We start from the raw sequence: 71,664 nt of genomic DNA, 5'->3' as shown, positions 1-71,664 counted from the left end.
AACCTGTACATATTGTTCACACGTAAACACAGTATAAGTATGTACACACACACACACACACATATATATATATATATATATATATATATATATATATATATATATATATATATATATATATATGGAGAGGAGAGAGAGAGGAATTGTATATATATTTATATGTATAATATCAGTTCAGCCATATCAGTTCAGCAGGTGTCTCCTCCTCCTAATCAGACTCTTATCGATATAGTGGGATTAATAACAGATAGTTTATATTGGTTCACCTCTTATCAGTCATGCAGCCTTTGATGAGTCACGCAGTGGGTCTCTGTCATATCAGTTCGGAGCCTTGGCACCTTTTACCCCACTACATAATTTTTTTTTATATATGCATGTTATTTTCTACAGCAAAAATATAACAATAAAATAAATAAATAATAATAATAATAATAACTGAGTACGCCAAATGTTCAGGACGCCAGGACGCCAAATGGCCCCTTTTACCCTACTTACTACATAATTTTTTTTATATATGCATGTTATTTTCTTCAGCAAAAATATAAAAATAAAATTAATAAATAATAATAATAATAATAATAATAATAATAATAATAATAATAATAATAATAATAATAATAATAATAATAATAATTGAGGACGCCAAATGACACCCTTTCTTGAGGACGCCAAATGTTCAGGACGCCAGGACGCCAAATGGCACCTTTTACCCTACTTATATATATATATATATATATATATATATATATATATATATATATATATATATATATATATATATATATATATATATAACTTACAAAGGGCAAGAGCATCTTCTAACTCTTAGTATCTAGGGTGTCTATACGAATTCCACTGTGAGTTTATCGTACATTTCTCTTAAAGTTTCTCAAATTTTCTAGATTCTATAAGTCCACGAGAACTATCCATAATGATTGCAAAGTACTAGGACCATTAGCGAAACGATAGTCATTCGCGAAAGAGCTTTTAGTTTGATGAAAACCGTCAGCTTTTTAAGAGATCAGTTTGCTGGGGAGTCCAAGGCCTGACATTGACATGTTTGATCACTGCAAGCGACACTGATCCCTTCTCTGACAGTAACTTCAAACTGTGCGAAGTATAGGAGCATTTAGATCGCTCATTATCCCTTTATACTAAGCGTTTCGACATTAATGTATTTTCTCTCAAAAGAACAGCTGAAACACTAATTATTATTATTATTATTATTATTATTATTATTATTATTATTATTATTATTATTATCTGTAAATATTTATTATCTATAAATATTTATTTATTATTTATTGTTATTTATTATTGTTATCATTTATTATTGTTATTATTATTATTTATAATTTATTATTTTTTTTATAGTTATTTATTATTATGTATTATATTAATTATTATTTTATCTTATTTATTATTATTTTTTATTATTATTATTGTCATTATTTATTATTTATTTATTTATTTATTTATTTATTATTTATTTATTTATTTTTCAGAAGATGAACCCTTGTCATATGGAACAAGCCCTCCACAGGGGCCATTGACTTGGAACAAAAACTTCCGAAGAATATGGTGCTCATTAGAAAGAAGTGACAGAAGGTGATGGGAAACTCAGAAAGAAGAGATCACTTATTAAAAAAGGAAAAATTCACAAATTAAGTAAACAGAAAAAATGTAATTGAATTACTACAATACGAGGAGCAATAGGTTGAAATGGTCGATTTATGAAAATGGGATGGGCCTGTTTAAAAAATGCTGAGAAGTGGTCGACTTATCAACTTGAGATGGGCCTCAAATTGTTTAAAAAGTACTGAGAAGTGGTCGATTTATCAAAATGGGATGGGCCTCTCAGTGTTTAAAAAGTGCTGAGAAGTGGTCGATTTATCAAAATGGGATGTGCCTCAAATTGTTTAAAAAGTACAGAGAAGTGATCGATTTATCAAAATGGGATGGGCCTCTCAGTGTTTAAAAAGTACTGAGAAATGGTCGATTTATCAAAATGGGATGGGCCTCTCAGTGATTAAAAAGTACTGAGAAGCGGTCGATTTATCAAAATGGGTGGGCCTCTCAGTATTTAAAAAGTGTTGAGAAGTGGTCGATTTATCAAAATGGGTAGGCCTCTGTGTTTAAAAAGTACTGAGAAGTGGTCGATTTATCAAAGTGGTATGTGCCTCAAATTGTTTAAAAGATACTGATAAGTGGTCGATTTATCAAAATGGAGGGGCCTCTGTGTTTAAAAAGTGCTGATAAGAGGTCGATTTATCAAAATGGGATGTGCCTGAAATTGTTTAAAAAGTACTGAGACGTGGTCGATTTATCAAAATTGGATGGGCCTCTCAGTGTTTAAAAAGCACTGAGACGTGGTCGATTTATCAAAATTGGATGGGCCTCTCAGTGTTTAAAAGTACTGAGAAGTGGTCGATTTGTCAAAATGGGATGGGCCTCTATGTTTAAAAAAGTGCTGATAAGTGGTCGATTTATCAAAATGGGATGGGCGTCTCAGTGTTTAAAAAGTGCTGAGAAGTCGATTTATCAAAATGGGATGGGCCTCTCAGTGTTTAAAAAGTACTGAGAAGGGGTCGATTTATCAAAATGGGATGGGCCTCTCAGTGATTAAAAAGTACTGAGAAGCGGTCGATTTATCAAAATGGGATGTGCCTCAAATTGTTTAAAAAGTACAGAGAAGTGATCGATTTATCAAAATGGGATGGGCCTCTCAGTGTTTAAAAAGTACTGAGAAGGGGTCGATTTATCAAAATGGGATGGGCCTCTCAGTGATTAAAAAGTACTGAGAGCGGTCGATTTATCAAAATGGGTGGGCCTCTCAGTATTTAAAAAGTGTTGAGAAGTGGTCGATTTATCAAAATGGGTAGGCCTCTGTGTTTAAAAAGTACTGAGAAGTGGTCGATTTATCAAAGTGGTATGTGCCTCAAATTGTTTAAAAGATACTGATAAGTGGTCGATTTATCAAAATGGAGGGGCCTCTGTGTTTAAAAAGTGCTGATAAGAGGTCGATTTATCAAAATGGGATGTGCCTGAAATTGTTTAAAAAGTACTGAGACGTGGTCGATTTATCAAAATTGGATGGGCCTCTCAGTGTTTAAAAAGCACTGAGACGTGGTCGATTTATCAAAATTGGATGGGCCTCTCAGTGTTTAAAAAGTACTGAGAAGTGGTCGATTTGTCAAAATGGGATGGGCCTCTATGTTTAAAAAGTGCTGATAAGTGGTCGATTTATCAAAATGGGATGGGCGTCTCAGTGTTTAAAAAGTGCTGAGAAGTCGATTTATCAAAATGGGATGGGCCTCTCAGTGTTTAAAAAGTACTGAGAAGGGGTCGATTTATCAAAATGGGATGGACCTCTCAGTGTTTTAAAAGTACTGAGAAGTGGTCGATTTATCTAAATGGGGTGTGCCTCAAATTGTTTAAAAAGTACTAAGAAGTGAAGTAGTCGATTTATCAAAATTGGATGGACCTCTGTGTTTAAAAAGTGCTGAGATGTGGTCGATTTATCAAAATGGGATGGGCCTCTGTGTTTAAAAAGTGCTGAGAATCAAAATGGGATGGACCTCTCAGTGTTTAAAAAGTACTGAGACGTGATTGATCTGTCAAAATGGGATGGACCTCTGTGTTTAAAAAGTGCTGAGATGTGGTCGATTTATCAAAATTTGATGGGCCTCTCAGTGTTTAAAAAGTGCTGAGACGTGGTCGATTTATCAAAATGGGATGGGCCTCTGTTTAAAAAGTACTGAGACGTGGTCGATTTATCAAAATGGGAAGGGCCTCTGTGTTTAAAAAGTACTGAGAAATTGTGGATTTATCAAAATAGGATGGACCTCTGTGTTTAAAAAGTGCTGAGATGTGGTCGATTTATCAAAATGGGATGGACCTCTATGTTTAAAAAGTACTGAGAAGTTGTGGATTTACCAAAATGAGATGGACCTCTGTGTTTAAAAAGTGATGAGATGTGGTCGATTTATCAAAGTGGGATGGGCCTCTTTGTTTAAAAAGTGCTGAGAAGTATAGAAATTTAGGTCAAATATCAAATATTTTAGGAACCAAAAAGTCTAATGCCAACTTCGGTTCAGGGTCAGAAAGCCTTTTGATATTTTCAGACCTGGAATCATTTATGAAATGTAGTATCAGCGGCTGGAAGAGATTCCTGGAATTCTCCAGGTGAAACGAGGGAAATATTGATAATGACTGACTGCCACTAATTGATCCTCCGTAGGCGTATAGACTAGTCAGTGCACCTCATGCGGTTCTTTGTAGCAACCCTTCGCCCTCTAGCTGCAACCCCTTCCATTTATTGTATTTCCGTTCCTATTCTTTTTCTTCCATCTTACTTTCCACCCTCTCCTAAAAGCTGTTTCATAGTGCAACTGCAATGTTTTCCCCCTGTTGCACCTTCAAAACATTTTTACTCTCAATTTCCCTTTCAGGGCTGGATGACCTCATAGGTCTCAGCTTTTGGCTTTTGGTCTAAATTTTATATCCCATTCCATTCCATTAATTGATAAGAACTCGAAATAATGTAAGGAAGGTGGAAAAAGAAAGTGGAACTTGAATGAGATAAGAATAAAGAGAATTATAAAAAAAAAGAGAAGATACACAAGGAGCCAACTGTATTTACTGGCGCCATGAGTTTTTGAGCTCTTATGTATTTCTTCTTTTGCTTAAAAAACTGAGTCTCTCTCTCTCTCTCTCTCTCTCTCTCTCTCTCTCTCTCTCTCTCTCTCTCTCTCTCTCTCTCTCAATCGATATCGCATGTCTGCAGTTACGCAACTTTACATGAGGAGCAGAACATAACAAAGAAAAGTCAATACAAGCTAAAAATGACCCCCCAACCACCACCATCATCAGCGAGACGCATAATGAGCGCTATTTCAAATTGCTTCTCGGTATATTTATTGTTTTCATTAGAGTCGTCCCCTCTCGATATATTGCGAAATGGGGAAAAGACGATATTGATCGCCTTCATTCCCCCGTCATTACGTTCACGCCAATCTCCAGCCGGATGGAAGACTTTCCTCTCCCATTAATCAATCTTGTGAATCGATTCTAGCTGAGCGGCAGTGGTCAGGTTCGTTGACCTTGAAGCAGAGCGTGACGTGTGACATCCCTTTAAGGTGGCTTGTCATGGCCTCTTATGTTTATTTTCGCCTTTGTTTATTTTCTCCTTCGTTCTTGCCTTGCATCTTTTTTTATGTTGCTTAAGGTTTTATTAACTTTGACGTCTAATTATATCGCCTTTGCAGTTCAGAGAACTATAAAAAAAACACCATTTTTGAAGTATCGGCAAACCTATAAACCATATAACTTACAGTGGTCCAGATTACGACCCTTGTCACCGAAGTTACTGCAAACTTTTAATCTTAAAAGTAAATATCTTCAGTTAACGTTTCTATTAAATTTTATCTCTTCTATTTTTTTAATCTGTACAAACCTATTTTTTTTTAATCCGTACGAAAAATTCTGTTATATGGAGATTACTCATTTTCCTTCATTCTTCACAATTCGCGAAAGCGTCAACACAGGTATTTTCTCAAAATTAAATCGAAGTGTCGAACTTCATACCTTGTCATTCATCCACCATTACCATATTTCTCCTGAGCACGTTAATCTATGGCAATATCTCTAACCCTTCCTCTCTAAAACTCCTTTCCTTTTTCACTCCACTTCAGTTAGGTAATGGAGGTATCCTCTATACATGCATATATATATATATATATATATATATATATATATATATATATATATATATTCACGTATTTATAAAATTCGCCCTCCAGTCTGTTAGCTAGGAAATCAAATTTCATGGTGACTGGAGAAGACCCCCACTGGGCGGGGGGACAGATGTAGGCGTCCCAAGCCCAGTATCGTACGATATTGAGGAACAGAACGCCGTTAGGGTGCAAGGACTAGTCAGGATAGTAATTGGGCTTCTAGGCTGACCCTTAGTTAGTCTTAACTATAAGACCTATTTCCCTTTGACCTTTGTGCTGGCTGTTATTGCTTCTTCCACATCTACCGCTGTCCTGTGCCTGCCACTGGAATCAAATGGGGCGCCTTGGTGACCTCTCTCAAACTCAGCGCCAGACTCTACAGCGCAAGGTCACGTGAATCTTAACAGCGATATGCTGGTGCCGTTCTGTCATCCTACCACTGGCCACGTGTCGGGACTTCTGCGGCCTGAATCCATCTTTTGCAAGCGAGCTCCATGCACAGATGTAATAAGGTACATCTTGAAGTTGCAAGTAACGTCAGTGTTCTTTTCCTTCTCGTGAATTTCTCTCATTTTTCAGTGTTTCCAACTTTTCATTCTCCCAAACAAAGTCCCTTTGTTTCCCATAGCCTAGCACACACATTTGCCCTCATAACTTGTTCCAAGCCTAAATTAAGTTTGTTCTGTGATAATAATTAGACCATTCCCACCATAGTGTTACCATGTGCTAATTAAATCTAATTGATAATTCTCTCCATCATGAATAATTGATTTCTCATGAGAGAAAGTCTTTATGTCAATGAATGCTGGCCTGGAATTCTTTTCCAGAATCCTGTTATCTGGCTCTTCAAGTTCTGCCCCTACCCTTGTGAAAGAATTACCTTAGAAGACTCAGTTCCATCTTGCCACGTGCAAGAATCTTCTGCAAGGACAGTCGACAAGGGCCACGTGTTAGGCCTCTCAGCGTTATTGTTACGCTAATGTAAAATTATTTTAGCAGCCAGTCTTAAGCAGTTCATAAGATTCGTGTTAACCTTTTATTTAATTGCTAACTGTAGGTACACTTTTTATTTGCACATTGTATGTGCCTTGATTACTGAACTGCCAGCTTGTCCATATTAATTTCTAGTTGCAAATCTGTAAATAAAGTAATTTAGTCTAGCCAACTGGTTTGGAAGAAGGCCTTCCTACTTTCTTTGAATAGATGTAATTTCAAGGTAAGTCATACTATTAAATACATTTATTGCTTACGTTCCGAGATCTAGGTGTTGGCCTCTAAGGCAAAATTACATTCAAAATTCAATTTAACTCTTCCAACCGGACTCAGAACGTAACAATATATATGCGTGTGTGTGCGTGTGTGTGTGTGTGTGTGTGTGTGTGTGTGTGTCAGCTGAAGCCACTGGAAATATTTAAAAAAGTAACGACAGATTGCCAAAGTGCTTTCGTGTATTTAAGCTGCGTTAAATATACGTAGGTACTTGCACTCTGTTTTTATTTTTAAAAATTTCCTTTGGCTTCAGATGTAAATTTTAAGAGTGTATATACGGTATATATATATATATATATATATATATATATATATATATATATATATATATATATATATATATATATATATATATATATATATATATATATATATATATATCTGTGTGCGTATTCACTCAGTCACATTTACGCCCTGCGTAATATATCGCGTCTGCACTCCCTCCCATGACCCTTGACACTATAAATATTCGAGCGATGTACAAGGCGCAGCGAGCGGTTTCCACTCGCCATGCCGCGAGGCCGTCCGTGCATTGTCCTCAAGAATTGCTTAATTTTTCAGATGCCGTGCCTTTGAGGCCTCGCCAACCGTGAATGGATCTTAAAATATTTGGTTTTTTTTTTTACCCTTCGGTTACAAAAAAAGGGTCGTAAAGCCGGGACCTCATTCCCTTTCCGTGTGTCGTGACCTGAGAGCCATCATATTAATTTCGCTTTACGACGCTTTCGAGGTTCGCACGAAGGAGATGAGGGCGGAATCAACAGACAAAAAAATTATAATAAAAAAGTGGTAATACCCTTCCTGTTGAGGGGAGAGGAAGAAAACAAGGTTAATGGCTGGAAAAAGTAATACGTTAAAAACAGGGGACAGAGAAAAAAGAGAGAGAGAAAGAAAGAAAGAAAGAAAGAGCCGTTGGCGAAAAGGAATAGCAAAATTCTGGCTAAGCGGTTGCATGAAGACAAGACGTAAGAAAAGGAACACAGCTGACAGACTGACAGCGCACGAAAAAAGAAGTAAGCATGAATTTTAAAGCAGATGTGTCCATGTGTTAATGGGGAATAAACAGCCAAAGACAGACAAGTGAAAAGTAATGAAGAAGAAGAATGAGGAATAAACAGGGGTAGAGGGAGGAGTTAATTTAATCCTCAGCCAGATTACGATACGATCCATGAGAAGTAACATGCTGGCGAATGGTTCTGTGACTCTGAAGGAATAATTCTTTTTGTCAGCACAATTTGGCGATTCATTTTTAGTGATATGTCTATTTAATTCTTCCCACCGCCAAATAGTTTTCTCGATTTTTCTTTAATAAGTTGCAACTGCCTAAGAGTCTTTAAGTGCATTAAGTGTTTTCTTAAAATTTTCAAGTTCTTCCTTCAAACCAGTTATTAAAGCTTCGTGTTTGTTTGCATAAAAAATTAAAATATGTCGCCCTGATGTAATTAAATAGTCGTCAATAGAGTGAACGTTGCCAATTGGGTGGCAGAGATCAGAGTCAATTGCGTTATCAGTGAATGTTCTATGGATAAAAATGTAACCTATTTAAATAATAAATTGAATTCTTTTGTGCATAACACGATGTCAATTAAACCGAGTTTTGTCCGTAATTTTAAAGTCTCGGTGATTTCTAAATGTTTATATAAATTCTTATATTTAATCTGCTGCCATACGAATTTATATTGCGTAATTATTCGACGAATTCTTCAAGGTGATTACTATTGCGTTACATTTCTTAATCAGTTTGATTGAAGCGCCACATATTAATTCATTTGTTTCACGCATGGCACCTTCAGAAAATAAGTGAATTTGAAGTCTCGCACTTCAGCCACTGAATCGTATATTTACGTCATTCTGAATCTTTATCATACAGTCTGTGATATGCGCAAATGGCCCATTCAAGATGTGAGCATAATATTCTTATCACACAATACGCTAGTCTTGCTCAGCTTAGCACAGACAAATTCTTACTTGTAGCACGAAGCACTAGGCTATTATGGGCTAGCAGACGTATACCTAAAATCCCTTTATAAACATACCCCAATAACTCTCAGCAGTCTCCACTTGAAATTCGAACTAAGACAACGCTACTCAGATATTCATTCAGGTATTCATTCAACTATATTCTTATTTCGACTACATTTTATGACTCCCAGCACCCATTGATATTCTGTTCCCTCAGTCTTCGAAATTGGTTTATCTTAAATATCTTGACGTTCCGAGATAAACCTTTTTATCTTTCCTTCAATTCAGAGTCATATTGGATTTCTCCTTTTTTTTAACTCTCAATCATTGGAAATCTATATTCCTCGTCGCCTCCTCTTTCACCTTATCTATTTCTTAAATTTTTCAGATTTCATGTATTCGCGAAATTTCTCCCGCACCCTTTCCTTCGGCCTTTTTAATGTTTATCACATTAATCCCTTTAATTATATCTGTTTATATACCTTAATGTTTTTACAAAGGTAAATAGGTCAACGACGCAGAAAAATTGTCCCATTTGTATTTTCAGGAAAAACATTGGGAATTTATATGATATGGTTTGTAAAATCGGACCCCAAAATATCTAAGATCGAAGTTTATAATGTCTTGTTTCGATATTATTAAAATGAAAAATATAATTGTCTGGAATAGTACATTAATGTGACAAGAGAAATGAATGCAAATGATGTTATAGCTGATAATTCAAATCCAAGAAGAAAATAATCCAAGTCAGATTGGAGAGACAATCAGGTTAATCAAAACATAGGCAGAACTCAAAAACAGAATTTAAAAAAAAATTTTCGGACCATATAATTATCATAGTCATTTCAAGCCTTAGAATAAGCACATTTACCCCATGAAAAGTATCTGCACATTTTAAGTGTTTACATCTTCGTAAGGCTATGAAGAAAATAACATTGGCAATACTCCTTTGAAAAGCCTTTTGGAAATTATGAGATAACTCTATTAACCTGACATTTTAAACCCCTTGACGGGGTTCCTTTAATATGCTAATCATATTCCAAAACCTACGGAAGAGTTTGATCAAAGCATTTTCATATGAATACATTATTCTTCGTAATTTTCCCATCCATACTAAAAGGAGGAGGAACAGGTTGAGAAGGACGTGAATATGGGGAGACGACGAAAAAATTTTCGAAGTAAAACATTTTTAGTTGGCTAGGAAAGAATAGAGGAGAGTGAAACTTGGTTCATTTGCAGTTTTAATATTTTACTGGCAACCCCCACCCCCTCAGACGTTCTGATGCTTCTTGATAGTTTACTACCATACTGGCTAAACCCAATGTTGCTCAATATTGCTGATCATATTTATGTATGGATGTATGTATGTATGTTAATACTTATTAAAACACTGCTTCTATTCTTTTCACTGTCTTTAGTAACAGTTTATGCAGTGACTCGTTGAAATTTGTATATTTTAAAAGAAAGTTAGACACTTGTGTTTATTTTTCAGTAATTCGTCTGCTTTGTTTGTATTGCCAAAACATATATTGCAAAACTCCTCAACAAGACACTTATTTTTGATAGAATTTTGTAATATGAGCAATTAACATATATGTTTTTAACTTTAAATAATTCGTTTATAATTTATAAATTACAGTATGAGTTTTTGGTTAGGCTGGCAGTTAAAAATACAATATCCTTTATTTCATAATGACCAAGTTAAACAGAGTAGACGAATTTTTTGAAGGGAAACAGACTTAAAATAAAGCTGTAACAATGAAATGAAACCGTTAGAAGATATAAGTATGCATTCTTTCATTGCAATATCAAATATTTTGTATCTTTTAGATTTAATTGGTTATAGCATGAATGATTTTAATTGTAAAAACTATCAAAAGCGTTCAAGTTGTGTCTAGAAGTTGCCAGCGATAATTTTAAATAAAAATTCTCTTAGCTAATGAGTTATTATGTATTTTCTAATACTGGATATAGGACGTAGAGAAATGTCATCCAGTATCTTCAAAATCATGGACTATAACGTAATTTGTATTTGATCGATATCAGCCACAATGTTTCCTATGATTTCTCACATAATTTATCATTTACCTAGTTCTGACTCATTTAAATACTTATGTATGTAATCTATAATCGTTTGGTATCCATCTGATCAACCTTAATTTCATTTTCTAGATGAATTTTTCAACATTGCTGTGTTTACTTTTTAGTTCTGTTTCCCATTCCAATGATGTGTGCACATTGTTCCACAGGACAACTTGATGAGGAACGCCTCAAAATTTAAGTTTTTCAGCAATATCTTACACCTTGAATGCTTTATATTTATGAATACTTAATTTTGCGCAAATTTATGCCCCAGTATTGTCTGTTTAATTATTTTTTTAGAGATTACGTAGTGTTTGACTGTAAGCTCAACATCAACTTTCACAATCCGTCGCCTTGAAAGTGCTACCAAATGCTATTGGCAAAGTATCTTTAGTAATTTCTGATTTTTAATTAATACACACCATTACTGGTACTGATTACCACTAGATAATATTTCATTTGTAAAGTATACTATATCTTGCTCATTAAATCAAGATTAGTTATTCTATAATAGAAATTAAACAATAGTTGTCTATTGCAAAAAGGCCTGATGACAATAGTTGCTATGTGATGTTTTTAATTAAGTTTATTTTATAATTTTCTGGGGTACTAATCAATAATCTTTAGGATCAAATAAAATAGAAATATCTTCTTTTGAATATAATTCTTATATCACTTTGATAAATTCTCATATCTTAAGTAATATCGAAGGTTAAGTCTTCATTGTCAACAAATAAAGTTGTCAGTTACTATTTGTCATTTTTTTTTTTATTTTATAGTTACATTAACAAGCAATAGATGTCTATAGCGGCGTTCCCCTCCCCCCGCCCCCAATTGTTCTAATATTACTAGGAGCCTAAAATTAAATACGAAAAAGTTATAAAGTCTTTAGAAAGGTATTCATATAATAAAAATTATGAGGAAGAATTCGTAAGTTTTTGATGAACAAATTTTTGTTTTTATAATATATGTGTAACATTTGTTTTTACTATTTTAAGATCACTGCATAGCTCATTTATTCGGTTGATATATCAGCCGTCCACTGATTCAAAGAACGTCATCACTCTATCAGGCTGTCACTCATCACTTTAGATAGCCGGCAAACTTGAATGAAGTCAGAGTAAGGGTGCCTGTGTTGTTACTTTGTTGTGTGATCGATTGTTGTTTTACTTCAATACACTGAAACAAGTCTCTTCCAGGTACTTTTGGAAGTTTTTTAATGAATATATTAGGTAAATTAATGCGGTATGTAACACGTAACCTGCAAAATAAGTATTACACACAGGAAAGTCTGGCAGCAGCAGGGAGAAGTGTAACCGGTTGCTTAAACACCATAACGGACCCCACAAATGCCAAGGTGCCTCAATAACGCAACTTCACGACGTCTTTAGTGCCATACAGAGGATAGGGGAAATGTAAAGAAGGCCGCACGAAGATATCCTATATTAATTTTGCGGCTAAACAGTACAGAAAAGGGTATGTAGCCTATTGGGTAATTTTTCGAAGGCTCGGCCAGCCATTTCGAAAGGCGCCAGCTAGCCAGTTTTACATGACAACTCAATTTGGGGTTTTCATGCAGAAATGGCTTGGAAATGATAGGGCACTAAAAGAACCTAAAAACACCAACCTATCGTAACCTAGGAGTGTGCACTGGTTACATTTTTGCCATAGGTATGGAGGGGGTTGGGGAAGGGTATTGGTATTGTCATAATTATTTTTCTGTTATGAAGCGTTTGCGAATATTATTATTGAGAAGAAATTTTTTGTTTCGATGTTTTACCCAAGAAAAATATAAGTTATAAAGAGGGAGGTGGCTGGAGTCTTCCAAAAAATAACTACCTATTGATTACCCATATATGAACTAGGCTATATTGTATTACTTGCTGCTCTTGTGTTTTTTTCTATATTTGGTATTTTATCAATTCTCATTCACTTTAGAAGTTTTGTTTTTCATACCACAAGGGTAATTCTAAGCCGGCTGTCTGCAGTGAGCTAGACTATGGCAGTTGACGTTTTTCTGTTATTTTACTTGCTTTACAAGAATTTAAAGTAATATTTTGTCGGCCGGCTGTAACTAAGCTGTCATTGACCTTTGAAGACTACGCAACTTGAATTGCCTAACGCAGGGTTAGGTCTAAGCCAGCATTCCGCGGCAAGCCCCCCACCCCTCCATAGCTAATACGGCAAAATTGTAACCAGTAAACACCCCTAAAAATACCAACATAACGTACCCTAGAGGTGTTTACTGGTTACAATTTTGCCGTATTAGCTATGGAGGGGGGGGGTCCGGGCTTGCCGCGGAATGCCAGCTTAGACCTACCCTGCGTTAGGAAATTCAAGTCATGTAGTCTTCAAAGGTCAATCACAGTTTAGTTACAACCGGGCGACAAAATATTACTTTAAATTCTTGTAAAGCAAGTAAAATAACATAGAAAAATGCCAATTGCCACAGTCTAGCTCACCGCGGACAGCCGGCTTAGAATTACCACCACAAGTACCAATTTCTCATTACCCGATGGTTCTTCAGTAATTGTTGCATGAGGATTGTAATTTTGTCCTACACATTTAACAAAGATTGTGGATCACAAAGTAAATAGCATCAGAAGGGTAACCTAACCTAATAGGCTATGGATCACATTCAAGTCTAGCCCTCATTACTCGAATCTTACGCTACAAGACAGTGTCTAGGGTACCCTAACCTAAACTTCATTGGACAGTGCCTTAAATATGGCCAACCTAAATTTCTCATAAGGCCTACCTCTGTAATTTTCTCACGATTATGTAACATACTGCATTATAGGTAACGATGAGAAAAATGTGCTAATACAAATCAGTGTGATATTGATATAATTACAATTTGTTTCTGTAACCAAATACATAGGCTAGCCTGGGGAGCAAGAAATCTTTTTTCTAACAAGTAAGACTTAACATTAAGAAAAAAAAAAAGTGATACTATGGGCAGGTAAAACTGAAGACTACTGCCTCAGCCAGATTCCCACCAGCCGCCAACTGGAATGTCAACTGCCATTTCATGGTTTTGTTTATATGTCTTTTTATGTTAATGATTTTTACCATCTTTTGTTTTTACTGTAACCCCTCCAGGCTGGTGCCAAACACGACACCTATTTTGCATATAAACTGGTAGTTACCGAACCAGTGGGGTGTGGTGGTAGTCTACAGTTTTGCCCTTGGGGTAAATCATGCTCTAACCTACCAAGGTAGTTAGAAGTAAGGGCTAATGTTCGTTCTCGGTCCAAACATCCTTATGCGATTTTTTTATCTTTCGAATCTCAACAAAAGAAAGAAAAAATAGGTATTATTTTACAATAGTTCCAATTCATTCTATAATAATTATAGTATTATAGATACATTTTGCATAAAAAAATAATTAAACTTTGTCTCTGAACACTTTTAGGGGAAATTCACCATATCCAAGATATGAATGTTTATATAATCCCCATCCTCGAAAAATTTTAAGTGTTTTGTGATGCGAGTTTGTTTTTGTTTAGAACTGCATTGTGGTTCTGATGCGAAATTTTTCCCTCTTAAAATTGCATTGTGGGTAGTTACGTGTTATCTGGGAGTCACATGACCTAGTGAAAATCTTACAGGTGTCGGACATTTTCGCTTGTCATTTGGTCCAAGTCTGTCATAGGGTGAGGTTATGTCCAGTCTGTGTTCGTCTTGTAACTTTGATTATTTTCGCTTAATTCACGATTTCTTTGAAAACGAACCACGATGCACTGATTTTTAAAGACAACATGGAGTGTTACCTGCAGCAGTACAGTTCAGTTTTACACCAATTTTTACTTGAAGCTGCTAAATTATATCCACCTTTGTGACACTCAGCCACCATCACCACCTAGGGAATCATTTTCTGATGATGACGACGAGGACACTGTAGATGAGCCACAACCGTCTTGTTCTGGATATAACCCATCAAAACGTTTGTGTCCATCCAATTAAGGTAAATTTATAATTTTTAAAATATTGTAACATGATTTAGCTTCTGTAACCCCTGTGGCTAGCGCATGCAGCGCAACATTACCTCTTGCCAGTATATACAAGCCTGCCAAGGTTTTTATAAATGCGGATAAGGCGCGAAGCGCCGTTCCGCCACCCCCTTATGGTTAAGGAATGTTAGGCTACATTACACTAGCCTACGTTGCCTGACTATGGCTTGCTAGGTATGCTATGATTTACCTCATTTTATTCATTAATTCAAATGCTGTTTTGTGTTAATGGTGATTTGCCCCACCTAAAAACCCCCCATTCCCAAAGGGTCCCCAACCTTGTTGGATGTAGTAGGGGTGTATAGGCTAGTAACTCAAAAACAACTCATTTCCCCAATGTATTACTATCATAACCATTCAGAACACATTAAAACACACATGAAAATACATAATTACTTTAGAAAAATGGAGTTGGAACTGTTGTAAAAATTTACCAGAAAATATTGTATAGACATAATTCTTGCAAACTAATATTTATCACAATAATGCTACCCATTAGTGTGCTTTGCTTGGCACATAAATGATAATGAAGATTCTTTGCACCACCCCTTCCTAGGCCCTCAGTATGTCACTTTGTCTTACTTGTCATTCATTCCTTTTATTCTTACTCATATGGGCTGTCCAACATATTTAGTTTTGCCCTGCTCCTGTTTCTAGGTCTCATTCCAGAGTGAATTCTTTGGATAAGCCCTATGAGTGTTTATACATGTGACTGTGGTCTCAGCAAGCTATTTTGATGATTTATACATAGTTGCGGGCTCAGGGTTTATTTTTAAGATTTCAAACTGAACTAAAACCTGTATTCTCTGCTGTTTATTTTGAAGGGTGCTCCAATTTACATTTCATTTGAAGATGGCTAGAAGATTTTACTTTTCCATTTCAGGTACTATATCCTATGGCAGCCCAGGCCTGTAAATGATCATAGCAGATGAAGTCCAACTGTACGTTTATTGATGTGTCCCTTTCCAAAGAATAAGGAATTATATCCATGAATCTGGCTTAGTGACAATATAGGCCTACAGGGATTATAGAGTGAGTACTGGTAAAGTATGTTCTTAGTAACATTTTGCTTTTAAAGTATACTCTTGGCTTTCCAAAAATTGTGCAGTTGTCTTGGTTTACAGACAATAATATGAATCATGCATGGTATGAATGCTCCCTTAAAATCATTCCATGAAGTTCACGATAGGGTACAGTTTCCATTAACCTGCTCCATGTTGTAAAGTTTGTTTCCTTGAAATAATTTAGTAAATAAGAGTTTGTGTTTGTGATACAGATTACTAGGGAAGAAGGCTGTGAAAGGAAATGTGAGTACTAAGAAGGGAAGAATAGACAAGTGTAGTACAGTACGCAAGGCTAAATATTACCAGCGTGTAGTCTTAATTTGTCTATTGCAATACGCTCCCTGAATGCCTGAATTCGCCCTTAATCCCACTAGCCCGAACAACTCTCAATTACCAATCCCACTAATGGGAATTTTAACAGCCAGCATTACCAACACTGCAGGTAAAATCTTGTCACATGAGCTACCATAACAAGCAGTTGCGAACGCTGACACAGGTTTGCTGTCACGCTCACTTAAGTCAGTTGCTTTTTGTTCGCGCTGCTGGAAGGGTGTTTCCTTCTGCAGTGCGAGGTTTTAATCCTATTGCCTGACTACTCTCTGTATTTTGGACTTTGGTGAAGACCTGGATTGTGTTTTAACAGTTTTTCTCCTGGATTTTCTGGATATCTTCGACATGGAACGTCTTTTGGATTTGGACTCGCTGGTTCCCGGTCTCGTTGGTCATCATAGGCTATTTCACCTTCTACTACCACGCCATCGGCTTTGACATCGACCTTGACTGCCCCTATGACTGTGGATGCTGGCGCTCATCGCTGCTGCTTCTGCAAGAGACAGATGAGTACCTTGAGACATGATAGACATTCTGTCAGGTATGTAGGAAGGTTAAGTGTGATGTGCAGACTCATTGCGATGACTGTTCCCATTGAAAGGCACAAGAGATGGAGGATTACATTCGTCATCGCAAATCTTTGGCTAGTAAGGGCGGCAAACGTCGGTTAGATTCTTCGTTGCCTCAAGTATCTCAGGCTTCTGCTACAGATCAGTTGATGGATTTAGCGAGTTCAGGGTTAGTCAAACAGATAGAGGATAGGATTGCAGGATTGCAAGTAGTATGGGAAACTCAATAGCTAGTCGTTCCAACATCTCTCAGATAGGGATAGTAGTAGTGTTGGGATGTCTAGCTCCCTGCCTCTTCCAGAACCAGCCCTAACAGGTGCTGAGGATAATGGTAGAACCGCAAGCCTCTGAGTGGGTAGGTTCTGCCAGCCCCCTTGCCGCGGAGCAGGCAGTGAAGGACCCCCCAACCCCCTTGTAGTATTGATAAATTTAATGTTGATAATGATAGGGTCAAGATCTAGGTGTGATAAAGGAGGATAGGTCTGGGTTAGGTAGTGAGGAGAAGGTATTAAGGGTGCAGAGTCGTTCTGGACGGGTTCCAGTTTCGGGTTCGAGTGGTTTTTGTGCTCCGGCAAAAGTTTCACCATCACTTCTTTTCAGTCTGGCTCAAAGTCTCAAGTCAGTGTTTCAGTTCCGGTGGTGCAGAATCCTTCTGCTCTAGCTCCTAACTCACTTCTGACTGTTTCCCTCTACCCTGTGTTTTCTACTCCTCCCTCTAGTAAAGCGGATTCTGGTGTGTCCTTTCGGCTTCTAAAAAGTGGTTTGTGGACCTGCATTTACATGTGGCAGAATATAAGGCGGATTTGCTGGGTCTTTCAAACAGACCTTTGGTGAGAGGTTGGTTTTTTGAATGGTTTCTCTAACACTGGAGTGTATGTGACACAGGAGTGCCCAGAATTCATGTCGGATATGTTTCAGGATTATCGAGGGGGGCTGGATTCGGTGTACTTTCTGTCCCTTCGTTTCTAAGGTTTCTTCTGGGTTATCTGTCGCTTCATCTCCTGCTCCCAACATCTCTGTTGCTCCTTTTTCAGTCTCCTCTTCGACCTCCTCCTCTTCTGTTCCGGTGTTTCCTGCAGCTTCCGCATCTTCTGTTTTCCCTCCTCCTCCAACTTTGGCTTTCCTCTTCTCAGGTAACTTTTTTTTTTTTTTTTTTTTTTTTTTTTTTTAATGCGTCTGTTATTCCTCAGTCTTCCACCTTTCCTTCTTCAGCACAGTCTTCTCCAGTAGGAGGAGCTTCCAGACAGGTGAAAGCACAGTTTCAGCAGAATTTGGCTTCAGGCGTTTCATGTTCCATCCCTTCGGGTATGCGTAACCCATTGCTTCCGCTTCAAGCGGCTGTTATGGTAATATCAGGTATTTCACAGGGTTTGCCTGTCGCTTCCCGTTCTGGTTTGTGCTTCATGGTTTTGGCAGGGCTTGCGGTACCTTCTTCAAGCGGTCCGCGGCTTTCATCGCCTGCCTTTTCCACGGCGGAAACTCTGAGGGTAGCTTCTACCTCTTTCATTCTCCCTCCATCTTCTTCTGTCCCTCTGCAAGCGGTTTCATTAGTGCATCCTCCCCCAGGGTTTAGTAATGTGGGTTCGGCTACTCTCGTCTTCCCCTTGGTAACAGTGGGGAATTAGCTCCAGGTTTCTCGGTTCAGCCTTCTTTTCTTCCCTGCGGATTCAGCTCCGGGTACCCGATTAGGTGTGGGTGTTCAGCATTCTGGTTAGGGTGGTTCGCTTGCGGACTCTTCATCGTTGCCAAGATTAACAGAACTCAGGACTATAGCACAGAATCCTGAGAGGGTGCAAAGAACAAAAAGTGTCTCTTCTTCCCCAATTCGTATCGGGGAGTCTCAACGTATTGGCCGATTCGTTAAGCCACTCCTGTCAGGTATTGGGAGAGTGGACTTTGGCTCATGAAGTAATATGTCAGGTTCTCCAGAGGTGGCCAGCAACTGTGGACTTATTAGCAACGTGATTAAACCATCATCTTCCAGTTTATTTCTCACCAATGGTGGACCCCAAGTCAATAGGCACTGATGTGATGTTACAAATTGGAATCACATGCAGGTGTATGCTTTCCTCCATCCGGTCTCATTCATCAGGTAATAAGGAAATTGCGGGAGTGTGTCAAGACATCTATGACTCTAATAGCTCCTTGCTGGCCCCAACATGCTTGGTTTCCGGAACTCCTGAGCTCCTTACGGAAGTTCCGATGTCCCTACCTATGCGAAAGATCTTCTCAGACGACCGCATTCTCACCATTATCATCCAAACCCTCGCGTGCTGAACCTAGTTTCAGGGTGACTGTGGAGAGAGCAGTTAGACCGTCTGGACTCCCTAAAGCTGGGGCTAGTCGGCTTTCTTTCAGCTTGAGAAAGCAACCCGTAAGCCTTACCAGGTTCAGCTGGACAAGGTATAGAGGTTGGTGTCATAAAGAAGGTCATTCCATCTTTAGACCTTCCATAGCCAAAATAGCTGATTTTCTTGTATTCCTTTAGAAAGTCAAGGGACTTTCGTATTCGGCAATTGCTAACTACCCTCAACACTTAGCTGTACATTTAGTTTCCACCTTCCTGAAATCTCTAGTAGTAAGATAATCGATGATTTATTAAGTTCTTTCAAGATTGAACGTCCTGTCTTGCTGAATCGGGGCCCTCCATGGGACTTGCTGGAACCACTATAAATTTTTTCTTGCGTTCCCCTGCCTTTGAACCCATTGCAGCTATAATGTCAAGACAACTGACTAAGAAGTTGCATTTTCTTACGGCTTTAGCTACAGCTAGAGGGTTGGGAGAGCTTTAGGCAGTTTCTAGGTTGGGTTCGTATGCAAGAAATGTTACGTATTTGTCTTTGTTCCGGAATTTGTGGCAAAGACGGAGTCGGAGGTTAACCCTCTGCCTCGTTCATTTAAAGTTCTTTTTCTGCAAGTGTTCGTTGCTAGCGATCCAGGGGAGATGTCTTTATGTCCGGTTTTAGCATTAGTCTATTTATCAAAGGTTGGGAAACTCCATCCACTTCTGTATACACTTCTTGTCTCCGCGGAATCCTTCCCTTCCGATGTCAAAGAATGTGATTACTTACTTTCTGAGGGAGGTGATTTCCCAGGCTTCTCAGAGTTGTTCTTCATCGTCTTCAGCTTTGTATTTCCCCGAGCGCACGGTGTTCGGAGTATGTCCACTTCATCATCCTTTCTATGGAATCATTCGGTGTCTTCTATTCTGGAGGTAGCTACTTGGAAATCCATCTGTGTTTACTTCCTCTTAAGAGATGTTCAATTCGCCTCATTGGAGGGTTATTCTCTTAAGAGATGTTCAATTCGCCTCATCCGAGGGTTATTCTCTTAGTCCACGTGTAGCAGCGAAGTCTATTATCTAGGGTGCGTTCATTTAGCTGAGGTGGTATTCACTTAGTGCGGAGGTTCTTAGGTTAACCAGATAGAGGAATTCCTTTTAGTCTTTAGAATCGTAGGCGACAGTGATAGGATAATCACATGAACTTAGGTTTAGTACGTTTTAAGTATCTTAGTCTTTGATAGTTTCCCTATGAGAGTCCAAGGGGGTGCTGTAGTAGGCTAGGATCTTTTGTCAACGCTGAGATACTTCTCTGCTTGTTGGTCATCGGGCCTTATCTGCAACCTAGATGGCGGAGGGTCAGCGGCTCGGCACACTGCTTCATTCCCCTCCATACATGAGAGGCTCTGAATAGCCACATGGGAGGTTCATCATACTCCTCCGTACATGAGAGGTTCTGAAGAACCACATGGGAGGTCGACAGACCGAGACAGTACAGACCTGACTGGCAATTGAAGTACTCTCCAGCAGGTCTCTTAACCAAAAGCTTCGATTGATATGGTGATTGTATAACTAAATAGATATCCTATGCAGAGCAGATTGGTGAGCTGCCATCTCTAGTGGGATTGGTAATAAGAGTTGTTCGGGCTAGTGGGATTAAGGGCGAATTCAGGTGTTCAGGTAAGTATTACAATATTAGTTTTATTATGAAAACTCATTTTTCTTGGTATTGATTATTCCTCTCAACACTAAGAGAAGAAATATGGATGCAGTTTAGTGTGCATTTATGTACAGGAAATGCACTCAAAAAGTAAAAAAAAAAAAAATTATTTTTCATGGATGCACATATTAGGTGAAAGTATAACAGTTTTGGAACTGCTCTGTTTTGTGGAAAACTGGATCGAAGAAAAATTATCATTGTTGGTAAAAGGGGATGTCCTTAAATGAATAAGGTCTCTAATACTTGAAGACCTTACATCCAAGTTGAGAGTAGTGGCATTCCCTTATAGTTGGTGCATCAGGTTTTATAGCTGTTTACATATAGTTTTCTGCTGTTCTTTATTCTTGTTTTTTAATGGCTGTGTTTGTGGCACAGTAATTGCCTTGTTGTACATCAGAAATGTTACTCTGTGTGGCCCTTTGGTCATATTGTGGTGAATTAAGGTGTGGCCTTGCAGGTACCATGTTCAGAGACAGGTCATAGTCCCACCTCTGGTATAGGCTGGGCTCCCAGTTGTCAAAGGTTGATCTTAAGGGGCTCTGTTTTCAAGGATGTGTGACACATTTGCAAGACATGCCAGAACCAACAAAGTTACTGTTGGTAATTGGAAAGGAGCCCATTAGCTACTCATGCAGTGTAGGTTGTAAGAACTGTTGAAAGCATATGAGCACTGTAGATCAGCATTTTCCATAGTTAAATGTTTCATTTCTATGAGAAGTTTAGGAAAGTTCTCCATTAATTTCCTGTAAAATAGAATCATATGCTCTTCAAAAGATTTAATTACTGTATACCTTTGTCACCTAGATGTACTCATGTGTCATTATAAATGACATGCTTTGTCAGGAAAGGAAAAACAAAAATGTAGCCTACTTGCAACCCTACAAAACCTTTTTTCTATCATAGTACAGGGTGCTTGTTAATAAGTATATTGAATTAACCTGCAACTGTCAATTAGGTATGGAACATTGTATTATGAATGAAACTTGAATTTTTTTTTTTTTTTTTTTTTTTTTTTTTTTTTTTTTTTTTTCCTTCCCCTTCACGGGGTTGTGTGAATGACTTCTCGCTCTCTGTACTGTTCTGTCTTGGACTCCTCCTGACCTATTCCTAAGTGGTCCAGGTCTCTTATCTGTGTCTTCCCTTTGGTTTTCTAAGTTGTTCCACGGCTCGGTATCCAGTTTCCAAATCTAGTAATTTCATAACTAATTGTTCCTCTTTTAATCACACCAAAATAATTTACAATGATGAATTCTCAGCGCTTTACTTCCCAGTCTCTGGATGCTACATGTCTTAGCCACTTCAAAATTTATTACTTATTCACTTTTATTGAACATTTTTAAACAATATATAAATTTGTGTGCAATTTAAAGAACTAACCAAACAATGTTATTTGAAGAATGTAAATGCTGTGATAATCATGTCAAGTTGAGCATAATTTTATTCCTTCATTGGAGGATTTAATATGAAGGAAACGTAGGCTATGTCTTCATGCTGGCATGTAGAGTATCTTGTCATTTTTTAGAACTTTAGATTGAACCCGGAACTAAGATGTTCTAGAAGGCACTTGGTCATTTCAGGTTGCAAGAATTAATGAATGTCATATGCACAGTTTGTCTCCTTTGTTGAGGGCGGTACAGTATTTTGTTAAGAGCATTTGAGAGAGGTACTGTCTTTACATTTTGAATTTCAGCTCCAAGGATCATTAGATCCTAAGGAATGCAGGTCTTTTTGAACTGATCTTTTGGACATTGTATGGCTGTTAGATTTTCTGAAACTATTTGTGCTATTTTATTCACTAGATGTCTTGCAGATTTGTTGCATGCTGGGTATATTTGAGTACAAAAATTGCCAATGTATTGAGAGTGCACTCATCCTTTGATTGTCACATGTTTGGTGTGCAGGCTTGAGTTAAGGAGTAAATGCTGCGCATGTGGAATGGTGACCCGTTAAAGTAGACATGTCTTGCCAATTGTTAAGCCTTGTTCAGCTAGTTTAATTGGTCTTTCAGGATTTTGACGCTAGCATAAAAGGAATAAAGTGGTGGTGATTTATTTTATTTATTTATTTATTTATTTATTTATTTTTTTTTTTTTTTACAAATTGAAGTAAATGGTACCTTTGAACTATTACTAGTTTTTTGCAGAAAGTTGTGATTGAAGCCCAAGTGTTGTACTGAAGCATAGGAATCCCATTGTTTTCATTTAACCCAGTTATAATATTTATAAAATGCTGTAGTTCAGTAGTATATCTAAACTATTATTAACAAAGACAAAGCCTTAGAGCCAGCCCTGTAAGAGCTAAATAAGTTGTGGTCTGTCTGGTGCAACTACTCTGGTAAGAGATCAAGTATTTTAACAAGTTAAAAAGAATCTGGACCCCATTTCCTTTTTATGTGGTGTTAGTTTAACGTAACTTCTGTGGATAAGTTGAAATGATATCCTTATGTTTTATTGTGTAGAAGAGTGTGAATAAATTCCAGTTGCTTAGAATTGTGTAACACCTGCGGTGGCTTTTGATGACTGTAGAAAATACCAAGTCAGATGTAAAGGGATCACTGATCATACAGATCTGTAGTGCACATATATTTTTTAATTGTGCAGCATACCCATACAGCAGAAAGAAGCCCAATTTCACAGTGTTAATAGTGACCATAATCCTTGAGCTTAATGACATTTCTCGATGATGAGCAGTATCCACGAATTACACTACCTCAAATGGTTGTGTCTGTTAGGGACCGGTAATGGCTGTATACAAGGAGTCTGTTACAGGATGACAGTGAATTACATAAAAAGAAATCAGCCTTATTTCCAACAAAGCTTGCCTAGACACTACAATTTTTCTGTGATAGAGAAAGTTATGTATCAAAGTTGAAGTTAAATGTCAGTATATATTCTTGAATGTGATGGCATTTATGGCTGTTGTCACTCAAGAAAAATTGAAATACTGTACAATACCGTGAAACCCTGGCATGCAAACTATACAGGCAGTTTAAACCAAATAGAGTACAGATCGAGGCTGTTCCTTATATTGGGACATTGTTCTTAATCATTTGAGGGAAAACTGCTGAATCCTCTCCTCTTTCGAAGCAAAGGGCTAACTGCTACTCCTTGGGTATTGAGCATAAGTACAATATAACAAGAGGTTTGTGTATTCTATGAATAAATATGCTGTATTCTAATCCTATGGTGTTATTGATGTCTTTCCACAGGAAGAGTTCTGGTTTAGGTGGTTCATATAAAAATTTTGTACCGACTGATAATTAAAAGTTATGGTGATGGCTTGTCTTATAAAAGCAGGACTTTTTAGTAGTCATCCTGTCGCAGTATGGAAATCTACAGAGTATAACAGTTGTCTTTTCTTACATTACAGGTTATAGGAAGATAATACGTATACTGTGTTGTTCAGCATCATCATCAGAGACCAACAGTTTCCCTCTGTGGCTCATTATTGCAAAGAGCAAAAACTGTAATTGAAATGTGTGTGCTTTAGGCTTGAAATATGTGAGTGCCTTAGGATATGGATTGAAGCTGGCTTTGTCTTCTAGTGCACTGAACAGCATGTAAATAACTGAAACAGCTATTCAGTTTGGAGAAGTAAGGATTATTGATTACACACACACACACACACACACACACACACACACACATATGCCAGTCTTGTTAAGAAATTTGATTCAAAGCTTTCCTTAAAATCAGATGGTCATTGTTGTATAAAAATTACATGAACAAGACCATTTCATCACATTGCTAAAATCATTGGACTTTCCTTGGGGGATTTGTTCTTGAAATTTAATACTCGGCAAAGAGTGGGTAAATTCTGTTTGTTCTTACACATATACAAACCCTCGGTCTTTACATATAGGATTTACTTTCAGCACAAGCTGGATCCTACCATTTTAACTTAAAACAAGGTGGATATTGGTAGTTGGCTACTGATGGAAGGGGAGGAATCCCTCCCATCCAGATGGTACGGATTTGCTTTTTCTTTTGGCCATGTCTGAGACAGATGTCTCTCTTTTGCTGCCTGCTGCTCGGCTTAATTCTTAATTATTATTATTATTATTTTCATTTTTAAAGTTAATAGTCCTATCATGTCCTCAGTTGATGGACAGGTGCACGGGACTCCAGTAACACACTCAGCACAGCGGTCAACAAGACACATTCCAGGTTGATGGATGTATGACAGACAAGTTCGGTCACTAGGGTCGGCATTAGCAACAATTGCTCTTGACACCTTGAAGTTTTGAAGAATTGTTTGATTTAGGAAGAGTCGGGTTAGTCCTTCAATCTCGACACACCAAAGCTGTTGCTGTTCGGCTCTGTCTTTACACACCATGGGCATAACAAGCATCGACCACACCATTGAAAATATCGCTTTTCGTCAGGTCAGTGAAGTTTAGCAACGGTTGGGTCTGGTCAGTACTTGGATAGGTGACCTCCTGGGAACACCGGATGCTGTTGATGTCTAGGAGTCGTCTTTTACATCCATGGTTAGAGATGTTGGGGCTAGTCAGTAATTGGGTATGACCTCCTAGGAACTTCAGATGCTGTTGGCATCTAAGAGAAGTCTTTCGCTTCCGTGATTTGAGTCTTGGGCTTACGACTTCCTGTCTTTCTGCCTGATTCATCGGAGATCAACAGTGTATGAGCATTCGGTTTCTAAGGACCCTAAAGGTTACCAAGTGCCTCAGGGCCTTTTGCTTTACTAACGACTTCACCTCTAACTAGTACCGACAACTGATTTTTGTTTTTGACTCGGCCAAGAAATTGTCTAGGACCTCCATTTCTTTTGACTTTATGTATGATGAAACGGACTTAATCCACAGCTGACATGGTGGACAACAGTATGTTTCAGGCTAGATTTCATAAGGTCAGAAGCTTTGGTCTTCCCCTAGCAGTTGGGAAGAACCCGTCGGACAGGTACTAAAGACGGGAATGCAATCACAACAGAGCACATTTGCCTCCTTTTTACCTTCGGAACATTGCCTATAGATCCTTGGACTCTTTCCTTGGGTTCTGTGGTGGCTGCTCAGCAGTCATTTAGATCACCCTAACATCTCACCATGTGTGCGTGAGCACGTGCACTCTCCTACCTTCTCTTTTATGCCCTTCTAAGGGACGGTTAGCAAACTGTCATGTGCTGGACGGGTGTGCATGTAAGTGTTGTAGATGACCGAGTATCCTGTCTATAATGTAGCTCTTTTTGGATTAATAGATGCAACTCCTACCCTCTCTCTAGCATGGGTTCAAGCCTATCTTTGAATCAATGACATCACCTTCCATTTATTTGAAAGCCCAGAAGTCTGGCAGTTGAACATCACATGTTCGACAGATCAGCAAAAGAGTCTCCAGGTGCAAACTACCATTCAGTTCAGAGATTTGCTCTGAATCCTCCCACCAAGGAGTAAGTCTCCCATGTGTAAAGACCGAGGATTTTTATACGTGTAGGAACAAAAGACAAATTTTTAAAGTAATATGTATTTTTCCTACCATACAAACCTGAGGCCTCTACATAGATAGCCCACTTCTAGCCATCTCTCCTCCTGCTTTCTGGCCCAAAAGGTAAAGTGAATGGGAGTTATTCCTTCCCTTCCGTCAGTAGCCAGCTGCCAATGTCCACCTTGTTTTAAGTTAAACAGGTGGCTCCAGCTTGCGCTGGAAGTAAATCCCATATGTCAAGACTTCAGGTGTGTATGTTAGGAAAAGTACAAATTACTTTAAAAATTTGTCATTTCTTCTAAAGGTGGCAATAGTAATAGTATAAGAGCTTTTGACATTTCTTGTGAATCTGGTTGTGGGCAAATTTTTGATGTATGGTAATTGTTCAGGTCCAGTATGTAATAAATATAATCAATCTAAAGTAAACAGTAAAGAAATTTGGAGTGATCTACCTCTATTGGTCACAGTTATACAATATATGAAAGTTGAGTCTATTGTTTTGTAAACACATTTAAGTAGGTGAATTTATTTTTGGTTGTTTGTTGATTAATCATATTAAAGGTAAAGTCTTGTTCATATATGATTTCAGACATGGTTACTTGGAGCAAAACTAGGATTATAATCTTTGGAAAAGGAATAGATCTGATTTTACAGAGAGTTGTTGTACCCAAGTGAGAGCTTTGGTTCAGAGGTTAATGGTTCAGCTGGAAATGAATACTTTACACAACTTGAAAACACAAATGGTGGGCTATTCTCAAATCTACACTTTTTTTTAGTAAACCAGATATGACTGCTGTTTGGATGTGTTGTTTGACATTGAACAGAGCAGAGAGAAACTCAATATGCCACCTGTTTCTCCAAAGCTAAACTCTTCTGTGAAATTAAGATTTAACTACAATCAGTGCTCTGTGCAAATTTTGGGGTTGGAAGTTAAGCCTCTTAACAATGTTAAATGCCAACATGGAAATTTTCAGTAACAATATTTAACTGTGTACAACTCGTTAGAATTTTAGGTAAGTCTTGGTTGCAAATTCACTTAGTTTTCAAGCATTCTTTAGTCCTTTCTATCCTGAGAAAATGTTTTATTCTGCCCTGTTTTGAATATTGTATTCAGCAGCTGACTTGAATCTTGTTTTTGAACAAAAATGGGAGTTCTATTAAAATTCTTAGATCTTGATATTAATCTTGTTCGCTGTCGTTCATTGAGCTCATGCATAATGTAAAAAAATCTTGTAATTTTAGTTGTAATTTGCATCAAGATCTTCGCAGATTATACTACCTGCCACATATTAGAAAATATTATGTATCAGTCTTGCCTTTTGACCTGTGAGGCTCCATACCTACTTGTTTTCTATAAGTTTTATTCCTGTTGTGACCAAATTGTGAAATGATCTCAATCCTACAATAGAATTGCTGACTTCAGAAATTCCAACTTGGTACAAGTGCTTTTTTGTTGGTCTGTCAGGATTCATAGTTTATTATTTATTTTTTATCCCGTTTTGCTGTTTCTGTCTTTTGTAGTTTATTCTTTACATATCAGTCTCGCTTCATATTTGTGTTATTTTCCGTTATCATTTATCCTATGTTTTTATTTCTCTTTTGTAGTTTATTCTTTACGTTTACATATCAGTTTCTTTTTCTGAACTAGGACAGGACTTTGCTGTACTGGGTATTCGAGAATGTGAAAGTTAATGGTAAATGTTGAAATACTTTAGGTTGAATTCCTGCCCATGCGAACATGAAGAAAAAATATTCCTTGTTGCAGTAAGTGTAGTTTCTACCCTATCTGTGAATTGGTCACACACATTTGATCCATGGATAATAAGTAACCCACACCGCCCATTCCCTATATACAGAGATTGCAGGTCAACTGTTTTAAGTTAAATGCATTGTCGGTAAATTTCCAAACGTCAACCAACAGCAAACATCAAATATTGTAAACAAAAATCTGCTGTGGAAATCCTCTTCATTTTTTAATTATCCATAGTATGTAAATTTTCAAGACTGCAATTTATTAAATAAAATAAATTTTGGTAATGAAAACAAACCTTTTGGACCAGCCCATAGCAATAGAGCTAATAATAATTTAAGAACATATCCATTAGCAAACTCTATAAGGATCTGGCAGTGTGACTTTGTGGTCTTCTTAAATGACTGTACAGTAGTGTATATACATTGTAAAGGTGCCGATTCTATTTTAGTACTGTAGTTTTATAATTTTTTTTAAGCAAAAGGAGCAATTTGTAATATTGTGGTATAGTCTATTTTTTATCTTGAGTACATTTCAGTGACATGTTACATTTATTAATGGTTGCATCATCAGTTATTTGATTGATTAATTTTTGCATTATAGTGGTTTTCATACAATTACTGTATGTACTTTACGTATTTAGCTTTGGTAGGTAATTTTTTCCTTTATATATATATATGACAATTGTGATGCTTAATTTGCCAATGATGTGGTTTTTAGTAGGCTGCTATTAACTTTGAATAATGGTTAAGACAGTATGTATTTATTATTTTGTGTGAGATTGTAAGATTATTTCTGTGAGCCACAGCAAATTGTATCAGCTCTATCAAAATGTTTTTCTTGTTTTGTCAAAACCATTTCTAACTTGGCCTTATTGTGTGTTGTGTGACTTCAAAGACACCACTATCCACTGTAGTGGGAAAACGAAAAAACTTGGCCCCTGTTGTTGGCGTTTGTGTGCAGGGTCCCTCAGGTTTACTTGGTTTCTGTGTGGCTAACTTATGATTTCATCATCTCAGATTCATTTCAGGCTTTTACAGTTTTCTATCAACTATAGTTGATCAGACTTCCTTCCAACTATAACAAATTCTTTTTGGAACAAACTCTCTCTTGTTAGTTGCTCACGGAAGTCGTGGCTGTGCTGTAGAATTTGACAGAATAAATACTTCCTATTCCTCCTTTGACACAACTCTTGTTTTGAAAATCCAGGGGGTCAACAAGTCTGCTCTGTGAGGATTAAGAATGTTCACTGGATGGTCTGTCTGGTGGTGGTGTGTGTGTTTAAGTCTCACTTCTGGTTTTTTTTTTTTCCAAGCTGTCAAAACTCATATTTTTGTTATTCTTGGTCAGTTAAAAAAAGTTAGACCTTGGGTTTTTTGTTTGCTAATCTTTGAATCATAGTAACTTTTTTTTTTTTTTTTTTTCAGCAAGTCTCACTTCTAGGTTTGCCACCCTTTTCTTGAAGCTGGTGAAAAGTTCAGCATTTCAAGTTGTTAAAACTCATATTTCTGCTTTTCCTGGTCAGTTAAAAAAAAGTAGACGACTTGGTTTTTTGTTTGCTAATCTTTGAGTCATACTAACCTTAAAGATGTCTCATTTGACTTCAATTCCTCAAGCCCAGTGGCCATAACAGGACGTTTCCATGTCAGGAGTCTCTTGCTTCATCTTCATTTCCCTTGCAACTTGATTTGCAAGGCACTTTTTCTGAGGTTTTCATCTATCACACCTTTCAGAAGCCATCCACTTTTGCTGGGGTTGCAGTCCAGCTTCTGACCCTTATTATTCCTTTGGAGTCATAGGCTTCTTAAAGATTCGCTATTCCAGGAGCTCTCTAGGTTTCTCTTCGGGTTTCTTAACTTGGTTCATGTTGCAGCACCCCGGCCCCATTCCACCTAGGTTAAAGTATTGGGTACGTGAATAACAGATGCCTCTCTTTATATTTACAAATCTGTTACTTAAACCAAAGTGCCCTCCTAATCCCTTGGCTCTCACAACTGGGTCCACCAACACACACACACAATAATTCTGTTTGCTACCAGTAGCACTGTGGAATAATGAATGTGATGTAACAAAAACTCTTATTGTGGTGTACTTCATGCTAAAAATAATGCCACATTGAAACGATATTATCCCCTGTTGGAGTTGGTCACACTAATCTGACCCATGGGTATTTGTTGAAAAGAAATTGTCAGAATTGTTTTCAATTTATCTAGTCATTAAATTACTTTGAAGTTGCAGCATAATAAACAAGATCTAATATAGTTCAAGAAGAGCATATCTTTTGGGCCAGCTGTGAGATTTGGGAATGTTGACTCATTGGTCTGGACCGAACTGTTTCTTTTTCATCTACTAGGGATTATGGTGTTTGGTGCTTTGCACAACACAAATTAGGCCAGAGTAAGATATTTGGTCAGTGGAAAAAATAATTTTGACTTGAAATTCTTATAGTTATGACTTTGGTGAAGTACGTGGTAGGTTATGCAAGACTCTTCCTAAGGCCATGTAATTTTTGCATGCTTCGGGTATGTTACCCTCTTGGGTAGTTCCTTCATTCTGTTTGCTTCAGGTTTCACTTCTCAAGAGGAGAATTGAACTTGTAACTTTAGCTTTGTTAATCTGTGTTGTAATAATTTCTCTTTCAACTCTGTGTTATATCACACAAACTTGACTTTTATTGAGAGGGTCTTTTCTCTTTATGAATAAGAGGTTACATATAACACAATAAGAGAATATGGAAAAATTTAATTTTTTTTGTTGTCAAAATGGCTGAAATTTGTGTTGGGTCAATGTTTGTGAAAGTTACATTGGAACTTGAAAAGTGTGTTATTGATAGGTAATTTGAGTTTAAGAACAGATTTGTTTTGATTATAATTCTCTCTCTGTAAAGCATTAAAATAGCCTGAAGAAAAAAATAAAAAGTTTAACAGCTGTGAACTTACTGGTACAATTGACTTTAGGAAATCCATGACATAGACAGCCTTTATGTAAATAGTAGAGAAAATAACCCATAGTAACACAGCCTTTATATAAATGGTAGAGAAAATAACCCATAATTATGGCAACATGAAATTTAGAACTTAAAATTGAGCTATCTTGTAATCATGCATTTAATTCTATATGTAAAAGGTGATAAAAAATCAAGAACTGTCAAGTGTGTGTAATTTAAAATCCAGAGATAAGTTTTCCAGTATTAGTTGTAGTTCAAAAGAAATTTTTTTTTTTTTGTACCCCTCAGAGCCAGCATTGCAGTGTCCCAGGGAGGTAATGACCTCAAGAGGTGGGTATTACAACCCATTAAATGCTCCATAACTGACTCAGATAGGTGTTCTCTTAACTGACTCCCAACTGCCAAGATAGGAAAAGCCTATACACTTCTCTTGTGCTCTTCCAGATGGACTCCCATTTTCTGCCACTGCCCAAGAATGCCAGACCCTTTCAGGTTTTCAAGAGAAGAGTGCAAAGGTAATGTTGCCTGAATAAGACAAGCCTTTTATGACAATACTGTACTTATGGCTGAGATTTCATACTTGCGTAGCTTTTACTTAGATGTTTAGTCTTATGAAACCTGATGTGAACATTGAATTTTTACCACCAGAATTTTGCTCAAACCGAAGTATGATGGTTATAAAAACCATGTCCAGTGCCCTTGTGGATGAGATGTTAGAAAAATCTGGTGTAAACATTTGTCTCACCACTTTGCAGTTTTCATTTACTTCAAAACCAGAGACCATGCCACTTCTTATTCCAGAAAATGGGTCTTATTCACCCTCATAGAAAATGAAAATCATTAAGAATAGAGACTAACTATGATGAATATATTCTCGAGTGTTGCCCATTTTCATACAGTACTGACTTTGTAGCTGACAGGAGCCTTAAGTTAGTGCTAATTGATAACTCACATGTAAATGTTAATAAATAGGGATATTTATCCTTACTTTTAAAAGATACCTGGAGAACTGACTGGATTTTAAGTGTTAACCACAGCCTATTCCTTGACATGTTCCAGCATTTTGCCATCAGACTTGAAATCACTGCCAATACTGATGACAAAATTGAACATTAATCATGTTTACAAACACAGCAAAAGTTCAATTTTGCCACAACAGAGGTCAATGACGTGGAACTGGGACAGGAAAACACCAAAGAATACACTACAGTTATACCCATTTAGATATACAAATACACTCTATACTGTCAACTTTCTTTCATTCTTCTTCAGAAACCATAATTTCAGGGATATTTTTGAAACTGAAATGACACATTTTGATAATTTTAATAAGAGATTGTTCCTTGGATCAACATTTCCTGACTTATTTTGTCCAAGTATGTATTGACTCCAAGTACATATGTCAATACAATGCACTTAATTATAAATTGTAAAATACAAATTACCAGATTAAAGCATCATTTACCTGAAGAGTTTATTTACAAATACAGCACAAGTTTATTTACAAATACAGTACAACTTTGATAAGATTATCAGGTTTGTTACTTCACTGGAGAATCGCAAAATCAGCTGAATTAAAAGGTGCCGCACAGTTAAGAACTTTTAAAGTCACCTACAGAGCCGTCAGCGGAGTCTCCAGTGAACGTGTCATTCGCTAAGTCTCCGCTGAGCAAGTTTTCTATGGTGACTTCCCAGTTTCTTCGCCATACAATTAGTCACGCCTAACGTGCCAGGTCACGCGATTTCAATCAGTTAAACTATATATGTATTTGATCACCTATTATCAATTGTGTATCTTGTGTTTCTTTATTTGCAGGCATCAAGATTATATCCACGTTGGAATTCTGTCTGTTTTTATATTGTAAACTGTACTTGCTCGCTGCATATTGTTAATTATTATTGACCTCAGGTCACACACAATCTCATTGTCTTTCGCGGCTTGACGCCAGTCTGCCGCTATATAAACTGCCTGGATCTGTAATAAAGTAGCAGTCACTTTTACCTGCTCGTTTCTTTTGCACCTCTTACAGTGGTGACCCTCCGGAGTAGTCCTGGAGCCATTAGCGGACCCATACGGCAACTCAGTCTTGGCTCCAGGAACTTACTCACGCCCTTAGCGGACTAAAGAAGGCGCTGTAATCAGCGTTTGGGCGTGCTGACTCTCGTCGGCAAAATCACCAGTGTCATTAACGGACGCACAGGGCGCACTTCCGAGTGTGTTTTGATGCGAGTACCCCACTCCAGTAAGAGGGCAAAGAGCGAGCATGGACGCAGACATCCCCTCCCTCGTTCAGTTAACCGCGAACCTCGCGGACTTGGAGGCCTACCTTCCTCCCATCTCACCCACGCTGAGGCTCTCACGCTCCTCCACACCCATGCCCGCGCCCCGAACAATCCCGGGCCCGGCAACACAGTCACGGGCCGCCCTGTCCATAAAGTTGCCACCGTTCACCCAGGGGAACCCAACAACATGGCAGTACATGTTGAGAGCCACTTCAGAGTAGCAGACCTAACAGACGAAATCCTGCAGGCCGACACAGTGCTTAACACCCTTTTGGAGGAGGTATATAGAAAGCTTATCTCGTGGGTGTCCAGTGCACACCCCCTCACATACCACATCGTGAAGAAGGCCCTCCTCGAGACGTGTTCCCTACCAATTGCCGAGCGGGCCGCCCGCGCCATCGACCTCGCCGTCAACCCGCGGCATGATCTCAACGCGGTAGATGCATGGAGCATGATCGAGGACCTCCTCTCACTCCCAGACTTCGACGGCAGCAAAAAACAGCAAGAAATAAGCCTGTCGCGAGAGATCTACCTTCGCCAACTCCTCCCGGAGGTCCGCACCCAGATTCCTCACCCCTACACCATGCCCCTCGACGTCCTCATCCAAATGGTGCAGCGCCTAACAGACTGTGTAAAAGCTACGCAGCAGCTAACAGCGCCCACACAATCGGTCAGCTCCATTCAGCAGGAAGACGCAGAACAGAGTGTCAGCGTCATCGCCAGGAAACGACCACCGCCCTACAACAAGTGGAATTCCCCGGGCCTGTGCCACTATCACAAGCAGTTTGGCAAAGACGCCTGGAACTGCCTGCCGCCCTGCTCTTTTGCCCGTTCAAAAAACGGGGTTGGCGGCGGCCAACAGGACAGACTGCCATGGCAACCGAAAAACCCACAGGACAGACCACCATGGCAACCGAAAAACCCAGGGGCCCAGAATCAATAGGCTTCTACGTTCGCGACACCGTCTCCGGCAGGATGATGCTGGTCGACACAGGGGCCTTTAGATCGATCTTCCCAGCATCCAAGGAGGGCCGCAAGCAGAAACCGGATCCGACCGCCTCCCTGACGGCCGCCAATGGATCCCCTATACTCTCCTACGGCACCAGGCCCCTGTCGATCTCCATCCTTGGCCAGAGTTATTCCTGGGACTTTGTCGTCGCGGACGTAGGGACCCCGCTCCTGGGGGCTGACTTCCTCGCACACTTCGGGCTGGCAGTCGACATCGGGCGTAAACGCCTCCTTGACACAGACACCTGCCGGTCCCTCCCGTTAGCAATGGGACCCAAGGCACCCGCCATCTGCTCCGTCACCCCCCACCAGTATGCACAGCTGCTAACGGAGTTTCCTGAGGTATTCAAGCCCAAGCTCCACCAAGTCCCCGGGGCCCCAGCCAAACATGGCATCTACCATCACACAACGACGACTAAGGGCCCCCTACACATGCGAAGTTCCGGAGGCTTCCCCCACGGCGCCTTCAGGAGGCCAAAAATGCATTCGCAGAGATGGAGCGAATGGGAATCTGCAAAAAGGCCTCCCCCCTCCACATGGTGCAGAAACCTGACGGCTCCTGGAGACCCTGCAGCGACTACAGGCGTCTCAACATCGCAACGGAGCCCGACCACTACCCCTTGCCGAACATGCAGGACCTCATGGCCTCCTTTCACGGAGCCAAAATATTCACTAAATTAGACCTTCTAAAATCATATTTTCAGGTACCTGTCGCACCAGAGGATATACCAAAGACCGCCATCATCACACCGTTCGGGTCCTACGTGTTCGCCTTCTCCACCTTCGGATTGAGGAACGCCGGGGCGACCTTCCAGCGGCTCATGTACAGCATCCCCTGGGACCTGAAGTTCTGTGTCTGCTACGTTGATGACATCCACATATTTTCCAGGTCTCAAAGTGAACACCAAAATCACATCCGGGCAGTCCTGCAGCACCTCCAGGCGAACGGCCTCGTCGTGCGTTTCGACAAGTGCACCTTCGGCGTCCAGAAAGCTGACTTCCTGGGCCATGAGATATCCCCGGCAGGCATCCGCCCACTCACATCCAAGGTCGCAGCCGTCACCAGGTTCCCCACCCCCACCTCCGTCAAGGCCGTCCAGTTCCTCGGGATGGTGAATTTCTACAGGCGGTTCATCCCCGGGATCGCGCACACCACGGCCCCCTGACGGAAGTGCTCAAAGGCCAACCGAAGTCCCTGTCGTGGGGACCCAGCCAGCAGCGGGCCTTCTCCCTGACAAAGGCCGCCCTCGCCGAGGCAACTGCCTTGGCACACCATGACCTCAGAGCCCCCCTCCAGCTGACAACGGACGCCAGCAACGTCGCCTGTGGTGCTGTCCTGGAGCAGGTCATCAATGGCGCCCCCCAGCCCATCGCCTTCTTCAGCAAGAAGTTCAACCCCGCAGAGACCCGCTACAGCACCTTCGACAAGGAACTCTGCGCAATGTACCATGCAGTCTGGCACTTCAAGTTCCTCCTGAAAGGGACACCCTTCACAATCTTCATGGACCACCAGCCATTGGTTCACGCCTTCACCAAGCAGGGGGACGCATGGTCTTCCAGGCAGCAGCGACACCTCTCAGCCATCGCCGAATTCACCTGCTCCGTCAGGTACCTCCCCGGCAAGAAAAATCCTGTAGCAGACGCCCTCTCGAGAAGCGAGATGAACGCAGTGCAGCTTAGGGTAAACTACGAAGACCTCGCCAGGGAACAGGTCGCAGATCCAGAAAGTCCAGCCTACCGCACCGCTGTCACGTCCCTTAAGTGGAGGGACGTGCCCCTCGCCCCCGGGGGCCCAAGCCTCCTCTGCGACATCAGTACTGGTCAGCCCCGCCTCTTGGTCCCAGCCTCCCGCTGCCGCCAGGTGATCGACATCGTTCACGGCCTCTCACATCCCTCCAGCAGGACAACGGCCAAGCTGCTGTCAAAGAAGTTCGTCTGGCATGGAGTGCAGAAAGATGCCACTTCCTGGGTGAAACAGTGCCTGTAGTGCCAAACCAGCAAGGTGGGACGTCACACAGTCCGGAATAGGCGAGTTCCCGCAGCCTGAGCAGCGTTTCGGCCACATACATATCGATGTCGTCGGCCCCCTCCCCCCATCAGGCGGGTCCAGATATCTCCTGACGGTGGTAGATCGATCTACGAGGTGGCCCGAAGCCACACCGATGCAAGAAGCCACCGCCAGCGCGTGTGCCGAGGCCCTGCTTTCCAGTTGGGTCAGCCGCTTCGGCGTCCCAGACCACATCACAACTGAGAGGGGCCCCGCCTTCCTGTCCAAATTATGGTCCGCCCTGGCTCAGCTGCTGGGGACCACACACCACACCACCACAGCATACAACCTGGCGGCCAACGGCCTGGTCGAGCGGTTCCACAGGTCCCTGAAGGCATCCCTCATGGCCCGCTGCACCGCCCAGAATTGGAAATTTCAGCTTCCGTGGGTCCTCCTCGGCTTAAGAAGCGCCCCCAGAGCCGACGGCACCCCTTCCGCAGCTGAAAAGACCTACGGCGAGTCGCTTGTAGTCCTGGGCGAACTCGTGACGGAAGATCGCCACAATCCATCACTGCAGAGGCTCCATGATGTGGTCGGCAGGTTCGCCCCCTGCAAGCGCCCGTACACTGACAGGTCGACCACTTTCACACTGCCAGGGCTACCATCCACCACCCACATCTTTGTCAGGGATGACGCCGTCTGCCCGCCACTGACCAGACCCTACAGGGGCCCCTTCCGCGTGCTGGAGCGGAACAGCAAGGCGTTCCTGCTAGCACTCCCCGGGAGGAACGACTGGGTTTCAATAGACTGGTTAAAGCCCGCCCTCCTGGAGGAGGACACAGACGTCACTGCAGCGCACCCCCTGCCACAGCCAGGCCCCCGCAAACAGCGGCACCCCAGCAGATATGCAGATTGCTCAGACGCGTCCCACGTCTTGGGGGGGGGGGAGTATTTGTAACGTCACCTACAGAGCCGTCAGCAGAGTTATCGTGTCATTCGCTAAGTCTCCGCTGAGCAAGTTTTCTATGGTGACTTCCCAGTTTCTTCGCCATACAATTAGTCGCACCTAACGTGCCAGGTCACCGATTTCAATCAGTTAAACTATATATGTATTTGATCACCTATTATCAATTGTGTATCTTGTGTTTCTTTATTCACAGGCATCAAGATTATATCCACGTTGGAATTCTGTCTGTTTTTATATTGTAAACTGTACTTGCTCGCTGTATATTATTAATTGTTATTGACCTCAGGTCACACACAATCTCATTGTCTTTCACGGCTCGACGCCAGTCTGCCGCTATATAAACTGCCTGGATCTGTAATAAAGTAGCAGTCACTTTTACCTGCTCATTTCTTTTACACCTCTTACAAACTTATCATTCCCAGATTCTATGCACATGAACTTTAATTTATGTAAGCAATTTGTAAGCAATGTTTCTTAAGATTTAAAAGGAACTCAAAAATACACTGAAAAAAAATTCAGTGAACCACAAGTTATCCCTCAGTCTCTGTGTCTTGGTATAATTAATTGCCTTTGTTAATATAACATAGTCTCCCAACAAGCAGACAAGTGACTCAAATGCCGAATAAATCATCTCAAGGCCTGACACCATTATTTTAATGTAAGTGATTGAGTCTGGTAAATGGTCAGAGACGTGCAAAGCTAATATCCTCCTAACCCGTTCTTCCTCCCCCAGCAGGTCGGACTAACGTCAACCTTCACCTTACACGTGGACCACCTGGCCACTTTATGTTTTGTGAGATACTGCCTTACAAAGTCATCCCATTGCCAAGTAATTAAGGAGAATGTTCAGCACATGACTGGAACATCTTCAGATGTTTTGGAATTTGAAGATTTATCTTGATAATGCTTTCAATTCCAGTTTTTACAAGTTTATGAATTTTTTTCTTAAACTGCACAGTACATGCAAGACTATAAACATATAAAGAACTATAACGATTGTTTTACACTGAACATGCTCGCTAGAGTAGGTCTACAAATTAAAATGACTTTCGATAAGCTCACCAAAGCAGGAATATTCTCATCCTGACCAGTGGGAAAAGAATACAGTTGCTACAATCAAACCAACAAGAAAAAACTAAAAGGCAAACTTGCTACTTTCAACTGGAAAATCATACTTCAGGACTTGCCTTCAAAAAGATACTGGATTCTTACAACTTTATGCATGTTCTCTGGTCATAATTTTGGATATATTCTTGACATTTCATATAATTTCTTCAAGAACAATACCCTACATTTAAAAACTTTAAATAACTGACACTCCAGCCATCAAGCCCAAACACACTTTTTTGGTACAAAACGCTTCCAACCTCACACAACTTTTAGGGTACAAAAATCTCCCAAACTGATATACTGTACTTTTGGTACATAATTTCCAAATTGACATACTTTTGGTACAAAACTCTCCCAAACAGATACACTTTTGGTACAGAACTCTCCCAAACTGACAGAATTTTTAGATATAAAACTTTCCCGAACTGGCAGACCTTTTGGTAAAATTCTCCCAAACTGACACACTTTCTGGGTAAAAAATTCTCCCAAACTGACACACTTTTGGTACAACACTCACCCAAACTGACTTTTTTGGTAAAAACAACTCCCCCAAAACAAACCACGTCGGATACAACTATTCCCAAATAAAACTTTTCAGGTAAAATACCCAAACTGACAAACTTTCAAAACATAATTCTCCAAAAGGACACTTTGGGTACAAATCTCCCCCAAAATCAATCATTTCCTGTGGCACCCACGGGGATGCATAGGGCCTTGATGAACTCACGCCACCACATTCTGTCCTGGGTTAACTCCTCAAGATCTCCCAACACTCATCTCCCGCTTTCCACCTCATCGTCCTCAACCACGTTTCCTTTGGCCTACCTCTACCTCTTCTATCAAAGGCAACCCCTCCCGGTGTATCGTACTAGTCCGTCTTCTATACGCATGGCCTAGCCAATTCCAGTGAGAGCCTAACATACTCATCGAATGGATGCACCCCCGTTACTTCTCTAATTCTGTTATTTGATATCCTATCTGTCCAATTAGTTCCTAATATTCTTCTGAGAGCCTTGTTTTCAAAAGCTAAAAATTTATTATCCGAAGTCACTGTACTGTACTGTAGCATAACTCATGCCCAATAATTAATATACTCCTAACCATTACCTTATGAATTTTGATTTTTGTATGCACAGAAAAATTGCTATTATTCCAAATATTTTTAGGCATTCCCATTGCCTGATGAGCCTTTTTAAACTTTCCATTAATTCTATGTGCAAATAACCATCCTTATCTAAATAAGTTAGACAATCATGTGCATTTTCAATATTCATATTCATGATTCCAGTTTTTCCACTATTAAAAACCAAACCAACCTTTCAATCTTCACACACTAGACAATCCAACATTCTCTGCATTTTATGGTCCCTCACAGATCAAAACTTATTCCACAATACTCTCCCAAACAGACATTTTTTAAGTAAAAAAACTCTCAACCTAACATTTTTTGGGTAACAACACTCAAAGTAACCAAAGTTTTGGTATACATAATTCTCCCATACTGACAAACATTTAGGGTATAAAACATACTGACAATTTTTTGGTCCAAAAATCTCCAAAACTAATACACTTGTCACAAACAAATCACACCCAACACTGTCAGTACGAAATTATCACACAGTGACACTTATATTATTACAAAACTTTCCCAACTGCCACACTTTCGGAGTAGAGTATAAAACTTTCCCAACACCTGTTTTTAGGTACAAAACTCCAAAAATTATACACTGTTTAAGTTAAAATTCTCCTAAACTGATCAACTGTTTGGGTACAAAACTCCCCCAAAATAACCCACTATTTGGTCACAAAACTTTCCTACACTGACACTTTTCAGGTATAAAACTCTCCCAACTGAAACTTTTTCAATATAAAACTCTCCCAAACTGACAAACTTTAGGTAGACTCTCCCAAACTTGCATACTTTTTAGGTCCCATATACTCTCCCAATCTCCAATTTCTGGGCAAAACACTCTCTTAAAGTAACAATCTTTTTAAGCAAAACTCACAAACGCACTTCAAGTAAAAAAAAAAAAAAAAAAAAAAAAAAAAAAACTCACTTCATGGGTGGAACACTGCCCATCCAAAAGATTCCCAAAACAATCAGAATTTCCAGGGGAAAAATGAGCCATTAAATTAACAGGCTTTCTGTACTAACACCCATCCCAAATTAACATCCTTCCTAGTAAAAACAAAGCAAAAAAAAAAAAAAACACTTTCCAGCAAAGAACTTCTCCTGAATATGCACACTTCCCAGAAAGCTCTCTCCCCTATTGACACTTTCTGGGCAAGAGAACTCCTGAACAACACACTTTGAGAAAAATCTCCCACCCAAGCCACAATACTTTCTAGACAAAACAATAAAAAAATTCTATTTTTATACAAAACACACAACCACAAACAGAATTCCTACGCAAAAATAAAATAACAAGGTTACCAACATTCTAGCAGATACATACCTTAAACAGACAGACTTTCCAGGCCAAACTAACAAATTCAGACATCTTGGATGCAAAAGCACTAAAGCTACCAGACATTCCGTTGGAAAAACTGTCACACACCAACAGACTTCCTGAAGGGAAAAGCAGTCATAACTAACATACTATATAAGCCACAAAACTATCACAAACCAACACACTGCCAGAATGCAGATGCTGTATATAAACAAAATTTTTGAAGGAAAGGTATCATGAAGAAACAAATTTCCTCAGTGTCTAAACATTACAATTCAAGTTTCTAAAAGTAAACTATTATATAATAACAAACTTCTTGAATTCAAATGTCTCAAAATGAACTTTCTAAACACAAAATATTGTAAAAAGAACTTCCTGAAATGTCAGAAGTATCACAAACTAATAGATCCATGAAATGCAAAAGTATCATAGATAAGCATAATTTCTAATTCAAAATAAAGCCAAGAACAAATACATTCTAAATCCCACTGGACCAAAAACAAACTTTCTGAATCCAACACATCATTTGAACACCAACTGGTGTATTTCAAACTGTGAACTGAAGACAAAAAATGTTGAATTTTAACATTGATCAGTAACATGACAATCCCAAATCATTACTTGTGACCCAGATAGTCATAAAGAACAGCATACAACATGAACACCGACAGTGACTTTTTAATTCCAAACCCACTACTACCTGATATCTTAATATCAAATCCATTGTCACCAAATTTCATCTGAGTACCAGACTGTCAAAAACAAAAACTTTCCAAATGACAAACACCATTGTCACAAACTAATTCTTTCCATACCACACTCCACTGTTACAAACCAAACTTTGTTTTGGTCCAAAACTCGACCATTATGAAGACTCATCACTTGAATTCACTCCTGAATGAAAAATTCCATTATAAGATCTACCTTTAGAATTACAAAATGGGCATGAGCAATACTTCTGTACACCAAAATTAATATCATGTTTAGAAAGCACAACAGTGATCACAACCCCTCACCACAGCTTCCTACGGCAAAACTGCCATTAACACACATTAATTTCAGACTTTATTCTTTAAATTTCGCTCATTCTGAAGCACCACACGCAAGGACCTGAGTAAAGTCCAAACCACCACCATGAAAATGGCATCTTCAATCCTAAACTAAGAACACTTCACTAGAATTTAAAGACATTCCATGTATGTATTATAAACTTCAATCTCACTAAAACTTTGCAAATCTACAGACATCTTGAAAAGTAAATTGCATATTAATATCAAAACTAAGGAAATCCATAACCTACATCTTGGACCCTGTCAAAACAAGATACCAAAGGTTAGGGATATTACCTGTATATGAACATGTTTTCTTACCAATTATTTCATATAATTTAAACCTCCAATTAGCAAGGTACCCTAAGGATGAGACTAGGGTTTTCATCGACAGGGAAAACCTTTTTTCTAAGAATCAGTCCTTGTGTTAACTAACAATCATTCTAAGAATCAGATCTTACATTCATTAGTCCTGATATTTTGCAGAACCACAAAACTCCCAACATGCCTTTCTGTATGGTGTATTTTACCGTACAATAACCCATCAAACACAACAAAGTTCTTCATTATTGCACAGTACCTTTGTAAACGTGTCATATGTTTTTTTTCTCCATTCTAAGACAAGCCAATTCATCAAAATTCTTCCAGTATAAACATCCATTTCTATCTACCATAATTACTGACAATGCTTCTATCTACCATAATTACTGACAATGCTTCTATCTACCATAATTACTGACAATGCTTCTATCTACCATAATTACTGACAATGCTATAAATTTGTAAGGTTTCTTGCACATCCTCTAAAAACATGGCCATTTATCCCTTCTTTATGTCAAGTGCACAAATGAAATGTCAGCCTGTGATGAGAAGGTGTTTAAGCCCCAAGCTGGTATCCTCTTTTGAAATGATGGCATGTGTCCAAAATATAAATAAAGATATTGTCGTTTCTCGGCTAAATGGATAACTTGTTACTTTTTAAATGTTCTGATACAATTAATTTATAAGTTTTATGACATCTGGTTTGACATAAATCATATTCAGTTTTTATTGATAATTTTGTGATACAAGTTTCATGTAAGCTGCTGAAAAAAAAAAAAAAAAAAAAAGCAGCATGTAACAGCTGATCAAATCCAACATCAGCAAAATCTTATATCAGTGAATGATGCTCAATAAGTTAGAATTTTTCATAATATTAAATAACATGAACTCGTCCAGGAAACAGTACTTTAAAGAACAAAACCTAATAAATAAATTAAAAGGAAAATGTGACAATTCAGAATAAAAAAACTCCCTGAAATGATCATTTTTCTTTGAAAATAATCAAAGACTGAAGTCACTCATAACAGTAATTTTACATGTACCATTACTGTACTAGGTAATTTTAGTCAATTCTCCGTTGTGAAATTAATCCAGTCCTAGATATTTTAATATTTCTTAATTCAGATCAAATAACCCTATCAAAAACAATTTAGAAGTAAACTTGTTCACAAAGATCTAAGACAAGAATTTTTATCGGTTACAAACCTAATTATTGTATAGTACAAAAAGAACACCGCTTTGGCAATATAAACATTATAATCATTTGGCTCCTGCTTAAAGTTTCTCATTTTCTATAAAACAACATACGACTCAAGTTCTGTAATAAGATGTTAGAGAAAATCTCACACGACATCTAAAAGAAAACAAAAAAGAATGACAGTACGTATAAAACTTATAGATTGTCTTACATGTTATACATAGAGAAAATGAACTAAGTTTTAGTCATTACACTTCCTGTTTGATATGAATTCTGGCCTTGAAAATTCTACGAGGTGTCACTACACCAGATCACTGGACACAACATATCAAGCAAGCATTTGCTTATGTACTACGAATGCAGTCATAAGAGTGGACATAAGCTAAGGCTTGTTTCAGCGGTAATCTTACCATACCCTCCTAGGACTACCTTTTACATTTGAATCATCAAACATTCTTCGGCAGTGATAGAATAGACTGGGACACATCTGGGAAAGCACAAGGGAAGTACGTAAGCTTTCCCCATTTGGCAACCAGCTGTCATCTTAAAAAACAGCTCTTTGAGTCAGCTTGGAAGCTGATATTTGGTTGTAATACCTCCAGCCAAGGGCACTCCCTCCTCAGGGGACAGCAAAGGAGTCCTTTATTTCAATTCTTTCCAATTTACATATATGAGGACTTCTGTACTTCAACTTATGTTACTCATTGATAAGCAATTAATGTCTAATTTTCTTTAAACTTCCCAGGTTTATAGATTTAATGTTTTATGACTACTCTAATTCTCACTTAGTCCTCCATTCTAAAATAAAAAATCCTCCCTCGCAAAAATTACGATCACATGAAATTCTAAGCTTAAATCATGGCACAAAACATCAAATGCTAAAAATTTTAAACAAAAACCTTGAGAATTCACTAAATCTTTGGTCAAACAAAATTTCACACGAAAAAATTATCATAATGTCATATCCTAACAACTTAAAAACCAAATATCTGTGATTATGGACCAACTCAACAAGTCAAGAGTGAAAATGGTAAGAGCAAAGTACTTTGTTCCTATGAGGGGAATCAACAGCAAAAGCACCTGGTGTACAGTATCAAAAGGGGAGGACCTAGAAAAGCATGTAGTGTCTACGATTCCTTCAGCAAAGTGTGCCAAGTAAGTACTGATGCTTCTAAGCGTGTACATGTGTACAGGAAGGCTCCAACAGTGCACGGAGTGCAAAATGGCGCTTCAGAGATGCATACAAAACTTCACAAGGCTGCTTCAGAAATACATAATAATAAAGGATGGTTCAAAGTGAGTTCATTTGAAGGATGTTTGGGTGCGTAACGTGTACAGGGTCAAAGAAAAATTATTACTATTATTATCAAATAGCTTAACCAGACTACTGAGTTAACTTTCATAATTCTCATAGCTAGCCTGAAAGGTTTGTTCTTATGGCTTAGGTTAAGACTTATTCACATACAGCAGCATCTTCTTAGAGAGAGAGAGAGAGAGAGAGAGAGAGAGAGAGAGAGAGAGAGAGAGAGAGAGTGTGTGTGTGTGTGTGTGTGTGTGTGTGTGTGTGTGTGTGTGTGTGTGTGTGTGCAATTCATATACTAAAGCCTGTGCAGGAGACTGAAGATATGCCTCTTAATTAGTATCTTCAAGTTCACAAAGAAAATCTGCGGCAAGAGAGTTCTAGGGGCAGAAGCAGTTTCTAGATTATTCTTCCTAATTCAAAAAATTTATCAACCCTGTTTCTATGGCTAAACAACATTGCAAAACATTGGCACTGCTTCAGATTGCTAAAGATTTAGCCAAACCTAGATAACATTGGTTATACAGTATAACCAAGGAGTGACAAAATGTACCATATATTATGGAATCATTTCTGATGCCATGATAGTTTAAATTGAACTTATTCTTGTTCTATTGTAAAATGAACATAGCTAGCAATGACCCCAGTTACAGTAATTCAAAGGTAAATAAAGTTAAAAGACTTTGTGAAAACTGAGCATCAGGTTGAAATACAGAAGTCCTTGAACATCAAAAAAAATTTACAATTTGCTATTACAGTACATAATTTACCCATTATACAAATTTTAAAGTTAAATTAACAATTACAGTTAACTGAATCTTGACTTGCTCATATATTACTGAAATTTAATGGAAATTATAAGAAACATGGTATACTACAAAACAAAAGATACTGTAGCACTGGAACTCTAAAATTTACAAACCTATAAATTCCACTTAATAAAAAAGAATTATGTAAACCCACAAGCATCTAAAATATGTCCTTAATAAAAACTGTTACTATAAACATTGACCAAAATGGCTTTCCAAGTCAAGGCAACACTCTTTCACTGAAATCTCACTCTTGATAACTATCGAAATTTCACTGATGCCCATATGATCTGTACTGTACTTTACATGGCTACTAATATGGCTTCATACCAATTCTCTTTACAGTGGACCCCTGCCAATTCGCAGTTCCGGATTCGCAGCTTCACCTATTCGTGGATTTCTACGTGGAACATATTTACATATTATTTGCAGAAAATTTGCCTATTCGCAGTATTTTTCATTGAGAAATATTCACAAATTACTGTATTTTCATATCATTTTCACGACTAAATGCACTTTTTGTGATAAGACTATCAAAATATTCAGGTACTGTATAAGCATTTTTAAAGGTTTTTTTTGGTGTTCTGAACTATCAAAATAGGCAACTATAAGCATTTTTAGAGGGGTTTTAAGTATTCAGGGATTTGAGCTATTGGGGGGGGGTTTAAAGGTACACATCCCTGCAAATACCGGAGGTCGACTGTATCTCTTTCCGATTTGCTGTTGAACTTCCTTCACCCTAACATAGCCTAACTCTAATTTACACCATTCACAGAAAATCAATCCCTTCATAAAAACGCCTTTCTTAATAGCTGTTAATTAAACAGCTACTACCGTATCCTAATTACTAACAAGTCCACCAAGATAAGAATTTCCATTTTACAATAAAATAAGTCTTGAAAATATTTACTTGAAACACTAACTAGTTCTCAAGATGATTTGAATCCTTCGAGAAAGTCTACCTAACATTGTGGCACTAAGATGAACAGAACCTTTTCTTATTCATTAATATATCATAAATATCCATGAGTTTACTGAACCATAGATCTAAGATACCTATATTGTTAACAATACCAAAAGAGGTCTGGTTAAACAAATCATTTATAACTAACTAACTAACTAACAATACCAAAATCCATTTAAAGCAACATTTTGAATTTGAGTTTACTTACTGAGTCATTTACCTTTACATAATCAGAACCAAATTACCCTTCAAGTAATAAATTCAATTTGAATAATGACATTTATTTAGCTAAAATATGGTTAGTAGTGCTAAGCTGCCTTTAGAGTAACACTCTTGAATTTCATTTTACTTATTTAAATTTTACTTATATTTAGATCACTTACCTACAATACTACGTACTGTCAACTATACAAAACTATTAAGTAACACTTTTAATTTGGAATTTTCTGATGCTAGAAATATCTTGAAAAATGCAGAGATGCCATGGTAATACAGTGCTTGATAAGAGACTTATGAGAGTACATAGTATATCGACTTTTAAGTTGAAGGGTAAGCAAAACGCATTATTTTCATGGCAGGGTTTGTACAATTATACTATTGTTAAATCACTGAACAATTAATGCACTTCTCCTCTATTAATAATACTGGAATAAAAACTAATAAACAAAATTTTGAAATATCCCCTACCCTAGAATGTAAACATGTAAATATATCAGCCTGTGTTCTCTCTCCTGTATTGAACAAGGCCTGTACATAACCTACCTGAAACACACATACCAATGCTTTCAAATGTTATAGACACAAGACCTACAAGTATTCCATTCTTAATAAAAATATAACTTAATGAAAAAATTACAGATTATGGCAATGAAGCATATAAAAAAGTTTACCACCAAGTCCAAAGTATAATGGAGACAAATTATCAAGAGCCATTTGTACTTAAGCTTGAAATAGTATCGATTTTGTGACGGTTAACACCTCACAAGTATTGTTCTACAAGTCTATTCCTAGCTACACTAACTACCACAAAAGTATTCCATGAAACCAATCAAACCTATTCTAACTTATGAACCACTTGTAATCATATATGTACTTCAGGAAAATGACTGAAAATAAAAAAAAAAAACATTATACATCTTAAAAAAAACTTAAACCAATGCAAGTTTTAAATATAATCAAGTAAAAAATGCACCGAAGTTTCTTTGGCGTAATAAAGTTTTCTGTAAAGCTTCTACAGTGTATAATTAAGGCCACTGAAAATAGATCTATTGGTTGGTGGTCTTGGTATAATGCTGTATGAGCCATGGGCCATGAAACTTTAACCAACGCCCAGTGGTGGCCTATCCTATGTTGTTGCTAGAAGCACGATTATGGCTAACTTTAACTTAACATAAAATAAAAACTACTGAGGCTAGAGGAATGCAATTTAGTATGTTTGATGACTGGAGGGTGGATGATAAACATACCAATTTGCAGCCCTCTAGCTTCAGTAGTTTTTAAAATCTGAGGGCGGACAGAAAAAGTGTGGACAGAATAAAGTGCGGACAGACAGACAAAGCTGGCACAATAGTGCTCTTTTATAGGAAAATTATAAATTGTCAATTAATTTGTATTTTTTATACCTAAGAAACCTGAGGTCAACATTAGGATAAATCTTCTGGTGCCAGCTGGAAACCGGTTTAAAAATCAAAAACTTATATGCAAGGAATCTGTGGCATCTGGCACGCAGATGAGGTGGAAGCAGGTCAGAGACCAGCTGGAACCTCATGACATATTCAAGCTTTCTTCCAACCCAAGATGAGACATAACAAGGGTGGCTAGAGGTGGCCAGTCTTTGTTAGGACCTCAAGTTTGTTAGCTATGAAAAATACAAATTAAGTAAAAATTTGTCATTTGTTCATACGGGGAACAAACCTTCGGTCTTAACATTACGATAGACTCACACTTGGAAGGAGGTATGAGAATCCTAAACCAACTGGAGATTTGGCATGCCTGATCACTCTTCCTAGAAATTAGAGTTCTAAGGAAGACAACGCAAGCCTCAGAGTTGTTAGGTAGGTGGGTATCTAACACCCAGTCCACTGGGTTAAAATACAGTGCAGCAAGCTAGACTCATTACACAACTTACTGAGCAGCCACCACCAGACCCAAGGAAAAAGTGTCCAAGGATGGGCAATGTCCTTCAGGTAGAAGGAAGTGAACATGGTCTGACGAAGCCAAGAACCGCATTCAAAACCCTATGAACAAACAAGTTCTTCTTAAATACCAAAGAGGAACCTATTCCTCTGATGTCATGTGCCTTAGCACGCACGGTATTGGAGACAGAACTTGACGATGAGGCCGATGAGGCACAGGCTCACCTAATTACCTCATGCAGCCAAAACATAACAGTATTCTTGGACATTTCTTTCTTGGCTTGGCACCTAGGTCTTAGGTGACGAGTCCTTTTCAGTCAGCAATGCAGTCCTCTGTTGGGACAAAGCAGTAACTCCTGAGGATCGCCGTTAAAAACTCCCTGAGGGAAGGAATGGAAAACAAGGCAAATCTGTCATCGTGAACCAAGGGATTTTGAGTCTTAGCTATGAATTCTGGACACATTTGAAAGCCACAGACCTCCACCCCTGGGGTGTTTAATGTCATAATCTAGACCATGGAGCTCACCAACTCTCTTCGAGGAAGCCATAACAAGACTGCTCAAAGCTCTTGAACAACATAGAGATTTCCCAGGATGAAGAGATATCCACATCTTTCAGATGGAGAACTAATCCTAAAGCAGCCCTGTAGCCCTTCACAGCAGAAACAGAAAGGCCTTTCTCTGTTCTGAGATAGACTAGGAAGTCCGCTATCTGTTGAACAAAAGTTCCGCGTGAAGAGAAATCTCATCGACGATACCAATCACAGTAGATGGCCCACTTGCCCCAGTACACGGCCGACAAAGATCTCCTACGGTAGCCAGACATCTGAGTCGCTGCTCTGCAAGAAAAACCTCTCACTCATAAGACATACTGGATAACCTCCAGCTGTGAAGAGACAGGGGCCCTACTGACTGATGGTACCTCTCTATACGAGGTTGGCAGAGAAGATTGTGCCAAGGAGGAATCTCTCTCGGCACTGCTGACAGCAGGGACAGAAGATCAGGGAACCACTCTGCTTGGGGCCACACAGTTGTTACTAGGGTCATCCTGAGATTCTTGGAACTCATCACTCTGTTCAGGATATATCAGATCAGGCAGAATGGAGGGACGGTGTAAGCTTCCAGGTTGTCCAAACGATGTTGAAGAGCATCCTCTGCCACAGCAAATGGATCCAGGACCACTGAACAATAGACCTCTAGCTTTCTGTTGAACCTTATAGCAAAGAGGTCTAACATGGGTCTTCCCCACGGATGGAACAGCCTGTCCACTATGCCCTGATGCAGAGACCACTCCGTATCTAGATCTTGTCCCTGACGACTTAGCCACTACATTCCTTTTGCCTAGGATGTACCTGGTCATGAGCCCCACCGAGTTGTCGATCACTCACTGGTGCAACTAATCCGTCAGCGAGTGAAGTTGGTGTGACAACAGGCTGCCGTTTGTTCATATACGCTACCACCGTAGTGTTGTCAGACATCAGAACAATGGAGTGACCTACTGCCCTCTCCTGAAACTCCTGATGACCCAGGAGGGTAGCTTTCAACTCCAACATGTTGATGTGGAGCAGCTTGTCCTGAGCATTCCAAACCACAGAAGTTAGGAGCTCTTCCAGATGAGCACCCCAACCTTCGGAGGATGCGTCCAAGAACAGGAGAAGATCTAGAGGGGGCAAATGAAGAGGAACTCCCACAGTCAGGTTCTGATCGTCCAACCACCAAAGGAGGTCACTTCTCATCTCTGCTGACAGAGGGACCTGGAGCTGAGGGGAGTATCCTGCTGGGGACCAAAACTCCTTTAGTCTCCACTGCAAGGACCGAATCTGAAGAGGCCCATGAGGGACCAGCTTCTCCAAAGAAATCAAGAGGCCCAAACTACTTGCCACTGGTAAGCTGGTTGCTCCTTCTTCAAAAGGAAGGGGTGAGCTACTGCCCTGAACCTCTCTATCCTCTGGTCCATGGGAAAACTCTCGGCAAGGCTGTGGCTATCACCATTCCCAGGAACAGGATCCTCTGCCTGGGAAGAAGACTGGACTTTTCCAGATTTATCACAATTCCTAGATTGTGACAAAACTGGAGAAGATGGTCCCTGTCCCAAATCAGCCTTTCCTGGGAACTTGCCAACACCAACCAATCATCAAGATATCTCAACAGGCGAACCCCCTGAGTATGAGCCCATGTCGACACCAGGGTAAAAATTCCTGTGAAGATTCTTGTGAACACTTGAGCTGTTGTCAGTCCAAAGCAAAGAACCTTGAACTGGAACACTTGCTCCCCAAGACTGAAGTGATGGAAAAACTTAAGTGATGGAACTTCCTGGACAACGGGTGGATAGGGATCTGAAAGTAGGCATCCTTCAAGTCTATGGTCAACATGAAGTCGTCGTCCCTTATGGCTACTAAGACTGTCCTTGAGTCTGTGATGGTGTCTGACCCAGGACCAATGGAATTGCTGCGGGTAAAGATGACCCAGGATGATGCATAGTTAGTAACAACAGTGACCCGCTAGGTGGCATCACACGAGAACCAAAGAAGTGGAGACTGGGAGTGGGGGGAACTTCCCGTGTATAGAGATGAATAAGACAGAGCTACTTGACAGCCACACATAAAACTGATAATAAGTTTAAATACAGAAAAAATCTATGTATAATGAATAATGCTGACCTACTGGATGGCTAATTATTAAATTGAGAAGAAATGAATGTGAGAAATATTTATCTTATATTATTGAACATTTAGCAGGTTTAATGAATTACCCCATTGTGATAGTAACTACTACAGTTCATACTATGACATTGCAAGAAGAAAAGCTGAATTCTACTGTTCTTAGGATGAAGAGGCACTGCTGAGACCCTGATAAACCTAACACCCCAATCAGTAATGTTACAACACTGATAAACCTAACACCTCATCAGTAATGTAACCTTAAAACTATCATGGCAATTTTATAATATAATAAAGTTTTATTATAAAAATGAGAAATTTTTAATCAATTTGTATTTTCTATAACCTGAGGTCTTTGCATATGGGGAAAATCTCAAAGTGCATAGCTGGATCCGGTTTAAAAACAGCACAAGGTTGGTGGCCTGAGGGTAATAGCCAATGGGGAGAGAAAGCAGGCAGAGCCTGACTTCTCTTCCCCTACTCATACGCTGTGACACATCAGTTATCTCTCAAACCATCTTAAAGCAAGAAGTGCGCTGCCCTTTCTTGCATAGATCCGTCTTGTTCTTTCTCCTTTTCCCAGAATTGCCTCTTGTTGCATTTTCTTCTCAGGAAGATTTTACTCCTTCTCTTTCTTCTACTGCTTTGTCTCTAGATAGTTCGAGAAAGGGTTCGGGAGATCTTGTCATTGATTTAGCTGCCTCTTGAAATTACAACTTATTTTATTGCAAGTACTCGTGGGCTTTTCAATTTGCTATGCAGACAATTTCCTGAAAACGAGGAAAAAATTAATGACATTGAATGTCTGTAGTTTTTTATGAAAGACATCTTAACGAAATTTTATTTAGCCACAGTAAATACAGAAGTAACTAAAAGTACAGTAAGTGTAAAGTTCACTAAAATGAAACTGAGAGGCTTCTTAGTTTAAGTAAATTGCAATGAACAGTCCTAAACCTGATTTTTCATTACTACTTAGGGCTGGCTGAGACATCTGAGATGGTTTTCAACATTTTCACATAATGTGGTTAAACTTTTTAGCACCTACAAAGTCCAAGCTCTCACTTACTGTCACATGGTACTAGCCATACCAACAAAAACTAGTTTATATACTGTAATACACTTAAAATGACCCACAATTACTTGGGAAATGTCAGAAAAAAATAAAATTATCTTACAAAACTTAACATTTCACAGCACTACATACTGTTACAAGATTTCATGTACAGCCTACCTTATTTTTTGGTGCCTGACATGCTTCAATCTCATACATGCCACCTAATTTCAAAAAAAAAAAAAATTTTTTGATAATGACATTTTTATAATAAAATAAAGTTTTGTATATACTTACCCGGTAATTACTTAGCTAAGAGTTTCTACTCAAACAGCAGTTAGAATTTTCAATTCGCGGTAGCAATTCTTTTGTTTGTATAGGTGACTATGCCCCGCCCACTTTTGGGGTACGAAAGAGGAAAAACACTGCCAACACAACAATTTGTTTATGCAAAAAGAGTCCATGTGCGGGGAGGCAGGTGGGCTCCATCCGTAATTACTGGGTACGTATATATAAAACTTTTATAATAAAAATGTCATTTTTATATATGTAACTTACCCAGTAATTACTCAGCTGATTCCACACTGAAAGGAGGAGGGGAATCATGGACAAAATCTTACTTTAAAATTAATAGCGGCTGCAGGTAGATACTACCTCTGGTGGCACTCATCTCACCTGTAGCAGCGTGGCAGCATGGCCAGAAGCGCCTCTATTTAAGTGGGACACTTCGCAGCAAAGAGTACTCCGATGGCTGACAAAGCATAAGGTTAAGCTTTGCAATGAAGGTGTACACTAAAGGCGGCCAAAGCATAGTTTTCCCTGCCCTGGGCACAGTACCACAACAATAACAGAAACAGAACAAAGTCACCTATACCATAATTAAACAATGATTAAAAATAAAAACAAGACCACTACCCAACGCATAATTAACTAGTGGGCACTCCAGGTACATCGTACCCTCCTAGGCTCCCCAAGAACTCAACACCATTCATAATTCATAAACTTACACAGATTTAAATGTTCATTAGTTGACTCCTGCCCTATTTTGTACCAACTCTTCTGTTTTGATGCCGAAGTCTGGTCGTTTCAATACAAACTTGAAGACGTCTCAATATTGGATATCTACTATAGTCAGTTCAATACAACCCAAGTCATTTGGATACACATAATTTAAAAGCTGAAAATGGATTTCTTTAGACACCTACATCTTTCAAAATTAAAACTGTTAAGTTTGTATACAAACATTTCTTAAAATCAGAGCAAAGTTTATACAGTTCAGGTAGTGGTGCCTTGTACAAGTATATGCTAAAAGATGATCAATTCATCTTTTGCTATCATAAAACTAGAATGAAATTATTTATTTCAAAAGTCTAATATACCACCAAGAGAATAACTTAATGTGTTGATTTCATGATTCTAAATTTTATCCCATAAATAACTTACATCCTTGTTGATTTGCAAATCTATTTACTCCTAGAAAAAAAATTATCTACTAACATGCTTTACAGTGCCTTCTAAAAACTTTCCTGACATAATTCTCATTTCTTAGTCGAATGTCGCTCAAAGAAATGTTTTAAGCAATCAAAACTGTCACTTGACCAAGGGTGTCTCACAAAATACAATCATACTTGGTCCCCACAAATGTTGCTGTGGGACATATCTTAGTTCTCTGCTATATGGTTGGGTTTCCTGCTTTAAAAGCTTAATGTGGATTTTGCTATATGAAAGAAAAACGCAGTGCTTCATGGATGTACTTCAATGACTGTAAACCTTGAGGTGAAGCCTGCCTGAAAAAAAAAAAAAAAAGGAATCTTCAGTATTTTCCTGTAAAAAATAAAAATTTGGTACAAATACTTATGAGATGCCTGTCTGGAATTACAAGGAGACTGAACTATACAATTCCTTAGGTTATGCAGTACAGCTTTGGCACAATAAAAATCAATATCATTAATTTATTTTCAAGTTCTGTAATTCATTTCTAAAAGTCTACTGGCCAATCCTCCTGATGTTTATTTTCTTTAGTACTGGTTCTAAACATTGCTCTTCCTAAAACTAAGTCTGGTTGAGAAACACAATACATATATGAAAGCAAGGTCACATACAAGTTTGATACTAAAGAAAACATAATTCTCAAGCACATATCACTTTCTCTATCTACCAATGAATAGAATAAAATAGAATATAGAATTTAGGCCAAAGGCCAAGTGCTGGGACCTCTGAGGTCATTCAGCATTGATAGGGGAATTGACGATTAGGTTTGAAAGGTGTACAGAAGGAAAACCTTGCAGTAGCACTATAAAACAACTGTCAATAAACATTGCAGCACCTTCCTGTTATAACTTTAATCATATACCAGACAGCACAGCCCTGTCTTGTTTAAAAGTATTTTCCTTGAATTAAATATATTCGTAACTTAAATTAATATGAGGAGGATAGATATCAGTGACCTTTAAATAAAGAAACTCTTATCAAGGCCATATAAAGTTTATAAAGACTCTCTTAGGCACTATGGACATCAATATGATTACCCACTGTCTGTCTTTTGAAACAAGTTATTTTCACTGGTGCAGTATCCAATCAATTTACAAATTTTGATCTTCTTTTTGGCTTAATTCAAAGTTGGGGTTGCTGTTTTACTGAGCCTTTTCCAATGGCCACTGTGGCTCATTTCATAATTTGTTTTGGCAGATGTTTTCTGGACATATGCCACTCTTGACTCAATCCTTCCCTATTTAACCTAACTGGGCTTGGATAAGATCTGCTGATACTAATGAAAAATTGTGTCAATGTAGATGACAGCCCGGTGCTTTTGGTTAACAACTGGGAACACCAATATCCCAAGTTTAAACAGTGTCTGTTTAAGCATTCACAGTGGACTTTTAACCTATTGGTTAATACCTTTGCCAAGATGACTTCGCCCTGAAGAATTATATTAGGTAACTACTAATAAGATCAAGTTATGACATACCTACGATTATAAAACCCCGATATCATTTGTTTCAAAACATATAAATTCAGCTATTTAACATAAAACTGTAGTACTGTACAAAGCAATCATATGAGAGATCAGCAACTCAAAATGCCACATACCACAGATTTAACAAATATGAAACTAGGAATCTGGTCAATTAAAACTGCAAAACATTCTCATAAGTCATGTGTTAAAAGTTAGAAATCACCTCAAGTTCAATGACTACCGCAATAATAAACGTCCCTTATCACTTGTACAGAAAAACTAAAACCACAACTTACTAGTCTAATGGTTCACAATCCAAACCCGTTAGTATGTACAGTACATCAATCTAAGTATTACCACAGCACAATACGATAAAAGACCTTTAGGGTAGCTCCGTGTCACCGACGGCTATAACTTGACTTTTTCTACAGTTTTTTGGTTGCTAATTATGAATTTACCTTTCATTTTTGGCGCTCAAGTCTAATTAACCTGTAATTAGCCCACGAAGTCCATCCAACAAGGGGTTTCCATACGCAATCTTCACAAAACAGAGCACGGGTACGTCTGTTTTGAACGGTTCATATCCTGTCCGGCAAGTGCAATAACTTGTTAACGTATGGATACCAAAACCCCCTGGGCCAGTACTAAACACGGCGAAGGGACATTCCATTTGGCTGACAACAAACAGGTGCACTGCCAGTATCAGAACCCCTAAAATTGTAGAAAAAACCAATTGAAAAGGTAAAAACAGGCGCAGAGCTAATATATAGAATTACCGACCTTTTCATTCATGAATGCACCACCGCACACTATTGTTGCCTTTAAAACACGAAAAGCAACACAGTAACAATATTCACTGGCTATCTAAAGGTACCATCTTCAAAATACACGTCTATCTAGATTCATCTTTAATTGCATTTACCTAAAGCAAGCTGGACAAGTTTACTGCTCCTGGAAAATATTTCGGTATTATTACAGTTTCGGTCAAATTCGGATATGTATTATTTTTTAACTCGTTATCATTCATTTTTGAGATGATTCATACGAAAAACTTACTCGAATCTTGCGCAAATTAATGGTTAGGGAGATATTTGCCGATGAATATTGTTCCTTATTGTTATCCCATCAAAGTACGAGTTACAAGGTAAGACAATAACACTCCCCCCCCATAGCTAACACGGCAAAATTGTAACCAGTCAACACCGAAACTGTAATTTTACCTAAAAAATAACACCACGTGACCTAGGGGTGTTGACTGGTTACAATTTTGCCGTGTTAGCTATGGAGGGGTGGGGGTGGGTGGGTATTGTTTTGCCTTGTAACTCGTACTTTGATGGGATAACAATAAGGAACAATATTCATCGGCAAATATCTCCCTAACCATTAATTTGCGCAAGAGTCGAGTAAGTTTTTCATATGAATCATCTCAAAATGAATAAGTAAAAAAATAATACATCCGAATTCGACCGAAACTGTAATAATACCAATATTTCTGCACTACAATGAAAAATCTGAATGCGCACTGAAAAATGTCCTTTAATGTAAATTTCACCTCCTATTAGATTCAATTCCACGACAAAATGACATTTTGTTAGTAAACCAGCTACTGTACAGAATACGGTCAAGTTAAGCCCATCCTACAAATGAACATGCAGTTCGTGGCTTTGGTCATTTTTTCTCAATAAGCTACCTGACGTATTCAAATTCAAGCTAGTAGGCCTACTGCTGATAATCCCCGAAATTTTAATTTACCATCACTGTAAACATTTAAGTACCTAGCTTAGCATTAGTATTGTAGTCTAACATAAGAGGGGGAATGGATTTATGCATAGGCTACACCTTTACCTGTGAATGGGTTATTAAGCTACATTTTATTTGGGAATGAGTTATTAGGCTACACTTTTATCTGTGAATGGGTTAACAGGCTACACTTTTATCTGTGAATGGGTTATTAGGCTTGGCTACCCCTTTACCTGTGAAAGGGCTACCTATTAGGCTACATCTTTACCTGTGAATGAGATATTTGAGTACAAACTAAACTTTACGCCATTACTATTGGCAGGAAACTTTAAAGATCGTGAAACTATGCTATAAAACTGAACACTTAAAGGGTACGCTACGCTAGAATGGAAGTGAGCGCAACATGGCCGATTAGGCTAGGCCTAAATGTCAGTCTAGGAGACAATTCCCTGTTCATACACAATTTTTTTTTTAATCTATGTGTACATACAGCTTTAATCTACCAAAATACGCATTAAGGAACTTTTAATGAAATAAGGACGGTACTTACACTCATCAAAATGAAGATAAAAGGCCATTTGTACGACATAACAAGGCGGTTTCTGAAGGTGACGACTGTCAACGATCTAATGGGTTCCAATACTATTCAAATTCCAGAATTCCAGATTCCCGATGTCTTTGGAGGCAATGTTTCAAATAATTTCTGCAACAGTTTTAGTACAATTGAAAGACCTGATCGTATGCGAATCTGTTAGAAATACATAAATGTAATTTGTAGTCATTTCCAAGTTATATCTTCAATCAGATGTATATCAAGTCCTCAACTGAAAACACCTCTGACATACCAAAACAAATTAACAAAATCATCGTTAAATATACAATATTGAGCAAAATTACAGTTAGACTTACTGGAAAACTTATGAAACCTTCCCCGAAAGTTTTTATCAGCTCGGGAGAAAAAGAAATGAACACAAACGGAAATGGTCATATATATGTTCAGTTTCAGCTATTTTATATTAAAAGTTCATATTTAAAGCATGGGTACATCAGTTATTCAACCTTTTAGCGGCTTCATTATGTTCTCGGATTATATTTCAAGATTATTGACCAGTCTGGGCAACGTTGGTATCGACATCTATTTTCTATAAAAAAAAATAAAAAAAAAGGGTAATTGGAACCGTTTTGTTACCTCGAATAATTAACTTTCGATTCTGCGTATGCTACTTTGATAAGAGAAATTTCATGCAAGTGATACAACATTTAAATAAAAGGGACACTCGTGCGTTTTTTAATCTTAAGTCTGCTTCACTGTTCCTTTCTTGCAAAAATTGCTAAAATAAAGTAAAAGAAAACACTATTATTGTAATTCAAGCTTTTGGCAAAAATAAACACAACACGATACTTACTGTGGAAACGGATCACTTGTGCGCTTATAGGAGAATTTACGCTAGTTAAGAACAATATATAATTATTACCAAAGCTGTAAAGTTTGCATGTTTAAATCTTTCCATCACTGTTATATACAGGCATTGATTATCTGTTCGAGAACCACATACTCTACAGTAGGCCTAGTATTCGGGACATAACTGATAAATTCGAAACGATAACCAAATGTGCATTTCATCAAATAAAAAGTAATAACAAAGGTTCTGTGAGGGCTAGACAAAGATAGCTAACCTCTGGAGCTTTATTAGCCCATAAAGCGTTCAGGACAATACTGGATATGAGTGATCCTTACCAGCGGGAAGCGGCAACTAACTCTAGCTGGTATCCCCTTGACATTCACCCACAAAAATTCTTCTATCTTCAAAATACAATAGCACTGTACAAGCCCCCTGTTCTTTTGCTGGAGCTGTCCTAGCTAACCGTGAATACAACAAAATAAAAAGACAAAATAACACAATTAACACAACACTCCTTTTAGCATGGGGTTATGTAGGCCTACCATTATCTTCCTAACAAGGATATACTCTGCTAAATCACTAGAACACGACGGGCACTTAAATCTGCAGTTAATTGTCTGTTGGAGACACTTATTAAAGTAAATTTTAATGGATTCTTCAGCCGACTGATGGCTATTGAAGAACGTGTCCCATAACACAGCCTGGTTGGATGACGACGTCACTAGCTCCTGTATTGCATCCAGCATCGCCGAGGGCGTCATCGCAAATATTTCATCTGATGACACCTTTGCATCCAAAGCACTCTGCAATTCAGCCTCGCACCAGAGACGTAGATGCATGACGGCTTCTATGTCCAGCCATTTGTTCAGGTGAAGCCAACACTCCACCGACCACCTCCAACTTCGGAATGCTGACAGGGACATGTCTAAATTGCACTTCTCGGGCGCCGCTGCTGCTGGGGCCCTGCCTGACACAAGAGACTGCGGAGTTACATAACTATTCCCTTGAATTGCTGATAACTAACGTGTCAACGTTTCAATCGCCGCTTGTTGAGACTGCAACGCACGTGAGATCCTGCTAGCTCCTTCTGCCGGGGGATCCGGTAAGTTTGCAGACCTTGCCGCCTTGCGGGACAATACTGGATACGAGTGATCCTTATCAGCAAGACGCGGCACGCGGCAACTAATTGCCCCTTGCTGTGCCCTGCCAGGCACATTCCCCCTCCCTTGTCCAACATATCTTACGGTTACGAATACGACTAGCCATTACAGGTTCCTTTTCTGTGTAGTGTTTATGGAGTCTAACCAAACTATCAACACCTGCAAAAATCTGCCTAGAAACCGGCAGTAGCCTCTTCACTGGCAGATACAGCTTGTCCCACAATTCATAATCTTACTCTGTAATCTAAGCAGCCAACTAATATTTATACTGTATTTGCTGCACTGCTTGTTAAAGGCCCCATGCTTTCCAAAGCACCACATTACTGTCCAAGAAAAGCATGTTTGCATCAATGTCTTAGAGCCACAAACTTAAATGATTTTTCCATTTTCACTTAGCAATTGTCATGCACCTTGACAATAACTTTAGATGTCTTGGGAGCACATACCATGCCAGCACGAATCTATCCAGACTGATTTGATCTATAAGATTTATGGGCTTCAAGCCAAGCACTGGCCTTTGGGGCACTTCCAGCCATTCACAGCTTGCGACATTATCTTGGTCTTAATATAGAGCAAGTCCGTATGTTCTTTTGATAGGCTACATACTGGCCACCTAAGCAATTGTCTTTGGCTCTTCTGTGAGATCTAAAATTTCAGTCTCTTACAATGAGCAAGCACGTCATGTACTTTCTTGGCTTTATCAGGAGTGCCAGCATAATTACTTTCGTGTGTTGTGGGAAACATTTATGAACTGTAAAAGTTAGTAGTCAAAGTGAATTTGGTGAATGTCCAGAATAACTCCGCATGCATAAAGTACCAAAATTAAAAGTAAAATGTAATATTTTTCATATTTAAAGCGTTTTAGGCCACTTCTTATGATGAGGAAACACCCACAATTTTGCCATATTAGCTATGGAGGGGGTTGGGGGACAGGTATTGTCTAACCTTATAAGTCAAAAATCGAAAATCATTCGATGGGGAACTAGTTTTTCTGAGAAACATTACACTCTTTCTGAGAAACATTACAGTAAAAAACCTCATTTTCGAACTAACTCCAGTAAGATCAAGTACACGAAGTGCTACTGGATGTAAACAAACGACAGAAAATTTTCGAGGATGCCGATTAAATAATCATTAATATCTCGGATATGGTGAATCTCCTCAAAAAGTGTTCAGAGACAAAGTTTTATTATTTTATATTGTGAAAATTATAGTGTGACCTATTTTCTTATATCTCACCGCGGAGTTGTTCTGGACATTGACCGTGAATTTTTTCCATACAGGAACTGAAATAGATTTTGGAGATCCAGCACCGTCATGTCTGGGGAAGATAACATATTGGAAAAATTTCTGGTGGTTACGTTCTGATTGGTCATTATGATGTATTCTAGAAAGGGTACCACCATTCAAATACACAAAAGGGGAACCCTGCCCAGCGACGGTAACCTCCTTCAGGCCGCTGCCGCAACCATTATAATGACTTGACTACTTATGTCTGCAAGTAGCTGATCACACCAACGGTTCATTCTTGAAAGTGTGTGATCTCATTGAACTAAAAAAAAAAAAAAAAAATCTGTTGTCCATCTCAGCAGCTGAAAGGGTTCAGGGTACAGGTTGTTGGACTAGCTATACGACGTTAAGCCTTTCATTCCTTTGACTGTACTGTTGTTCATATTCTCTTCCATCTTACTTTCCACCCTATCCTAACAATTTTTTCTCAGGCTAGTGCAACTGCCAGGTTTTCCTCCTGTAACATTTTTCAAACCTTTTACTGTCAATTTCCATTTCAGCGTTGAATGACCTCATAGGTACCTGTGCTTGGCCTTTGGCCTAAATTCTATATTCCATTCCATTCCTTTACGACAGTAAGCGATGTGCCTGCTCTCCCTGCAAAGCTTGACACCTGCCAAATTACAATGGCATCTCAATTTCAAAGACAGTTTGAACTGATGAGAAACAAAATCTGGTCTCCGTTCACTTGTATACTGCATGAAAAATGTAGCTTCCATGAGTACTGTATTTGCCGGCGTATTAGACGTACTTTTTTCATTTTTTAAATGTATAAAAAAACCGACTGGCATCCAGTGCAGCTGTATTATGGATGGGAGACCAAGTGCCTTAGGGTAGGTTAAGCCTAGCCTACAGCTAGCATATTGGGCAGGCACAAAAATTGTTGCTAGCAATAACGCACTGAAAAACATGCCTAATTGTTAAAGTAAATTGTTTCTAACTTACCAAAAAATTGCTGGAGATATGTCAGCAGTCAGCCTATGAGGGAAGCTCACATCATCTCACTGTACCTCCTTCCCAAGTACACACAACCACACCTGATGTCTCACATTATATAAGAGCCGTTTTACCTTTAGGAAACATTTACTTATTCTAAATAAAAAAAAAACAGCATCGCCCTGGTGGCCTGTCGTGGTAGCACATGTATAAACAACTATACAGCAGGTCTGAGAGAAGTCAAGAGTTTGGGTACGGTTTCCTAAAAATTAATGTTGTTTATTTATGGTAATTTTCATACAGTCCAAACCCATGGCTGAAAAACAAAAAAAGCCATTGCTATAACCTTCTGACATGTTTTGGACAATGTAAAGATTTCGTAAACTCTTGTATGCCACACCAAACAAATAGCAATTTGATGTTGTAATACACTGTTTAAGCTTTTTTGGGGTTTAGTTATGCATTCTGGTAACATACAAATAATCCAAACACCATAACTAATAAAAAGGTTAGGAATAATCTGAACTAACTTGTCTATTTTATTTTAGTGAAAATAAACATTTGTAGTGATTATTATATACATTTAACTGTAGAGCTGTTTTTATTAATCTTCACGGCTGGGTTGGAGCATAATTTATATTCCCCAGAGGAACCTTAACATATGAGACAGGATTTAACACTTGGCATCACCAGAACACACCCTCTCACACAAGCAAGAGTGCTGTACACTTTTTATTATAAGTTATGAAATTTATGTTATAAATTAAATGAAATATCTTATAGCTATGATGTCTTTCAAGGCATAATGGACAGACTACCAAGGGTAAATATTATTCGAACACGCAAAATGTAATTTTTATAAAAAATATATATGTGCATACATATAACGTACATATCTGCAAAACATATCACTTGAAAGTACAATCACTGGAATACCTGAAGTAAACATTTTCTTAAATTTTCAAAAGAAAGTAGATTGTAGATATTAAAAAGAAAATACCTATCAACTTTATTCTTCAAGGCTGCTATAATCTTTGCAATTCTATTTCTATTAATTGAGTTTTTCACCAGTGCGCAAGAATAATAGGTACATTTGTTTAGTCTGCTGTAATTTACTATAAAATGACTTAATTAATGAGAAATCCATTTTGTTGACTTTGTTACAAAGTTTCATCAAATTATTTTATGATAATAAAAGTTATTCAAAACATTGGGCAAATTATGGTAATAAAGTTATTCATGACATTTGGCAAACAGGAATAGACTTTAAATGACAACTTACATCATTCAACAGGCAAAATGAGAACAAAAGATGCATACTGGAATAGAAATCCATGTTATTTTGTACATTTTAATTCCATGAAATTACTTGAAGTGAACAAAATGGAACAAACTTACTGCAAGCTTAAGACAAAAGAATATTGATAATATTTACCTTTGATTAACTGCAATTTTCTTTAATGTTCATAACACTTTTGTTACATGTGCAACATCACAATACGTCCTAAAGCACATAACACTTAAGCTCTAAAGTTGAATCACCAAGCCTTAGTATGTTAGACTTACTCCATAATGGAATTTCAAATAAATGCAATTCGAAATCTTGGATACTACAGTTCTGAATTCTTGATTGCTGTGTTCCTAGTCTATTCAGCTTCCAATACCCGTGTATGGTTTTATTTTGTGGTCTTGCTCAGTTCAATTAGGTTATGAACACAGAGCCAAGGAGAAGGCACAAGTACTCATAATGGACTACAATATATTTGTAACTTGCATTCAATTCAGCCAACAACACTTCAGAAACACTAAGTGTGAAACACATGAACATTTCATTTACTTGTTAACAGCATCACATTTAAATTGACAACTTCCAATACTGCAGAATAAAACACTTAAAATCCTTCATAGGTTTTCTATTTACATTTAATAACAAAGTCTTAACTAATGTTTAACTTGAGGCTCCAGTTTGTATCTTTTCCCATGATTTAACTGTTGAACAAAGTCCACAGAGATCTAATCTTCATAACAGAAAAAGCACACTATTTCACTACACTAGTCAAGAGGTAGAAAAACATTTTTGATTCACTTACTGAAAAACATAACAATTTACCACATTGAAGTGATTGTCAATTGAGAGATGACTTTTGTGAACACTTCTTTTTTGTACCTTCTCCTAACAATCGTTTAATATATATAGCAATACTTGAATCTTCTCTTAATTTACATTCATAAAGCTTTAAATTATAGAATATAATTCAAACAGAAAGGTAAGATTATGTACACCAATGTAACAATTACATGACAGTATATATACAACAATGGTGATCATAACCTGGCTGACCAAGACCATATCACAGCACTAAACTCCTACTACCTAGAAAGTCCCTCTTTTTTGTTTCTTTGCCACCACTCCACAATCATCAAAATGCAATCTTCTTGCACAGCAACTGTATCCAATGTCTTAAGTATCTGATGCACTGCATGAGCTCATCTGACTTCATATTCACCCAGGAACCCACCGTACAAACTACAGTACTAACAACAGCTAATGCTTGAACCCTTATTCCCTTTAATATATATATATTATTTTTTTACTGTGAGATAAAATCTTCCTATTCTGTAAATATCACAAATGTTCAGTTAACTTTATTTTCAGGAAACCTAGTATTAACCAATATAGTCTAAAAACTTCTAATATTTTATTTTTTCTCTATTAACCACAGCATAATGAGAACAAAATGAGAACTGACACGTCAGTTTGAGCTACGACCTTTTTCTCCTTGTGGTCTCTTACCCTAATTATCCTAGAGAACTTCTTTAGTAACATACCCATTAATTCTTGAAAATGAAAACAAACATTTTCTTGCTGAAAGGAAAACATTAACATCTGATACACAATTTATGAAAGCCAGGCAAGAGCAAAAGTGATGGCCATCTTTTAAGGTAACTGTTTGCTTTTTTTTTTTTTTTTTTTTTTTTTTTGACAAAATTTTTAAGACAACTGTACCATTTGAGTTCCCTAACAGCTTGATGTTAAGAACTAAAGAACAAGAATATTAATATCAGAATGTCCCAGTCATCATTATATTTATAAAATGTGGAGCTAGACAGCATGAAGGCAAGACACATCCAATTGCTTCTAACCTTGGCTCAAGGTTTTGTTTTTGAGGGGCAGTGATCTCTGCCAAGCAATCCACAATAGCAAAAATGGTAAATTTCACGAATAATGCAAAAACTGTTAAAAATACTGCTACAATATTATATAATTTCATTTTTTTGCAATTCACTCATTTAACTACATTAAATATTTTCATATGAACAACCTTCTATTATTGTTCTTCTAAACTACAGAATGTTTAAATGTAGAAGTTATAAAAGATGGAAAAAGGATATCCTAGTCATACATGTTGATAGATTACTATAAGCACAAAGTATAATTTGGACATAACTGGGAGTTGTAATAATGAGCCACAAAATTTCTTTAGAAATAAGTGTATGGACCTTATTTATATTGCATTTGAGAAAGTATCCTTTTCAAAACCAGAAAAAAATTTCAGCTGATGCAACCACAATAAATATGGAAAGAAAGTCATAATATTCAAAAACTAACTGCGTTTTAACAGTGTTCCTGCTTAAACACTCGATATAATTACTTTTTAGTATGTAAAAATGCTGTTAAAATTAAATTCCTGGCTAATTAAAGTAGAAAGCCGGTGTGACAGGAATACAACTGTATGCCATGCCTATGGAAAGTAAAAAATGATTAAGCTTTAAAAATGCATTAAGCATCAATCTCATAAAAATGTACTTAAGTCATTAAAAACAGTGTATTCTCCATCATGGAAAACAAAATCTATCAAGCTATTATAATGGAATAATGTAGATAAAAACTCTGAAACTCAAATTTGCTTGACTACAAAACTTCAATTTTTAACATATAGTTGGCACATATGAAACAATGAGAATGGAATTTGTCTTTTTACAGTTTTCCTGGATATAAAGATAGTGTTGCATTTAAGCAATGTGGAGTAAAACAGAGCTAATGCAGGGTCTGATGCATGAAAAAATATAATGAAAGTATATGAAATAGCCATTAGTTATGTAATAAAACTAGAACTGTAATGACATAGTGATTTTCCTTTATAAAAAGGAGAGCATATAGCACTACTGTAACTTTTAAGTAAAAATTCCATGTTCTAACTATAACTGCTTGAAAGGAAAGTTTTAGGATATTAGTTACCCATGACCAAGATTATATCTCTCTTCGCTGACACCATTATTATCAACAACATTATCCTATGAGTACCATATGCCTTGGATGAACTTGTAAGTCAAAAGTTTTATGCCATATTTGTTCCTAAACTGTACATTTTTAGAAAGCACTGCTTCATCTATCATCAAAGCAAAAGTAAAATTATATTAAGTGATCTCCCAAATAATTCCTACACACCTTAAATGACAAGGAAAAATGCATTCTAAATATACAGTATACAGTATATACTTTAGAGTTAAACAGTTGTCTATGGTTGATTACATGTTTGCATTAATTTCATCCAAAACTAAAAATTTCAACTAGACATTTTCAAAGTGAAAATCAGATAAAATCTCAAGTGTATATAATATCTCTTATCAGTAGAACTTTAAAACCAACTGTACTAGCATACGTTCAACCATGGGCAAACTAGTAAAGAAGTATTAAAAGTAATGTAGCAATCTTTAAATTTCCTCCACAATCACTGTACAGTAAACTTCAAACTTTATTGCTAAATTATTACTACAGTACTTATGTAGTGTATTAAAATGAAATAACATATTGAACTAATTAATTCCTAACAAACTTCACCTATCAGTAAAAGATTGCTGTCATCTATTTCTGTTATGTACAGGGGAGACTACAACGATCAACAGTCCCTTCTTCTGAAAGGTTACGCATTCTTTACATTCTTTACGATATCTACACAACCTAATATGCAGATCCCTACAATCTGCTGACTGAGTTAATGCCACAAGGACTATTACAAAAGACATGATTACCCTCTTTCAAGAAAAACTCTCTCCCCGACGGTGAACTAAAACCCCTTCATCGTCTAAATTACTTTGCTTATAATCAACACTGCTGTGACGGCCCATGTTGGTGATCACATCTGGGCTACCAATGACGTTTTGTTCACCGTTATCTTCAATTGAACTCTCACTTAAATTATTGGTTAGAGGATACCTAGCAGTTGAATTCTGATTGTCGCCGCGAGTCATTTCAACATTAACACTGCTCACTGATGAAGGAAACTCTTGCAGATTTGTGAAACTGTTGCTTGGCTTCATGCTTAGTTGGCTGTGGCTGCTAAGGGGAGTTCCTGGCACTGAGATGGAGTTCTTGATACTACTGTTGAAGGCAGGAGAAGGAGGATAGATGTGGTTGCTAAACTCCATGGAACTGACGCTATTAAACTGGATGGCTGATCCATTTGGCATTCCTGAAGTCTCCTATAAAAAAGATCTTAAAAATGAGTATTCATCACAAACAGATTCTTATGAAAGTGTTTCATAATTAATTTTCTTAATTCTATCTCAAAATATCAATACTTCACATTGTACTGTATTGTGATATCTCAAAATATAAATATTTTATACTGTACTGTATTTTGGTTTTCCAGTGCTGTATTAAAAATACTAAAACTGTTAGCTAAGTTTTCCATACTTCATAACTATACTGTATTCAGTAACCTGCCTGTAAAAATGATTATAAGTTGTCTCCCATCTCAAATGAAAACCTCTCAAAGGAATTTTACTGGATTATAAATCATTCCTGCATTGAGCAAACAACTGTTTCATACTCTAAATAAGGAGGCACTTCAAAAATCAAAGATTCAATTAAGTGGAACAGGAAAATATTTCCCACACAGTTATTTCTATCAAATCAAATCTGTCCAAAACATTACATCATCAGTATTTATTAATCTCATAAATTACCAAAATAGACGACGACACAATTTTTGAAAAGAAAAGTCTTGTAGAGACCAAAGATCTACAAATTATTTATAATCAACCCACATTCATGGTTTCCACAGAACATTACAATGCCTCTGAATTCAGAAGAAAGATGGCAGTCATTACTGCAATTTTTAGAAGCAATCAGTAAGTGCTGAACAGTATTCAGGTATCCACAATGAAGAGCTTTGTGTTCATCCTCTGGCCATTGCTACCATAAAATTATTTTTATCTACTCTAGAGGTCCACTTTTTTCATTTTTAATCCCAAAAATTGTATTACGTATATGAGATTAAGTGATTAGCATGTTTCCCCTTTGATTCAAATACAATTGGATACAGGTAATTATCAATTGCCAGTTATAGAACTATGGATTATCCTTCAAACTGGCATTCCCATGATACATTAATTGCAAATATTTCTTAAGTAAGTCTTTGTTGTTTACTCAAGAAAAGTACTAATGCTAATATCCTTTAGTTTTCTTTATACTTTAGTAAGTTTTGATATTGGGAAGTCTAGCTAATTAGCATAATTACATTCTATTCACTTCTCTGCTAACTGTGGGATTTACTCTTTCTTTCAAACAAAATTTTCCTAAACTTTTGAAATTCCTCCTAACAGTAATTGCTTATCTAATTTTCTGATGGATTAACAATCAAGATTTAGTATGGTAGTCTGTTATTAAGTAACTTTGCCTATTTCAGTTTTGTGATCCTTATGCTAATTAACGTTGTCATTGTTTTAATCAAAGCTTTGTCACCAGTTGGCCTGGTGTTGGATGAAATAGCAGGAGTTATTTAATGTGGTAGTCAGGTTAGACTAGCCAACATGAATGGTACATTAATTTAAGTCTATTTGTAATGCTTGGTAGGTAGACTATATATAATCTATATCTTCCTAAAGAAGTAAGGTCCTTCTTCTTGGTAAGTCTTGCAAGTTCTACTTCTCTAGTATAAAAGTAACCATATTTAATTGCACAGTAATTTAAAAATAAGATTTGTTCTCATGTATCCCTACCTAATGTTGTAGCCATAGTTAGTTCTTTACCATATATTTCAAACCTTTCTTTCATGCCCTTATACAAAATATGTTTTCCATAAGAAGTTTAATTTTCAGATTAAATCATCAACCTCAGTCTCTTGCTTATATGCAAGTGATCCTTCTTTTCACAGAGGCATAGGCTATGTTCTAGGAAATGCCATATGAGCCTTAATAACCGTGTACCTGCTGGTGCCACTCAGCCAGTTGCAGCCATTCCAGCAGTCCTCTATCTAAAAAAGAAAAGGGCTGAACTCTGACCACCAAATCACCACAGTTTGCTGAGTAGTTAGCTGAACTACAAGAAACACTAGTTGGAGCAAGGAGCATCATGATGCAACCAATTCCAGCGATGATTTTTGTGACCAAAGTAGCTGCAACCACTGTTTACATAAATATAGAAGATCTAGACCCAGACTAGAATAGTTGGAGTGTCAGGAGTGAGCATAACTGTAGACCTGACCATGGTTGCTAAGCATAGCATTGTAATGTAAGGCAAGGCATACTGATTATCCACATCATGACAAGAACACTGACTTCTTTAGGGGCCTTGACTAGGGCTGCACTGCTACCTTATAACCAGAAAACAGATTGGTACAGTACCATGAGAACTGGCTGAGGTATGAGGCATGACCTGACTGAGGGTGGCCAAGCCCATGCAAGCCCAAAGTTATGCATACACCACTCAGAAGCCTTCACCACTGCCATGTTGGAGGACATGCCAGTGACCAGAGAGATCAGTTCCCAAAAAATAGTTTGGATGTCAGAAAATGTGTCATTTCTGCATAAGCAGATTTCTAAGTACCTAGACATCAGACCTGTGCTTAGACCAGAACTGTGTGAATGTCAAGAGCTTCATCAGCAGAGAGGACCACCACTTGAGACCAGACCAGTATCACTATAAGGTGTCCTGAGAGCCCTCCTTTCCACAATTATGATTTAATTAGTATACGGGATTTGTTGGGGAACAAGTTTTAAAGACAAAACATTTTTCCATACCAACCCCTTCCTTATAATCTAAACCCCCACTTACGACCCTGCTTATCTGGTCGTTCTTGAAAACGACACAGCATGGTTACCATCTGCGATTAATACTAAATACCTGAGAATTAATGTTGGCATATGCCAATGCCTGCTGTCTTCTTTCTTAATTTCAGAGGGCTTCTAGCATCCAGACAATTCAAGGACCATGAATGTGGGCTAATTATAAATGGGTTTACTTGAAGAAATTAATTTTTACAAAAGGAACATATGTTAAAATTGATCAGTGCCTTAAAAATTCATTCAAAATGTGCATTTCAACCACTTTTTGCTCATTAAACTTTAATTCCATGAATGTTAAAGGTTTTCATGGTTAATGCATTAATAAAAGAGTCCCCCCAAATATTTGTTTCAGTCCCCAAAATTTCCAAACTTTCTTTTCATGTTACTTTTAGCCTCAAATATATACTGTACAGTATTTTATGATATATGAGACCCACTTCCCATTGAGTAACATAAAAGTTTCTAGCATAACTTAATACTTTTCATACTACTATACTGCACACTTATCTAATCAAATATCATTGTCATCACCAATGTTATTATTACAGTATTACTACTTGGGGTACTCTGTATAAAAATGAAGACATAAAATAATGGATAGGCTTATGGGTAGATCAATAATGGATAGGCTTATGGCTAGATCAGCTTTGCTCAGAGCATGTTGCCTTACCTCCTTCCGCCAACAAATCACCTACAAAAGATGTTGATTAATTTTTTTATTTAATTTTTTTTTTTAGAATTATACCCACTCCTCATTACTACCCAAATATTTTACATACTTTACTTAAAATGTTTGTCTGGAGTAAGAATGATGAGGTGAGAGATGTATTAAAGCCTGTCAGAAAATATATATAGGAAAATTGTCAAATGAAGGTTTTATACTGCAATAACTGGTTTGTCCTTAACTGTATACTAGTACATTTTATTTACACTTTTTGCACACAATAAGCTACCATTCATTGAATTAAATTTTCAATGAGCCTATGAATGTACTACGTTAAGTCAGAGTATGTCAGGAATTTTGCTATTAAGATGAGGGCACTCTTTTCGATACTCTTCCATGCATTCTGCTTGTAGCTGGATTGTTTACATTTACAGATTATGTATTCCTTTTTCTTATATACTTTAGAGTTAACATTAAGAAATGTACTCTATAGCATCTATATGTTACAATACGTATATTCATTATTAACTGTTATCTACACTATTCCAGTAAAAAATTAATAAATCCAATGAATAACAGAATTAATCCTGTTAAACATAACATCCATTATCAAATACAAACTGTATACTTTAACTTTAAATTCATTCATATAAAACAAGAAACTTTTAGTTTTTTCAGATGAATAGGCAAACATAAATAACTTTTCACATTAACAGGTATGTGAATCCAAAAAAAGTTTGTGAATACTAGAAAGGAACCCATATAACTAAGACAAATGGTGTGTTCATATACATTCAGTACAATTATGCTACAACACCATAGGTTAGCCAAAGAATACACTACCAATTTTCTCTAATTTTTCCCTGCTGAAACTGGAAGTGGGTCTCATATACCATCACATCAGTTAACATATAGTGATGTAAATTTAAGAAAAACTAATTTAACAGGGAACATATTTATGAAGAAACTGAGGACAATAACAAATGTGAGGCTT

The 71,664-nt window shown here is 37.9% G+C and overlaps 2 protein-coding genes and 1 long non-coding RNA gene across 8 annotated transcripts in view; 2 read left to right on the top strand and 1 right to left on the bottom strand.

The window, feature by feature from the left end:
• Window positions 1–12,045: 12,045 nt before the first annotated feature.
• Window positions 12,046–31,575, top strand: LOC136832743 (uncharacterized). 3 transcript variants are annotated; one of them, XR_010851303.1, is made up of 5 exons: window positions 12,046–12,168; window positions 12,334–12,524; window positions 15,945–16,093; window positions 24,395–24,618; window positions 31,449–31,575. It is a non-coding gene; the product is annotated as an uncharacterized lncRNA (long non-coding RNA). The 3 variants fall into 3 exon arrangements; XR_010851302.1 differs by lacking the exon at window positions 31,449–31,575 and adding an exon at window positions 27,053–31,361; XR_010851301.1 differs by lacking the exon at window positions 31,449–31,575 and having other exon boundaries at window positions 24,395–31,361.
• A 5,266-nt stretch (window positions 31,576–36,841) lies between these two features.
• Window positions 36,842–48,407, top strand: LOC136832924 (uncharacterized). The gene is made up of 2 exons (XM_067094583.1): window positions 36,842–37,369; window positions 48,234–48,407. Exons 1-2 carry the CDS (start codon window positions 36,842–36,844, stop codon window positions 48,405–48,407), a joined length of 702 nt encoding a protein of 233 aa, XP_066950684.1.
• Window positions 48,408–64,886: 16,479 nt separating this feature from the next.
• LOC136832742 (unextended protein-like) overlaps window positions 64,887–71,664 on the bottom strand; it is a 231,350-nt gene continuing 224,572 nt past the window's right edge. For all 4 annotated transcript variants that reach the window (XR_010851300.1, XR_010851299.1, XM_067094262.1 and 1 more), the window contains one exon: window positions 64,887–67,420. Coding sequence is in view for 1 of the 4 variants with exons in the window: in XM_067094260.1 (XP_066950361.1) it covers window positions 66,977–67,420 (444 nt within the window). In the remaining 3 variants the exon portion in view is untranslated. The remainder of the gene's footprint in view (window positions 67,421–71,664) is intronic.

Source organism: Macrobrachium rosenbergii, chromosome 50 (genome assembly GCF_040412425.1).
Source record: "Macrobrachium rosenbergii isolate ZJJX-2024 chromosome 50, ASM4041242v1, whole genome shotgun sequence".
In the NCBI taxonomy this organism is placed as follows: domain Eukaryota; kingdom Metazoa; phylum Arthropoda; class Malacostraca; order Decapoda; family Palaemonidae; genus Macrobrachium; species Macrobrachium rosenbergii.
Note: the sequence above shows the minus strand (reverse complement) of the source record. Positions and strands in the feature narration are given on the sequence as shown.

Coding starts and splice junctions, on each gene's coding strand:
- LOC136832924 (XM_067094583.1), top strand. CDS start 36,842: ATGGCCCGCTGCACCGCCCAGAATTGGAAATTTCAGCTTCCGTGGGTC. Junction 37,370..48,233: donor ATTGCTCAGACGCGTCCCAC/GTCTTGGGGGGG, acceptor TTTATACCTAAG/AAACCTGAGGTCAACATTAG.